The sequence below is a fragment of the Coffea arabica genome, chromosome 9c (assembly GCF_036785885.1).
Source record: "Coffea arabica cultivar ET-39 chromosome 9c, Coffea Arabica ET-39 HiFi, whole genome shotgun sequence".
Taxonomy (NCBI): Eukaryota; Viridiplantae; Streptophyta; class Magnoliopsida; order Gentianales; family Rubiaceae; genus Coffea; species Coffea arabica.
The window spans coordinates 42,779,933-42,850,517 of record NC_092326.1 but is presented as its reverse complement, the minus strand read 5'-3'; the positions used below and the strand labels follow the sequence as shown (position 1 = coordinate 42,850,517).

Here is a 70,585-nt window from a genome sequence, read left to right as displayed (position 1 = left end):
CAACTTCAAGTGAGACATCTACGCATGACAGCTCCAGATTACCAGAAGCCCAAGTTCATGTTTTGTCCAAGCTTGAAGCATCTGAAAGTGGTGTAAAAAGAGAGCACCATTCAGCCTTGTCAGCTAACCAAAAAGATTTGGACAGCCTGAATTTGAAGAAACGGCTCTGTAACCGTCATGCAGATGATTTGGTTGACAAAGGGTTTAAGGCTGGCAATTTTAATGCTCATGGAATGGTCAAGACAGTTTCAGAGGGTGTCTCTGGTAGCCAACATAAATTTGTAAAGAAATAGAAGCAGCAGAATGCATTAAGTATAAATCAATAGGTTGGGAACTGCAATATTTTTGGTTTTTTTTTTTTCTTTTTATAGGCCACTAATATAAGTGCTGCCATTGATTTATGTAAATATGGGGTAGCGATGAAATGCAGGTGCACAGGGCAAATGTTTCAGTTTAGGAGGGTAAAATCAACTGTGGTGCTGAAGTTACTAACTGCCTTTTGGCAGTGGTATTAAGCTCTTTGTCCTTTGCACTCAATTGCTTTCTGCATATAAACTGCAGTGATCATAGTCTGTAAGCTTGTACGTTGCTTTCTTCTTAGCAAGTAGCTGCCGTCTTTGACTTTATATTTCCGGGTGCATTGAATAATTCTGTTGTAATTACTGCTCCTGATACGTAGTTAGTGTGGAAAGACATCGCTGGATAGGATTGTGGCTTACCAGCTCCAATAAGCAGTCTTAACTGAAGACAGTTGTACCGGTTAGAAAAACATAATCAGGAACCAGGAGCTGAAACAAATTGTCCTTGTTCAAACGATATTCCAGCCCGCTTCAAGTACCAACTCCTCAACAGATCGTGTTTCAGCTGGGTGAAACTGCAGGGTTTCTGAAGAAAGGCTTAAAAGTATTTTCCTTTTGCAGATTTAATTTGAGACCTATATAAGATGTTGCTGAGACATATCTCAGCAGTCAATTATAACCATTCCTTGGTGATTTATTAATAACTGTACCATAAAGAATTGTAAATCAACACATAAATTACCATTGACGTCTTTTCTTTCAGTCTATTGATTGAATTCCAAATTATGTTGCTCCTCTGCTGCTAGAAAACATTCAAATTTATAGCCTAAAAAATTAATAATGTTACAAACATGAGCCAAAAGACAGCTTTTGTACATGTCTATAGCTCTAGGAAGCCAGCTCGAGTGCTGCTGCATTGTCAAAGTGGATGATACCCTAATTATAAGCAGGGAAAATAGTTATAAAGTTTGTTCTAACTTAACCGGACCCGCAAGCCCATCAGATCTAGGGAATTACCAAATCCTTCCTCTGTACAGAAGAAAAAAATCACAAATCTTTGTCATGTTAAGTCGTAGTCGTACACAATCCCTATCCCTTTAATTCCCCAGCATAGACACCCTTCCACGTCTTATTTCCTCCCCTTAACCCCCTGGGCAGTTATACTGTTGTACAGGTATGTTTTATTTTTTACGAGGGTTTGGAGTGAATATGGGAAGTGCAGAATCTTCACAATCTGGTTCTGGGGTCACAAGGGACCAGCAATGCCCTTCTTCACAAGCATATCATAAACTCTATCGACTTTCGTTGGTTCAATTTGGAATAATGAATAAGCATCAGATTTCTTGGTAATATTTCCACTGAAGATCTGTGTCGTCATGACCTCCACCATTTTCAGATACTGAGCAGGAGCCAGCCTCAATTCACCACAAAGACGTTTCTCCTGCAGCACAAATGAGATTTGACTGGTTCTGTTCGAGCACCAATAAAAGCAGAAAATAGTAAGAATATGCTATTTAACAAACCCAACCTCATGCCCCCACCTTTTTGAAGGACACAGATGACCAAAATATTTTTCCCTCAAGTCAATATCCACTATGAACGCTGGATATTTACCTTGAATAACTTCGTCAATGGCTAATCTTGAGAAGTCCATATCCAATTTTTAACAACTTGTTCAACCCCTTAATGCTTTACTAACAAAGCAAGAAGGCCACCCACCAAGGGAACAATGTCTCATAGAAAAAGGTTACTTCATGAATATACCAGATTTAGAAGGCCTCATCCTTTCTAGAAAAGGTGCAAAAGCGATTTTAGAAACAGAAACAGCAAACTTACAGATGCAGAGAGCAGTTCTGCCTCAGAAAATGATACGAAGTCCAAATTGATTGAATATGCATCAGTGGAGTCTGAAGCAACAGGGCCATTAAGAAAAGCCATACTGTTTCCTCCATCATCACAACCATTCAGTTCAGTTTCCTTCTTTCTTTTCCAGTCTAAGTATCTGTCAGCATCATTTGAAAAATGACACCCTGCAGCTTGTGCTTCCTGCATATTTTTTTTACTTCGGGTCATTATAAAGTAAAATAAGTCATTGTTTAGCCATCAACAATTATGTGTCAATTGAACTTCTTTTTATTTCTTTTTCCTTTGGTGGGTAGAGAGAGAGAGAGAGAGCAAAAGAATTTCAACACGGAGGAACACAAGTTTTTTCCTAAAAACAAGCACATTAAACACAAGATTTGTAAATATCTAGGCTTGGACATTTCTTTTTACTCTTAAGAAGAAAAGCTACGAAACAACATAAAAGATGAGAATTAAAGGCATTCAGAAAAACATGGATCAAATTTTCATGGAGCTTTGAACGTAAAAGCAAATGGACCTTAAGTTCTTGAATCCTTCTAAGAGTTCTATGTTCTGCAACAGTTGCCTTTAGTAATTCTTCATGCTCCTCTTTGGAATGAAAACGCATGAAGACATCATAACGTCTGCACAAAACCTTCTCTTCCTGAGACAGGTCCTTCTCAAATGCATCTTGATGGAGCAAGTTCCTATCTAGAATAAAATCCTTCCTACGTTTTCGCTCATCAAGCCTGCCAAGATGAACTTGACAAGTTATTCGATATGATTAAACAAACAAAAAAAGAATTAAAGCAATTTCTTGAAACATTCTCAGGGAAAAGAATGGATATAGTCAACTGTAATGATCTTCAGCAAATTACAGAAGTGCTGACCTGTGGTAAGGAGTACATTGAACATACAATATTAAAGAAATTAGTTTAAGTTTCAATGTAATTGTGACTAGTGAATGCTGTTATCACAATCAGATGGATGACTAGGAAATTTACCAATCATAAAGAAACAAAAGAAGACAATTGAATTGTATATTTATCAATTCTCTTTTCTCATCTCCAAAAACAAAGTTCAAACAATCAAAGAATCAATGACGAAATTCCTAGGAAACAGAGATAATAACGAGATACCTCTTCCAATATATATGCAGTACTCGCAACTTCAACTTACGCTCCTCCTCAGTGTCAGTTTCTTTAAATTCCATATCAGCCAGTAAATGCTCAGCATCATTATCGTATTCTGGGTCAAATTCTTGTCTTTTTGGATTATATCCACTTAGTTCCATCAGGGAAGGGACTTCATCCTTTGAACAGTTGGATCTATTGTTATCAAAACTCTTGCCTGTTAAATATACCATGAGCAATTTAAAAACTTCTTGTGTCAATAGCAAAAACCTATCCCTCTTCCAGTCTACCCATATAGGTCGTCAAGTCTTGGTTCCTTTATATAGTAGCATTCTTCCGTCTTGCCATGATATTATGGTCAATTATATTTTAACAGGGATTATAACCTTGATTAAAACCAATTGCTGCCGTTTTAATATCACACTCCAGTTGGACTTGGACAACAATTCTTCAAAAAACTATCCTTGGACAACTCTATTCCCACCCATCCCCCAAACTCTTACTTCCCTTGCATGCTCTGACTCTATAATCGTGATTAAAGTCAATCACTATCGTTCTGATTTTACACTCCAATTGGACCTCGACAACAATTCTTAAAAAGATTATCTTTGGACAACTCTATTCCCACCCATCCCCCAAACTCTTGCTTCCCTTGCAGACTCTGACTCTATTCCAAGTTTTTGAATGTCAATCAAATTGCTAGTAGCCACCCCCAAAGGAAAGACGAGAATGCTACCTTTTGGCTTCATAGAATCGTGTCGATCCCTGACCTGGACCTTGTTTGATGCCTTTTTCTTACCTGTGGTACCTGCAGCATTCATGTCGATAAAAGGGTCCCTGGAATCTCATACAAGTAGGTGAGTAAAATTTAGATGTAAATTTAACTTTTGCCCTACCTGCATTTACAGCAGAGGGCAGACGACCTGAAGGACCACTTTTATGTTGGTCTTCAATTCTAATCAAACAAAAATGCAGAGAAATTGGATTGAGAATTTTCAAAAGATAAGCGGAAGCACCAAGTCACAAAAACTACAGCAATCATACTTGACTCTTGATGGGGAAAATTGAGATTCATCCTTTGGTGTAAGTTCTCCGAGTGCAGAAAATCCTATAACAGCCAGCAGTATTGCTATTATATTAAAGAAACATGGTATAATGAATATAACAAGAACGACTTCAAGGCATTGATGGGTTATGGCAAAGGGAATTCTATCTAAACACCAATCCAGTCTCTCATGTTCCACTTTTGGCTTTTCTCATTCAAATTTAAAGAAAGTCAAAATTCAACAATTGCTTTTCTTGGCAAGCCTGTCTACAAAATAGGGATGGCTCTAAAAATTTATTTCTCTAAGTGACAGAGTCATGACCTATGATGTCAACAAAATGAGCCAACCAAATAAGCTCCACGGTTACAAGATGTGGCTTTTTAATTCTTTTATCAAGCAAAAAAAAAAAAAAAACAAATACTAATAATTAGTATTTAAAAGAATTATAAATAGTTGTTGGGGGTTTTTGTGTTTTGAGAGGGGGGGGGGTATAACCAACCTCTCTTTTCTTCATTTTTTGCCGTTGCAAGGAGTTCCTTTCTATTTTTCGCCACATGTGTCATATCCTAATGAGAGAAAACTTTCTTCAGTACCTATCGCTCAAAGAAAACTTAAAACCCAGAGATAACTTAATCATGTTTGCCATACTGGAAGAGGGAAGTATGGGGAGTTTAGATATGCATTTCTGAAATGCTCAATGCACGCTTCCTTTGTCTTTGTCCCAACATGCTCTCCAACTTCTGCCCAGTTCCACATGCCATACATTTCAATCCCCTAGTTGCCGTGAATCCCATGAAGCAAGACAGAATTATAGAGTGATGTGAGGAAAGATCAGTTTCCAATTAATTGCAAAAAGGAGAGACCAAAAGCAACAGAATTTTGCGGAAAGGGACAAGTTGAGCACTTATGGTTTCAAGATTTTAAACCACCTCTAGAAGTAACATTTCTTCATCAGCTTTCCAGTCTGGACAGATAAGTGGAAAAGAAAGAACATCCTGTTCAAGTGACAAGCTAAATAATCATTAGTAACATCATTATTACGCCACAAGTGGTCTTTTGAGAAGATAGTTCCTAAGATGTCCCTAAGTTGCTTACAGAACAGTCTAAGATGAAAACTTAACACAGCAAAACGAAATGTCTCTTGTTTTGCAGCATCAGAAGAATAAAGTAAAAGATTGTACAAGTTCAAGATTGCAGGCCAAACAGTCAAACTGTACTAACATTGCTGTTGGAGTTTTTAAGCGGCACTTGATACTGCATGGTCAATATGGTCCACTTTACATAGAATCCTGGTTAAAAATTTTCTTTCTAGTTCTCAAGCGAAAAGAAAATATTAGTCTCTCACTTCTAGGTATTGATAACATGGATGATATGCAATCCCCTTAGCATGATAAGGTATCAGAGGTAAGATTGACTATGTCACATTATATCATTAGGTCTCAAAGAAAAGTTTGTGTTGAGAAGGTACTCACCATAACCCTGTATGGATGATTGCTTTTATGGGGATACACCTCAGCACCAACTGAGAAGCACTCTATGCATAGGTCAAAATCAGAACATACAGCACATTTTATACGAGTTCTCCCCGTTATATCTTTTTTACAATAGTTACAGTGGTATAACGCTCTTTTCCCTTCAGCCGTCCCTTGACCTGGGTGACCACAAACCAGTGCCACAGGAGGAGAGGAACAAGTCACAATATAAGATGATACAAGGTAACACTTATTTAACCTTAGCACCAGTCCACTTCACTATGGTACTTGCCAAGCCTCTCTACCTAATGGTACATGTATATTTTCAGACTTTCTCATCAATCAACTCAATGACCAGACAAGACATCTTTTGGTACAATTACAAGCCAGTCAATTTTATTCACTAAGGTTGACAAGCATATGAGTAAGGTGTACAATGATAAAGAAATTCCAAAAACCATCCCAGTGTGTGCAACTGCTAATTGTCCATTTAAAGCATTTGGCTCAGCATATACAATCGATTGTATCACAGTCTAAAGAATTTCTGCAGAAACCTAAATAACTACGGAGTACCTGCATTTGCTGATTCTAAATGTTCACTGTTAGTGGCATTCTTTCTTCTCCTTGATCTGCATTTGCAAAAATGGTAAGAAAAGAAAAGTACATTTTAAAATCAAACGCTGACACATGGCAATCTCACGAAACTGCTGAAGAACAGTTCATACAATGATCATATTTAAGATACTTTCCTTAAAAACAATAACATGTACAAAACAATTACTCCATGGAAGAGAAGCAAAATGAGCAATCAATCCAAAAGACAGACGCAATGGATACATACTTTTTACACCCAAACGGATGACAGCATCAATCCAAAATCTCAGGCATAATAAAAATCCTTTCCCGTTCAGCAGTGACATTACTACTACAAAAGAAAAACGATGAAGTATGTCTTACAGCAGTCACAGGCTACTTGCTCCAGCCCATGCGCAGAAGCAATAATCAACAAACTCAAACACGAAAGAAGCATTGGGTTTTCAGATGGCTACGTAAAACCAGCCTAGATTGCTGAAAGAGTGAGCTCTAGACAGCCTCATTCAAACCTCCCAGGCATAACTAAACAAGTTAGCAAAACCAAACAATAGGCCTCATCCCAGTTGCATGAAACCAAATCATCAAGTCAATTCGATGCACAGTTAAAAGAATGCAAATTTATACCCAAATATCTGCTCATGAAAGACTGCCGTTTCACATATAAAGCAACACCAATTTTCACTTTAACCACAAAAATTTCATCTTTAACATAAACAAAACCGGTCACGGGCAGATAGTAAGCTTACCCATTACACTGGAAAATTTTCAGTTAAACATCCCCAAAAAGAAAGGAAAAAAAAAGGAAAGAAAGAAAGAAAGAACGAACGGAGTATGAAGAATTCAATCTAATGTGCTAAGCGATTAAACCTTTGACTGGGATCCTCCTCAGCTTGGAAATTTCCGCGAGACCGACCCATTATTCAATTCCTCAACTTCAGAGACTTCAACTTTACAATACAAACACCCTTTCATTCATAGAGCTAAATTCCACATGAATGAGTTATTTATAAGATAAAATAGAAATGAAATTGAGAACCCAGATGGAAAAGGCAATATCTTTTTCTTCAACTTCGAAATTTTGGAAATTTTCTTGCTAATTATGTTGCCAACAAAAGAATTTTCCGCCCTTTATTGAAAATGGTTAAATTCCCTTAATTGAGCGTTTATTGTCAACTTATATATTTTGACCGTCGCTTTATTTCTTCGACACTGGAGTTGTTTTACGTACTGTTCTTATGATCTCATTACTGTTTAGATCTTTGTATTGACAATGCAGTTTGAGAAAATCGAATAAATTGCCTTAGGAACATAATTCTACAAACTTTATTCAAGATAAAATAATAATAACAATCTTTTCCTTTTTTTCTTTTTTTCTTTTTTTTTTTGTCTTCCAAGTTCCTTTCCTTATCTTAAAAATTGAAAGTGGGAAATGGATAAGACTATATTAGATTTTAGGGATAATTGCAGAAACCTCCTCTGAGGTTTCTAACATTTGCACTGACCTCCCGTGTGGTTTGAAAAATTACACTGACCTCCCCTAAGGTTACTAATCCTTTGCAAATTCAGTACAAATGATTAAAATATTGTTTTAGGGAGTGAAATTAGAATTTTTTACCAAATTTATCCTTTGTACTACATGTCTAATGAATGACAAAATATTACAAATCAATTAATAATTAATAAACTTTAAGGAGTATAGCTTGTAGGCAAATATGCATTACTTATTTAAAGTATCGGTTCTTTATGGGTATTTTACTTTCAAACATTTAATTTAATACAAATATTTATGCTCAAATACATATTTGTATTTACTTTCAAATATTTAATTTTTGTTAAATACAAAAACTACCAATCTCTCTTCAGTAAAAATATTAATATAACACTTTTTCAATTTTAGTTACAAACATTTATGTATTTAACATAAATTAAATGATTCAGAATAAAATGCACACAAAGAGCGAATACTTTACTCGTGTAATTAATGAAAGCCATAAAAAATTAATACTTTATGGGCCATTTATTTTTTAAAAAAAATATTTAATTTATATTAAATAAATAGCTTATCGATTTCCTTTTTGCAAGAATATTACTATAACAATTTTTGAATTTTACTTACAAATATTGATATATTTATCATAAATTAAATATTTGAAAATAAAATACTCGTAAAGAACTGGTACTTTAAATGAGTAATGTGTATTTGTCCATAAATTATACTCCTTAAAATTTATTAATTGTTAATTGATTTATAGTACTTTGTCATTCATTGAATATGTAGTACAAAGGGCAAATCTGGTACAAAATTCTAATTTTACTCCCTAAAGTAATATTTTAATCGTTTGGACTAAATTTGCAAAGGATTAGTAATCTCAGGGGAGGTCAGTGTAATTTTTCAAACCACAGGGAAGATCAGTGCAAATGTCAGAAACCTCAGGGGAGGTTTCTGCAATTATCCCTAGATTTTATTTGCTCGACTCTTAACTTCACCCCTCGTTTGATCTACGCGAATCGAAAAATCGTTTCTAATTTGTTCATTTCATTCTTATATTCATATTATCTTGAAAAAACTCAAAATCTACCCTCGCGCCAATATATATTTGTAAAACTTACAAATTGGACCACAGTTTGAGACACCCTCAATATATAATCTACATTGTTATCTCATGATATATTAAATTGCATATAATCATACCATATACTACGTCATATCTAAATCCATATCGATATTATTGTCAAAGCCTCCTAGATGTTATATAGGACCGTGTTTCTTTTTTTTTTTTTCTAAGTTGTCTATTATACTTAGTGACTTTAAAAAGTTAAAACTTGAGGCATTTAATAAAGAAATGTTTATGCCATCTAATAATTGTTGGAGGTAGTTCTTAATGTCAAATTATGAAGGAAAAAAAAACAGTTCATTGGAGCTTTTTGTCTACCGGATTATCAAGAATGCTCTCATACCATCAACAAAATGCTGCTTGCCCCGAACTCGGATTGGTCAACTGCAACTGTTTGTTCAAAACTTTATGCTTCTGAGCATAAAAATGAGAAGATAAATGCATCATGCAATTTAAGTAGAGCATAAGCTCAAGACCAAAATATAGGATTCTGCAGTTACTCTAAATTAATTTGTATTATTTCTATATGAAATTGTTTTCTGAAGGTGTAAACCAATTGTCCGTATTAACTTTGTTATGATTAAAAAGATGACGCTTGAAAGAGTTGGCTATCTAACTTACAAACGGGAGAAAATGGACACGAGTATTTTAAGTCTGAAGCTTAACGAGTGTTTGGTAAATGGATTTCGACCCCAGGGACGAGTGTCATAATTTATTTCAATTTCAAATACTACTAGGTAATGACTTGCAGATTGTTAGAAATAGTAACTGTGGTTAATTAATCATGTTTGTTTATTTTGTTTTACCTAATTAATGAAATTGGTGGAATTAGTGGAGTAACTAATGGAATTAGTGGAGTAACTAGTAGAGTTAGTGGAGTTATTAAGATAGTTAGTGGAGTTAGTGGGATAGTTAGTGGAATTGGTTTGAACTTTATAAATAGAGCAATTTCATGTTATGAGTTATGTCACTTTTAAAAAAATAAATAAACTCTTATCCTTTGTTTCTCTTATTATTTTTTTCAATAATTGTAACAGTGGCATCGGAATTAGACTCGTGAGTGAAAACAAAAGTGAGTTGTAAGAATTGTGTTAGAAAATTATGATGGCCACTGACAATTTTGTGCAATCAGTAATTTCTCGTTTTGATGGTCACTATGATCATTGGAGCATGTTAATGGAGAGCATCTTGAGATCTAAGGAATATTGACAGGTTGTCGAATTTGGAGTAGCAGAGCCAACAACCGGAGTAGTATTATCAGAGATGCAGAAAATAGAGTTGGGAAGCATTGAAGTTGAAAGATCTTAAAGGCAAAAATTATCTTTTTCAAGCTATTAATCGAGCTATTTTGGAGACAATTCTTAGCAAAGATACTTTCAAATAGATTTGGGACTCCATGAAGAAGAAGTATCAAGGAAATGCGAAGGTGACGTGGGTGTAGATTCAAGTTCTTCGGACCGAATTTGAGACTTTACACATGAAATCAAGCGAATCGTTTACAAATTATTTCGCAAGAATAATGGCAATCGCTAACAAGATGATGATCTATGGAGAGAATTTGGAGGATGTCGAGAAGATATTTCGATCGATGACAGCACAATTTAATTTTGTTGTGTGCTATATTGAGGAATTGAAATATATTGATGCAATTTCGATTGATGAGTTGCAAAGCTCTTTGTTGGTTCATGAGCAAAAAGTTAACCAATAAGAGAAAGATGAGCCAGCATTGAAGACTTCAACCGAAAGTCACTCAACATGGAGAGGAGGCAGAGGTAGAGGAAACAATGATCGTGGTAACCAATAACAACAATACTAGTACCAAGAAAATCAATCTCAAGAAAGAAAAAGAGGACGGGGAGGCCATCCATCAACAATTCAAAGGCCAAAGGCAGCAAACAAGTCAAATGTTGAATGTTACAAATGTCATAGGTATGGTCATTATCAGTTCGAATGTCGAACTAATTTAAATAGACAAAATAGAGAAATGACTAATTTTACAGAAAAAAAAAAGAAGTATCTCTTTTGATGGTGTGTCACATAAGTGAAGAAACTCAATAAAACATATGGTATTTAGACACTTGTTGCAGTAATCACACGTGTGGAGATAAAAAGACATTCTCTGAATTGGACGAGTCATTCCGTAATACTACCGAGTTTGGTGATAACTTTACAATTTCGATTATGGAAAAATGAAGGGTAACTATTCAAACTAAAGGAAATTCTTCTACTCACACTATCACTGATATCCTTTTTGTTCCAGATTTAAAGACAAATTTGCTTAGCATGAGTCACTTGTTAGAAAAAGAGCACGAGATTTTTATCAAAAATGTTGTATGTCGTGTTCGAGGTGTAAAGTTGGATTTAATTGCTCAAGTTAAGATGACGGCAAATCGTATACTCCCACTCTATTTATAGAACTTGATTCATTCATGTTTCTCAATAAAATCGAAAGATGTGACATGGTTATAACAATTTTGTTATGGACACCTGAATTTTGGTGGATTAAAGGATGTGCAGTAGAAAAATATGGTGACTGGTCTATCTCAAATCACAATTCCTTCAGAAGTTTGTGAAGAGTGTGTCATTAGCAAACAACATCGGGATAGTTTTCCAAAAGAAAAATCATGGAGAACAAATGATGTATTGAAATTGGTTCATTCTAATTTATGCAGACCCATAAATCCAACATCTAATGATAAAAAAAGTTATTTTATGATAGTTATTGATGATTATAGTCGAAAAATTTAGGTTTATTTTTTGTAAAAAAAATCTGAAACATTTTCAACTTTTAAAAAATTCATGACTCTTGTCGAAAAGGAAGCAGGCAAGTCCATATAATTTTTTCACAGTGATCGTGGTGGAGAATATAACTCACAAGAATTTATAAATTTTTGTGAAGAGTATGAAATTCAAAAGCAGCTTACAACAGTCTATTCGCCACAGCAGAATGGTGTTTTAGAAATAAAGAATCGTACAATATTAAATATAGTGAGAAGCATTTTGACAAAAAATGGTGTTTCAAAAAAATTTTGGCCTGAAGTACTCAACTGGAGCATTCATATATTGAACAAAGGTCCTACACTTGCTATTAAAAATATGACGCCTGAAGAAGTATGGAGCGCACGAAATTCAACAGTGGATTATTTCAAAATTTTTAGATGCATTGCCTATACTCATATTTCAAAGCAAAAGAGTACAAAACTAGGTAACAAGGGAGAGAAAAGCATTTTTCTTGGTGTTAGTGATCAATCAAAGTCTATAAGGTTTATAATCCTATCACTAAGAAACTTGTCATGAGTCGGGATGTAATTTTGATGAGAAAATTTTTGGCCATAAAGTAGCAATGTTATTAAATAACAAATATCTGTTGATTTTGATGGTGTTAAAAAAAAATAGGCAGCAGTTGACAGAACAAAATGGTCTAAATAATATACCAAATTTCCAAACAATAGAGGAATATGAAGGACCTCAACGTATTAGAAAAAGACATGCATTGATGATTAATTATGAGGTAACTGGAATTGACCAATTTGAAGACCCACTTACATATTTTGCCCAATTTTTCAATTGTGATCCTACAATTTTTAAAAAAGCTATCTAAGATTTAAATTGACAGAAGGCAATAGATGAAGAAATTGCAGCTATTGAACGAAATAACACATGAGAGTTAACCGATCTTCCAGAAGGACAAAATTATATGAGTGTCAAGTGGGTGTTGTGACAGCCCCACCTTCCCCTAAGGCGAACCAAAGGAGTTAGCAGACTGCCTGCTCAACTCTCGTCAGGACTAACGGTTCAGTTCACATCGATCTAATACGTTCCGGAACATACTAACGCGTGTAAACAAGTCAAAATCACAAAATTAAAAAAAAATGAAAATTGGAACCGGTCATGAATAGTACCGGCCACGTCAAAATCCAGTCAAACATCACGCAAACATACACATCTTGAAATTCAACATTTACATTCCAAAATGGCATACAAAATTATCCCATAAGTTTATACATGTACGATTTGCCAAATCAAAAGAGAAAACGGACCCAAAAGTGCATTCAGGGTTTCAATCAATGAGTTATACAAAAGATATGTACATCTAACTCAATTCGGCAACCAACTATCAAATTCAGTCCAAAAGTATTTATTTTCCTGTAAGGAAAACAAAAGAAACAGAGTGAACTTACGCCCAATGGTATACTATCACATAAGCAACCAAGTCATATAGGCATAAAGCGGTCAAGGAAGAAATACAAAGATCACACATTAACAAGATGGTAAAAGGATACGGACGGCTCTTAAGAGCTCCTTTCCTCGCTCGTATGCTTGATCGGACTTCATTGACTTTCCGTCAATGTTCACAAAGTAACCAACCGTAGGCTCTATTTTACTTCCATTCCTTCCACCCAACATACCCCTACCGGGCCCGAACTCCAAACAGTAGAAATTTGGTAATACTCGAGTATACCGGAATCAAGAATCTCACTACTACAAGATTCCATATAACAGTCCCCATGGCTCGTCGACCTTCACGACCAAACCCTCGCTAGCTCGATTCAATCGACTACCAATGGGGTTGAACTTAGTAGTATCAGTAAGGGTCGTTGGATACTCGTCCAAGCAACACCCAATTCATGAATTAAATTCAGTATTTCATGTATCCTTCAATCATTACAGTGAAACAATAGACAGTCATATGAGATACCAAATGGGTGAGAGCGATTAACTACACCCTCACTTAATCAATTTCAACGGAGCAAATAAGCCTTCAAGGCATCAAGTTTACATATACCAAAGCCACATTGTAAACAACAAGTGAGTAGTACACTCACCAATCAAGCAAATGATAATTCATGCACTTCCGCCTAAGAGTGTCTTGCACCACCATCACGTCCTAACATATTCAAATAAGCACAATAAGACTCGCTTACAAGTCATAAATCAATCCCAAATACTATCAAAATAGAGCTTCATAAGAATGTATAAGCACTAGAGTAAACCAGGGAAATCCGGAAATGGAATTAAGCTCTAAACCAAAAAAATAGTTTTTGACGTTATTTTGCGATTTTGGTACCATTGGCATTACAATTATCAGATGGAGGTATAAGATACACCGTTTCGAAAATAAGAGATAGGGCTACAAAGTTACAGTAGGTCACTCAGTCCAGTTCATAGTGAAACTAGGTAAAAAATGCAAGATACTAAACCAGAACCGCAAAAATAGGTGAACAAACCGCATTCTGGTTAACAAACTATAATTCAGGCTACCTAAATCCAAATCAAGTGATTCTAAAGCCATCCGAAATCTAAGACATCAGGCTACATTTCTTCAGAAAACCTCAACAACCAAATCAGAAGTATTCCCAACCAAATTAACCAATTACAGAAGCAATTCTCAAGTTCGGGTGAAACCAGGGTAGCAGGGGAATTTCAGTATTTTCACAAGATACGCTACTCCGATTGGCCTGAAATTTTGCAGGCATCTGTAAAATATCATTCCCTACAACTTTTATATTTTAACCCAAGGCTAATTCGGCCTCTAACTGTGATGAACAGTGCCGGGCAGAATGAAGGAAATGAAACCCTAGCTTTCCAAATTTCCTTCCAAAACAGAAATTTCCTGCAATTAATTACTTTTTCCACCTTCTAACTTCCTTAAATATCATTTCCAATCATCATACATGACCACATAATAATAATCATATGAAAACAAAAAAATCACCAATAATTATCAAACTTCACCAATTCAACCAAAATCAAAGATATAATCCATAAGATTACATCCTAAACTACCACAAATCATGAATTAAATATCATTAGATGGAGGAGAGGGGTTCCTTCATTACTCACCTTAGCAACACAAGAGAGGGAGCAACTAATCACCTTAACCTTCTAAACAACTCCACTAAACACCTCACAATCACTCACTTAAGGTTTTCTATGGAACAAAAGCAAGATTAAGTGGTTGATTTGGTAGATTTGAGCAAGATTGAAACAAAAACTTGAAGAGTTTTCTTTCATTCTTTCTTGGAGAGGGCCGGCTATGAGCTTGCAAATTTGGAGTGAATTTTGGTCAATTTTTGAGTTATTTTAGTAAAAGGGTAAAAGTATGAATAGTAATCAAAAGTAACCACTAACCATATAGTGACACTTGTCACTATAATTAATGCATCTCTATCTCTTTGTTTCCTCTCATACCAATCCAAATAGCAACCTCTAATTATCTCATAACACCCGGTAATTTAAACCCAATATCCAAAACTTAACTTAGTTGGCCGAATTTTTTCGAACTTTCCGCACTAGCGGGTCCCACGTCCGGTATACGCTCTTAATTTCTCAAAACCTAACCGATACTAGAAAAATCATCTAAAAACTATATTTACTCATAAAAATTATGGAAAAAATTTTCCTAATAAAGAAAATGCAGAAAACATGCCATTAACGAGAAAAACCCTAGAAAAATGAAAAAATTACGAGTTCTCACAGGTGTACAAGACAAAATTAAAGGAGAATGGAGAAGTTGACAAGTACAAGGCACGTTTAGTAGTTAAAAGCTATAAGCAAGAGTTTGGGGTAGATTATGGAGAAATCTTTGCTCCAGTCGTAAGGCATGACACTATCAGAATAGTGATTGCATTAATACTACAATAATCATGGCATATTTTCCAGTTTGCTATGAAATCAGCATTTTTACATGATGATCTGCAGGAACAGGTATTTGTTGATCAACTTCCTGATTATGTGAACGTTAAAAGTGAACATAAGGTGTACAAACTCAAGAAAACATTTTATGGGTTAAAACAAGTCCCATAAATTTCTGCAAAATGGTGCATGCTTCCAATGATGGGCAACTTCCATGGCCCTAGAGTCAACTTTGGTTTTCCTACTTTCTTTGAAGGATTAGTGAATCTGCGTATTAACTTGAGAAAAAGGAAGAATAGGAAGATGGAAGTGATGAAAGATGTTGGCGATGTGAACAGCTCCATTAGCTTAGTAACAACAGCCATGAAAAGATTGGGAGGCGCTATTGGCGTGGCTGAACTCTTTAGTAAGATGTTAATTTGTCTACCCCCATTTATAGCTATACTTAGACACATTTTCTTTTGTTGTTAGCATCTTTTTTGTACCGCCCCTCCTTCAGGGAAGGCTGCTGTCTATATCAATAATCATAACGTCTGATACGCCAACCTTCAATGTTTTTTCCTTCTCTTGCTTATTCATCCAACTTTTCAAAGATTAATTAATTAATTATCACGTTGGCAGAATTCACAATAAAAAAGATTGATAGTTAATTGTTAGGTCTTATTGAGTATTCACATCCCAAAAGCTTGCTCAGACGTGTTCCAGTTCCAAAAGATTACTCAAGAAGTGAGGTTTTTTCCTTAGTATTTACAACCAACAACCTAGACTTTAACCCAACATTAATTGAGGACCCTGAGAGTGATCAATAAAGGGGGAAATTTTGTCTGCCTTCTCCAAAGGGAAACTAGGAAAGCAAATGGCAGGAATTAATAACACAAACACAGGCTCTGAAATTTTATGTCGTGAAGTAGTAATCGAAGCCAATGTTTTGAAAATCGGACCGGACCGGCCGGTTCGACCGGTTGAACCGCGAACCGGCCATGGCACCGGTCCGGTTCAATGACATTGTTGACTTTGCTAGAAACCCGGTCAAAGACCGGTTGAACCGTGAAAACCGCCGAACCGGATTGAACCGGCGGTTTTCCGGTTTTCAGCTTTCCTTTTTTTTTTTTTTTTAAGTTTTGCAAAATGCAACAATCAAGATTCGAACCCAAGACCTTTGTAATAAAAGACCAATGTATTAACCGTTGCACCATCACATCTTATTAGTTTTTTTTGATAACTTATTTATATAAAGCAAATACTCATATTTCTTTTTTCCATTTTTCTTACAAAATCTCATCCCCTCATGACTCTTTCTTTTTAATTTTCAACTCTCTCTCTCTCTCTCTCTCTATCATCTTTTCTTTTGTCACACCCTTTTTAATCAAACCTCTTTATTTTTAATTTATTAATGTTTTCTCCCATCTTTTAATTTTATTTTTGTCCATTAAATTGAAAAAAGTTAAAAAAGAATTTTTTTAACCCAAATTATTTAATGCCACAACCACTCACTTTTATCTTATTTTTTGTTTCTTATCAAGTTTACATTTCTATTTTCGATTTTCTTGATTTCCTTCGAACTCCAAATTTTCTTTTTTAAATTGCAATATCTAAATCTCAAAACGTAAATTAAAATTTAAATTCATAATATTTAAATTCTCAGATACATGAATTTTGTATAATTTCAAAATATTGTGATATTTTGGGGTTGGATTTAGATATAATTGAAATTGAGATGAAATTTATTTGTTTTAACTTATAATTTAAAAAATTTATTTTTAAAAATCCAAGTTATTAAAAAATAGTAAACTTTTTATCATATAAAATATTAAATTAGTCCATTACATGTCTTATTTTGTACATATATATATTTATATAAATTATTTTTTAAAAAATTCATTGAACCGAGGTTGAACCGGTCCGACCGGTTGAACCTCGACCCTTTCACTTCACCGGTTCAATTAACGGTCCGGTTTTTAAAACATTGATCGAAGCATGAGGACCTGAACTCTTCTTTTTTTTTTTTTTCTGTTTCTAGTCCTTTAAGTTTTTGGTTCATCTTGCAGCTCGTAGAGATGCTCTCAGTTGGCGCAATGTTGAGTCTTTTGTGCTCTAGTTACTCTAGTTTTCATTTGGGAAAATTATTAAAATGTTTTTTATATTTTGCTAAATAAATTTTTTCGTCTTTCACTCTTAAAAAAATAATTTTATATCTCTTACAACTTTAAATTATAAAATTCAGTTCCAACATAAATTTTTGACTACTTTTTGTTCTACATTCATCATATAACCCAAACATGATCATTTTTTGGGGCAAAAAGGTAAGATCTTATTTGTTGTTAAATAAATTAACCAATTTATAATTATTTTTGCCCTTAAAAAAGAAGGATCAGATCTAAATTATATTTATTTTTCTCCCAAAAGTGGGATCTAATCTAATTCATACATAAAAATGACTACATGTGCATCATATAGTGATTTCAAGCTAAATAATGGTCAAAATTGATAGGGATAAAATTTCGCTAACTTGAACTTGTAAGAAATATAAAATTAATATTTTAAAAATAAAGCACAAAAAATTTCATTTTGCAAAATATAATGGACGATTTAAATGGTTTTTTTATTTTAATGCATTAGTTAATTCGCATTCTAAGGCCCTATTTGGCACTTGAGTTTTTTGCCAAATTTGTTTGCTACAAGTTTTTTAAAAACTTTATTTAGTTACAGTAATCTCAAAAAATTTCTTAAAGTTTTTAAACTATACACTTCAAAATATTAAAAAATTTACACACTTTAAAAATTTTTTTAAAAACTTTTATAGTAAGTTACAGTAAAATTTTAGATAAACATCTAAAAAACTCACTTGCCAAACGGGGACTAAGTTTTGTATGGTAGGCTATCCCCTTGACTAGCTTTCTCATATATAAAATTTTGCTATTTTGGGGGAAAAAAAAAGAAACTACTAGACGGCAAATGTCTCCATGCCTAGTGGTTTGGTGGTATGGAAAAATAAATAGGGATAATTTCAGAAACCTCAAGAGAGGTTTCTAACAATTTCACTGTCCTTTTTTGACATTTTAAAATTTTTACTTACCTTTCCTATCAGTCATTTGGAGTTCAACACTTACATCACTAATGGATTAAATGACTTTATTACCCTTATAATTTAGGATAATTACAAATATATGTGAAGGAAAAAAGTTAATGTTTGCTAACTACATTAACCATAATTTGGATTGTAAAAAGTTAATTAATTTACCATCTAAAAATAGAACCAATATTAGGCTCATATTTTTAAATTTTTATATACTTGACAAATAAAAAATTCAGACATAATATAGTTGATAAATTAAAGGATTTAGACATGAGAAATAATTAAGATGTTTACAAACTAAATTAACCATGATTTGAAATGTAAAAAAGAGAATCTAATTTTGCATCTAAAAATGGATCCAATACTAGGCATCCTTTTTCCAATTTATGTACTTGATAAATAAAAGAAATCAAATATAAATAGATTTCAGTTGAATTAATTTTTCTTATAATTGTGGTGATTGCAAGAACCTTAAGGTATGGAAAAAAATTGTTTTGTTAAAATTTGAAAGTTATATTTTGTTATGAATGATGGAAATTTTTTATTGACCATTTTTGTAATGGCCCATAATAAATTAACAAGTACGATCAAATATTCAATCTTACTGGTATAATAGTTGAGGGGCACTTTTGGCATAAATAAATATTCTCACACCTGAAATTATTTTTTATTGTTGTTTTTTTTTTAATAAGGCTCAATTGTTACAAGAAAATTGGCTTTGAGGGAAGTTAGTGATATATTTAGAATCTCAGGAGAGAACAATGAAACTAACAGAAACCTCATATGAAATTATCCCAAATAAAAAATTGGTCAATTGAATAACAAAAATCATTCAATGCCGTTTGACCAAAGAAAAGGATAATGAAAATCATTGCTTCAAAAAAAAAAAGGAAAATCATGAAGGACAAGTGTGGATTAAGATAGCTAATAAAAGTTTTTATTTACTATATAGAAACGAGTAAAAGTTCTTCGTTTTTTCATTCCTTTCTCTATCATTAGATCATATTACTGTGGATTGCCTTTTGTATAAAAATTTTTATATTTTTCGTAAACACATTTTTCAATTACCTTTTTATATCACATATATTAAATCGCTATACTATAGCAATTTCAAATTCAACAAATAAGCTGAATCGCATTAGCATATTTAGATATTAAGTGATTTTTTTTTAGAGTGGATCCAAAAGATATAGAATGAATTCAACACTTCTTTTAATTTCTTTCCAAACGCTTAGGCAGTGAATGGTTCCGTTGATCGCAATAACAGGCACAGAGAGGAACGTTGTCAAGTCCCTAGCAGTTAAATATTCGAAGGAAGAAGACTCCTCCAATATTAGTAAGTCATAGAATTTTGCGAACGAGGGAGAGCGAATCATGGCTTTGTTGACTATTCTTCTAAAGATAATAATGCTAATACGTTTTTGCAAATTCAATACATTCAAAAACTAGCGTTGTTTTTTACCAAAAAAGAAAAAACTTAACTGGCGTTGTTTGAAATTGGAGATGAAAAATGGAGTCCATTATTTTGCCCAAAAAGGCGTTAACCATTGAGATTGAGGCGCATTGCCCATGCCAAAAAGGCAACCAAAGTACTTGCGGGAAATAGCAGTCTCCTCCATTCCTGGACCGACAAACTATGTAGAAAGTCTTTTTGGTCAACAAAAGATGACGCTTCTAACAGGCTAGTAAGTAGTAATTCGACTTTTTGACCAAAAAAAAAGTAGTAATCCGACTGATACTTTTCTGACGTGGATGAGTGTGACTTCATAGTAGCCTTATCCGATCGACCCAGGCTAGGTCGGTTTTGTCCACTGTTGTTGCACACGGGATCTTCAGTGTCACTTTTTCAGTGACAATTCAATGCCACTTTTATATTTATGCCAAGTATTCTGTTTATTTAATTTGTCATATGCTATTTATTTAAATTTCTTCTATCATCACGTGATAAGTAAGATTGACACTGAATTTAGCATCCACTCGCTACATTAGTTCAGTAGTGATGCGTCACTGTGCAAAAAAGAGATTTTTATTATTCGATGGTGATGCGGTATTTGGGTCTATTATTCAATGGAATACCACCTTATATTCCTTTCATTTAATATCACCTTAGTCCAAAGAAGCAACTTTGCATTTGCGTAACATTTCTGCTGTAAGAAGATGTCCAAAAACTTGAAGGATTTAAAGGGTTCTTCTTCAAAGCCATCTTCAGTACAACATGGTTCTCGACCTCATGCAGGAGTACAAAAGTAGGGGAAGGATAACGTCTCACTTTCACATCATCCTTTGCATGCATATTCCCATCTGGGCAAAATGAAGCCAATTACTTTGACATCATCTTTCATCCATCTAGTCCTTTTACTTCGCAAACTCTCCAAAACAAGATCGGCTTATCCAAAATTGTCCCCAGGACCAAAGACGTTACCCATCATCGAAAACATGTTGGTGTATTTTAATAAAATCTTAATTTTTTCCTTGACCAAACCTTTACAAGGAGTTATAATAATTTATTTGGAAATTATTTGAATTATAATTGTGGGAGTTTCATTACAAGGAGTTATAATAATTTATTTGGGAGTTATGGGAATTATAATTATGGGAGTTACAATGCATTTTGAATGGAGTTATTTTACAATTATTTGAATTAGAGTTACAAATGAATTATTTGTTTCAAATGAGGAATTAATTGAGTCTTTATAACCCATTCAAATGTGGATTAATTTTTTAGGTTACAAATTCTACCAATTGACTACAATTTAATATGGAAAAACCGTTACACATTTTCAACCCCTTTTTCTTAAGGTTTTGTAGCCTATAAATAGTGAAATTCTTTGGAGAATTTGGGACACACACTTCTTTCAACAAAAGATCATTCTAAATACTATTTTCCTCACACTCATTTCTTTCTCCCTCATTCTATTTTCTTTGGGTAAAGTAAGATATTGGGAAGCTTCTGCTTCTTTTGGTTATGCAGATTAAAGGGAAACAACAACTATAGAGTTGAGTTGTTGTATTCTGGAGGCGGCGCGCTAGACCTTTTGCATCGGTTTAAAAAATACCGTAGGGGCGCGTATCGTCTTAAAGAGAGCGTTCAACGCGCCTCAGTCCTACCGAACTTTTTAGTAGCTGTCAATTCAAGGTGGTCGGATTGAAGATCAGAAGCTGTTCATCCAATAATTTTAAGATCTAGTTCACGCATCAACCCATGTCAAAATAACCTTTGATGGTACAAATTATTTGCATTTATTAATGCAATATTGAGGTATGAGATTTTGTGAATTTCTTTGTTAAATTTTTACCAAAGAAATTACTATTACTTATATGATTAATTTGGTCTAGAACCAACAATTTTAAGACGATAAACCTCTTCACATAAGATAAGGTTATCGTTGCATGTTTTGCTTCTAAATAATCAAATCATAAAACTAACATAATCCCGACGATTAGAATCTTACATGCTGTATAACATAATCGGGGCAAACTTTAATAAACAAGATATTTCATGTGAATGGTCATAATTATAGACTGAGACTAGAAAGGATAATATCCATTGATTTTATGTGCTTTGGAATCTGGTATCAATATTGTGTATGCGCCTATAAATAATTCGCAATATATGCCCATTCTACTTGCTCCTATTAAAAAAAAAACTTTATATTCAAAGTTTTTGAACTGGTTTTGAAATTGCTAAGTAATTTTAGATGTGTCTTGTTTATCTATGCACATGAAATCTAATGATGAAGTTTTAAGAATAAGTAATTGACTAAAGAATGCAATGCATTTTATAATTGCCCAATTGCATTCAAATTTAAAAATTTATTACTTTAATGTGCACGATCTCATAGTTTTGAAGTATGCCTTAAAGACTTGTATATGAGTATTTTCTCGGTTTCAGTTTTCAATGTGATTGCAAAAAAAAAAAAATATTGTTGTACAAAAGTACAAGTCTTATGACATTATAGTTCAAACAATTGTAAACCAGTAGGCTATCAACTTGAATTCAACTGCAGTCGAGATACACTAAATACAATGCATGAATAACTTGGAGTCAAGTTCAATTTTCAAGTTTATAGACAGCCTCATTTTAAACAATGATAATCTCAAAATATATGAATGACTTTGCAACTATTTAGTTGTTGAATGTGTCTGATTTAAAAAAAAAAGGGTCAAGTTTCTTGTTGATGTTAATGTGTGATTTGTACCCAATCAGATGGCTCTTATGCTTATGTACTACTTTGAGTGTATATCATTTTGAGTACCTAGAACACTATTTCTGCACTATCTTAACATATGAACTCCATGAGTAGTCTTGAATGAATAATTGTTAGAAATAATGGGGATATGTAATTACATGATAATATTGCATTCTTCAATTGAGTGCATGACTATGACATGTTGAAGAATAGCTTGTGTAATTTGAAATACTATGTAGATAAATATCTAAATAGTATCTGCAGAATTGAATGAATCATTTGTTAATGTTTTACTACTACGTGTTTATAAAACAAAATGTCAATGTTTTCTTTATGCTAATATTCGGTACTTTATTGGTTATCAATACAAATTTCATCTTTTATTAGATTGTTTTGTGCCATATACTCCCAATGATTTTGCACAAGGTAATGTCGCCTAAAATTGTAATTGTTACCTCTGTTTTCAGTCTTAAATTAGTGAGTACTATTTATAATTCCTTCTAGTTTGTTGAAAAAGTTTAAACTTTGGAGGTTGTTAATTTCTGTGATAGTTAAAAGCTACTGAACAGTACTCTAGGCACTTGATATGGATTGGTTATGATAAATAGTAGGGGTGTTTAAATCCAATGGCTAATATAGAACGTGACTTTTAAATGCTATATGCATTTACTTTACCATCTTGGTACAGACTTTGAAATTTGAATGTGAGATTATCTTGAGAATTATATTATGAGTTTCTTATTCCTTGGTTTAAGTGTACAGATTAGTGGTGACCAATAAATGATGCGTAATGCCAAGGTTTTAAAAACACGATGGTAATAGAAGTGGTGAAAAAAATAAGGGTGATATCATTTTATTACTCAATTTATGAGTATAACTTTTGGATCTATTTTGACTCTTATTTTGAGTTGTGCAAACTAGCACTCACTAAAAAGTATGATCTAATGTGAAGGTATTCGAAATATTTGGTATTTTTTGCAAAAGCAAAATTAACCATGAAGATTTGAGAATGGCTTCTAGTGCACTACTAGATTACTGCTCATTGAGATAAAATTGAAAAATTGAATATGAGCAAATATATGCCTATATTATTTGGCAAATATAAATGGATGAGAAATTTTCTCACCAAAGATTGGTTCAATATATCTGAACCACTAAGAGAGATTATTTTAAAATAAATTCGGGGATATTATATCTTTGCTATTTTATTGTGTAAAATCTCAAGCTTGAATCAAAGATATGATACATATAATGAGGAATGGGACTTGAAGCTAAAATTTTAAGTTGGAACCATCTATGAGGATACAACTACTTAGGGATTGGAGATCCCAAGAACTAGGTCAGAGACAAACGAATCATAGAATGGTTTGGGTGAAAAGCATGCATATATTATAAAGTTGTTAAATCCCTTCCCATGGTGTAGAGCATGCTCGTGACTCTATGACGAATGAAAGGTTAAGATTTGATATAAATCTTTTAATGAGTTCTATAGCCCTTTATGGGTCGAATACCTTAGTCATAGGCCGCTTCCTATGAGAATTTGGCTAATTCTCTAAAGCACTCATGAATCTGGGATAAAGCATAAGGCTGTAATGTGCTGGCTTAAGAAGCTTGTTAATTAATATCTTGAATATCATGTGTGTGACATAATCTTACATATCTTAAAGTAGTCTTAGTTTCAAAGCTATAGTCCACTTTGACTCTAATATGGAGATTATGGAAACACTAAAGGAAGGTTTCAAGGCAATGCCACATTCATTATGCATAATGTTCTCACTTTGTCCAAATCTTTATTCTTCTCAAATTTTATTAAAATAAGTGGGGGAATGTTAGTGTATTTTAATAAAATCTTAATTTTTTCCTTGACCAAATCTTTACAAGGAGTTATAATAATTTATTTGGAAATTATTTGAATTATAATTGTGGGAGTTTCATTACAAGGAGTTATAATAATTTATTTGGGAGTTATGGGAATTATAATTGTGGGAGTTACAATGCATTTTGAATGGAGTTATTTTACAATTATTTGAATTAGAGTTACAAATGAATTATTTGTTTCAAATGAGGAATTAATTGAGTCTTTATAACCCATTCAAATGTGGATTAATTTTTTAGGTTATAAATTCTACCAATTGACTACAATTTAATATGGAAAAACCGTTACACATTTTTAACCCCTTTTTCTTAAGGTTTTGTAGCCTATAAATAGTGAAATTCTTTGGAGAATTTGGGACACACACTTCTTTCAACAAAAGATCATTCTAAATACTATTTTCCTCACACTCATTTCTTTCTCCTTCATTCTATTTTCTTTGGGCAAAGTAAGATATTGGGAAGCTTCTGCTTCTCTTGGTTGTGCAGATCAAAGGGAAGCAACAACTATAGAGTTGAGTTGTTGTATTCTGGAGGCGGCGCGCTAGACCTTCTGCATCGGTTTAAAAAATACCGTAGGGGCGCGTATCGTCTTAAAGAGAGTGTTCAACGCGCCTCAGCCCTACCGAACTTTTTAGTAGCTGTCAATTCAAGGTGGTCGGATTGAAGATCAGAAGCTGTTCATCTAATAATTTTAAGATCTAGTTCGCGCATCTAACCCATGTCAAAATAACCTTTAATGGTACAAATTATTTGCATTTATTAATGCAATATTGAGGTATGAGATTTTGTGAATTTCTTTGTTAAATTTTTACCAAAAAAATTACTATTACTTATATGATTAATTTGGTCTAGAACCAACAAAACATACACCAGTCGTCAGGTTCACAACCACATCGAGCTCTCACAGACCTAGCCAAGGAACATGGACAGGTCATGCACTTGCAGCGTGGTGAGGTATCTACAGTTGTCATCTCGAGTGCCCAAATGGCCGGAGAGGCCCTGAAAACTCACGATGTTGCTCTAGCAAACCGTCCCAGAATTCTAGCCGCACAAACCATCACCTATAATTCCCAGGACGTTTCATTCTCTCCCTACGGGGGTTACTGGAGACAAATGCGTAAAATATGTGTCCTAGAGCTCCTCAGCCCTCAAAATGTTCGAGCAACGCAGGCCATTCGGGAGGATGAGGTTTGGAAAATGATCGGCTCCATCCAGTCATCCTGATCCAGGTTACTGCCGGTTAACCTCACTGACTTGGTCTTTGCCCTCACCAATGCGGTCACTTGTAGATCGGCTTTCGGCTCCAGATGCACGTACCAAGATCAGTTGCTACAGCTCATAAATGAGATAATAGAGGTGTCCAGTGGTTTTGACATTTCTGATTTGTTCCCCTCAAAGAAATTTCTCCATATCATTAGCGGGACAGTTTTCAAGATCAAAAAGCTTCAGTCCAAGCTCGACCCCATATTTGAAAGCATAATCCAGGAGCACAAAGAGGCAGATTCAGGGGAGGTAGATCTAGTAAACACTCTATTGAAGATCAGTGCAAGAGGAGGCCTTGATTTTCCCTTAACAGCCGAATGCATCAAAGCAGTCTTTGTGGTAAAAAAAAAAAAAAAAATATATATATATATATATATATATATATATATATTAATAAACTGGCCAACTCGCTAATGCTACTATAATAATAATAATAATACTACTAGTATACATGCTACTACTACGTAATTGTTGGTCGTCCATATATATAAACAAACTACTCCATATACAATCGGTATTAGTACCGTATACTATTTGAAATCCGCAGGGTACTTTAAGCGAACGACACTTTTTATCTAGAAAAAACGTTCTGCAATTTGATAACTTGATTGCAAATTACAGGACATGTTCGCAGCAAGAACTGATACGCGGCAGCAACAGTTCTGTGGGTAATGGCAGAGCTGATAAGAAATCCTAGCGTGATGGAAAGGGCACAAGCTGAAGTAAGAAAGGTGGTAAACGGAAAGAGCATGATTTTAAGGGACTGAATTATATGAAGGCGGTGATAAAAGAAACACTGAGGCTGCACCCACCAGTGCCCTTGCTACTTCCCAGAGAATGCAGGGAGCCTGGTGAAACTGGGGGCTATGACGTATCAGTCGGAACGAGAGTCTTGATCAATGGTTGGGCGATCAACAGGGATCCTGAGTTTTGGGAGGATCCTGAAAGTTTTAAGCCGGAGAGATTTCTGGATAATGGAATCGAGTTCGTGGAGTATCTACCATTTGGAGGAGGAAGAAGGATATGCCCTGGAATTGCATTTGGGGTGGCCTGCGTGGATCTTGCTCTGGCTCAACTGGTCTCCCACTTCGACTGGAAACTCCCCGGGGGAGCAAAACCAGAATCCCTCGACATGACTCGAGGACTTCGGTATTGAAGAATAGCTTCTTGTCTTTGGTTGCTATTCCTAGTATTCCATTTGAGTAGAGGCGTAGTTAGATTTTCCGTGTGTATTTGAGGTGCAATCGCAGCAGTAATTCATCGTCTAAATAATATCTCTTATTACGGGATGGGATGGTCACGGGACTAAATAATTACTGCACCAACTTAGAATTACTCCTGTTCACTGATGTATTTGCAATGAAGACATTTTAGTCTTCCATTCTCGCTCGCTGCAATTTCATGTTTGATTGTTTTCGAATTACTGTGTTAGCATTGCTTGCAAACACACAGACACGCTCGACTTTGGAGTTTGTTTGGCTGGCTGGCTTGCCACCGTAGTCTATTTAGCAACCACACGCACCCCCACCCGTCCTAATCGAATCACTAAATTCCATTTATTGATAATGAGGCTTGTCTCTTTTGGAAATGGTTCAGTACTGCAAACAATTTTAAGGGATAGTTTCACAAACCTCCCCTAGTATTTTTCATAATATCACTTAGCATCTCTAAACTTTTAGAAATATCACTCACCTTCCCAGTTACTCAAAAGTCAAAATCAACAAGGTACCAATTGACACTTTTCCCCTTAGTTTAGGCTTATTTTGGAAATATTTTTCAAATTTTTTTTTTTAAAAAAGAAGCTTGGCATATTTGTTTCATACTTTTCAAAAAAAAAAAAAAATAAATTAGGAACCTGTATGTTTAAAAGTGCAATATCATTATTGTTTTTTTTGCGTGAATCTACCTACCATATGGTTGTTCAAACTATTCACTTTAATTGTTTCATTGTTTTTCATATTACTGGAATGAGTCTACATTTTCCATAGTAGAAACTCTGATTTTTAATTATTTTTTGTTTGCCTAAAGAAACTTTTTGTTATAATCTTGCAATTAAAGCCGCAATTTCATTCCTGAAAATTGGAAGATATTAGTGAATTGTATGACTTCACTCTTAAACTTAAACAGGACACACTTATGCTTTCCAATGCTTATTATTGTATTTCAAAATTTGCTCATCAATGTTTCAATCTTTCTTTCACTTCCAACTTCTAATGTATGTAGTTTTAATGGTATAAATAAGTGCTTCTATTGCAACATGTGCTTGATAGCTGTTACTGCTGAATTTTGTTGCATCACACTGCGCAATTTTTTTAGTACTATTAAAGCCTCTATTCATCCTAATATGAATTTTGGTAGTGAATTAGCTAGTAAAAGAGAAAAAAAGTGAAATTTCGGAATGAAAATTGTTCATTCTACTTAATTGATTTTTTTAACCTTACTTTGTCTCATAAGGACTAAAATAGGAAGCTGAGTTTTTCTAGGAGTTTAGAGGTGTTAAATGATATTGATAAAAAAAAAAAAAAAAATCTCATGGAAAGTTTCCAATATTACCCATAATTTTAAAGTATCAACAATTGATCCGCTTACCTTTTAAATGTGCTTATTTGGTGGCCATAGGCACACAAATAGAAGAAAGTTCCGATATCTTTTTTCAAAAATTATTTAGCTTGCATTACAAACCTATTTTTCGATCATTCATTCATCTTCTCAACTATTTTTATATCTCACATATATCGCACTATAAAATGAAAAAGTATTATCATAATTATTCTAAAATAATATTTTATCCAAACATGCTCTCAGCTAATATTTGGATAGCAAAATATCACAAATACAATTTTTAATTAACTTTTTATCTTTATAATCATCTTTTCATTTCCCATTTCACATGTAGTATCACGTTATAAAAAGTGTCACCAACAGTGATTACTTCAAATAATCATCTATCTAAATTACTTCATTTTTGGGATTCTTGAATTCGGTACCATACTAAGAATAATGTTTTTTTTTTTTTGGGTGAGAGGGAGGGAAAAGGGGTTGGTGTCGCTAAGTTTAAAATGCAGCCCTCAAAACCAAAAAGTAGAATTAAAAAGCAGCAGAAAAGACCAAATACGACAAATACCTACCACCATGAATTATGTAAGGAGGGTAGCAGGAGCGCATGCCCGCTGAAAATTTGAATTTCATACAGACAGACAGCGCCAAAGCGGCAAAGCCTCGGCCGTCGCCAACCCATCCCCCGTTCCCATCTCAGAAAAGGCAGGAAAGAAAGAAGAGAAGGATCCTTTCCTCGGAAAACCAAAAAAAAAACAGATTCCATTCAAAAACATTACACACACTCGGTCACTCACTCCACACACACACACACACAGACAATCAAACCCCCAACAATGGGTTCATTGAAGCAGCAGCCATCCTCCCGCTACAACACTCCCTCCTCTTCCTTCCTTTCCTCCTCCTCCAGCCCCAGATCCTCCGCTAAATCCGACCCCTCTTCCTCCACTGACACCCTGTTCCTCGCTAGTAAGCATACTCCACCTTCCTCCTCACGGGCCCTCGTCAAGACCAAGAATGCCCGCGCCACCCACCACCACCACCACAACTTCACCTCTATGGTCAAGAAATTTATGGAAACAAAATCCTCCCACTCTTCTTCTTCCTCCAGAAAATTATCCCGCAAGGCTTCTGCTACCAACGAACCTCTCAAGCTGACAATTGCTGCGGAATTCCTAGCTGAGGATCTCAAAAAAAACCCCGCATCCGCCAAAAAGGCAACCCCTCTCTCTGCTCTCCAGAACAAGTTGTTCAAAGGGGGGAAGAGGAATAACGAGGAGAGCAAGATCTTGAACGAGAGGAAGGCCTTGACTGAGGTCAAAGGGAATACCAGAACTCTTGCCATGGTTTTGAGGAGTGAAAGGGAGCTCTTGAGTTTGAACAAAGACCAGGAAAATCAGATTTCTGAGCTTAAGCTCATGCTCGAGGACAAAAACAGAGAGGTATAACGGCAATCATTAATCTCTCTCTCCCTCTCTCTCTCTCTCTCTCTCTCAACTAGTACTAACTCCTTCGGATGATTTTCTATGTCTAGAGTCTGTGCACACAGTGGGAATTTTTGAATTAAAAAAATGTGATCTTTGCGGCAAATGGCTGAACTTTAGTTTGGTAAAGTTCTTAATACTGTTGGGTTGTGGTTAAATGCTACTCTGTTATGTGTTTCAGAACGAATGCCAGCCTTGTATGCTGTATCGTGAGTTTCACATGAAGTGGGAAACTTTTAGTAGTAGTATCAAGGAGTTTTGTCATCACTGCAAATTCTGAAGGTTCGGATAAACAAATGGGATTAAGATATGGGCTCTCCTGAAAAGTTAGAAATTGTCATTCATGAAATGATTATTGGATAAGTCAATCATAAAAGTAAAGACTTTCTACAGTTATTTTCATCAAACTGTTGGTACTTTATACCAAAAATTCGATCTTGCCTTTCTGAATTGACTATTGTAGATTAATACAGTTCTAGATTGGGACCCGACAACCACAGGCTATTCTTTTGTATTGATTTTGTTTCATATTGGGTGGTGGTGGTGGGGTGTTTAAACATTTTCAAGCTTTATTTCTTGACAGCTGAGTTCAAAATTGAGGATTTACGGGTGACCCATATCTGGGCATTTGTTACTAATGGCTAATTTTATAGGTTGAAAAGCTGAAGGATTTGTGCTTGAAGCAAAGGGAAGAGATAAAGTCCCTGAAAAGTGCGATTCTGTTTCCAGATGTGATGAACTCACAACTGCAGGAGCTCCTGGCTAAACAAGGTTCAGAACTAAAGGAGGCGAAACAACTTATCCCTGGTTTGCAGAGGCAGGTCACCTCTCTTACAGGGCAATTACAATGCCTTGCTGAGGGTCTCGCAGAGGTAAGACTCATATTCTTGTATGATTCAGGTTAGGCTGATGCTGCAGTATTGCTAATTTTACACAGCAATGTTTATGTGCCACGCGCAAAATGTAGAAAATAAGTGGGAAGAATTGTAATCTTATGAAAAGGAAAAGGTGCTTTGCTTTGGGATGAAAGTTCATATTACCAATATGGGAGGAAACTTTACAACTGTGCTTGTCTAAATGGAAAGAATTGCTTTGGGAAGCAACCTAAACTGCATATGTCCGGTAATCTAAGATTTACGACTATATGGTAGTTAATGATTATAAGTAACTAAATGACCTATCCAGATAAAGCCAACCCATATATTCAGTATGTTTCAGGATTTACTTTAGTTCTCATCCTTATGGGTGGTCCTTGCTAGTGTTATATTCTGGGTTTTGAGTGCTGCACTTGGCTTTATGAGTGTTAATTTAACACTCACTTGGTGATATGCACAGGTCAAGGCAGACAAGTGCTCAGTGAGGGGCTGCTTTGATAATCATAGCTCTCCAAGGACTCCAACATATGAGCATGAAGAGGCAACTAATTCCCTGGTTAGAACATCATTCCAAACAGATATATATATACACACATACATACATACATATATGAAACCAAGATTGATGATTGTGTTGACCAATTATCAGTTAACCAGTATACTTGTGCATCATCATTTGAGTGATCTATAAAATCTGATGGTAGTTCATTGCATGTTAATTTGTCTTGAGAGAGTTTAAAGTAATTCTATCTTGAGTCATGAAAGCAGAATATCTTGCACTATATGGTAAAGAGGATGTAGGGGGGATGTATATCACACTCTGAGCGCTGATGGTAGTAACATGCAACACTGTATCATTACATTCATTTTTCTTTCTTTTTATTCAACTGTACTACTGAAGTAGTTATGCCATCAATCTGCAATATGATCAGAAGTTCATTGCATTCATTTTTCCTTCTGTTTATTCAACTGTACTGCTGAAGTAGTTTTGCTATCTATCTCCAATATGATCGAGAGTTCAGCTTGTTCAACTTTGTAAAGGATTGTTCACACTTCAAATTCAGGATGTCTATTTTGAGTTATCTTTAACTTCTACCTATTCATGAAGCAGTTACTTTATATATTCTGCAATATGATCAGGAGTTCAGTTCTGGTGATCATACAGCACCCGGCAGTCCAGATGACATGTTTCTCAAAGATCTGAATCCCTGCCTAACTCCCTACTACAAAACAAAGTCCATGGTAAGTACATTAGCAGATATTAAAATCTTCTGGCACTTGTTGTATCTGGTATTAGCACATATATCCCTTCGGAGTGAGTAAAACATGTTATACTATCTGAACAAATAAGTATACTTTCTACAGGAGTTTGAGAAGCTTGACTTCCCAGATGATGAAGGTTTGTTTAGAAAGAATTTGAAAATTGGCCATGAGTTTGGCTTCAATTCTTGCACACAAAAATTATCAAAGAGTTCAGACTGTTGCCAATGTTCAAAGACATCAAGCACTTCTGTCCCTGCAGCACGTAGATCTGATGAAAGCAAGCGTAACTGTGGCAAGCAGATGCATCATAAACTTTTCTGAAGCATGAAAGATTCTGCTCATCTTAGACACCACCATCATCCTTCCGATGCTGCCAATGAGTTCTATCTTGTCAGAGTTCAGATTCTTGCCTTAAAGACAGGAAGCAGTTCGCTTCATGCACATGGGAACTGATGAAAGGAAGTGCAACCATGGGAAATGGATGCATCATACACTTTTTGAAGCATGAATAATACTTCACCATTTTACATTTTATCATTGTCCTTCCAGCAATGCCAATGTGTTGTTTATCTTTATGTTCTTAGATGTGCTGGCACTAGTTTATCCTATTTGAGTAACAGATTTATTTCTTCAAACTTATAAAGTCAAATATGCTCATAAATTCTAAAATTGCAAGCTTGCTTTATGTCTGCAAACAAAAAGTGACCTATATTACCAAAAATTTTCGTAATCTGAAGGTACTTTACTTAGTAGGTATCTGAACCTTCAACTACACCCCCTCCCGCACCCCAACAATAAAAAAAAGAAAATAAAGTTCAAGTATGATGTTACCTCGACGGTACTAAAGATAGAAATGAGCTCATCATCAGCTTAAAATGTGGGTTCTGGGAACAGTAATGATTTTGATATCATTCCTGCAGCTGGAAGCTCACTTGGCAAATTTTCTCTTAAAAATGTTTGTGTTGACCCTCCGTTTCACGGATATGCATCTCGAATTCCAGTTTAAGTTATGGATGATTGGTGGAGGACATGAATTTAGAAGAAAGACATCATAGGCAAGTTTTAGGTTGAGGTTGTGATTGCTTGCTTTTTCCCGTTTTGTCATTAGTCATGGAAATTCTGTCCTAAGTTGGAATTAAAGAATATAATTAACTGAAAGCAAGAATAATTACTTCCCAGGTGATTTAGAATGGCCAAAAGAGATCCTCAAGCCAAGGTGCAAGTGAAGATCTATGATCTTAGAAGGAACAACCAAAAAATAATTGTACTACAAATCGCCACCTTTTATTTGAATTTGGACGTAATTAGTTCTTTAGTTTTCAACAATTTGCATTCTTTTCATTTGGTACATATTGACATGAGCTATAGGCAGCAGTTCTTGATAAATCGTCTTTAGTTCCTCAAGGTGCTTCACCTTTAAGCGCCATCCTGACAACCTGAAAAATAACTGCCAAGAAAAAGAAAATGTTTAAACAAAATAACTGCTGGACAGAATGCATATCAGACTAGAAAAAGCAAACACAACTGCAGAAAACTCATTAGCTTTTCAATTTGGGAAGTGTTGGCAGAAAGTTTTAGATTAGAACTAGCAAAATGCCAAAAAACTGCGGCAAAAATAAAGCGAGATCTGAATCTTCAGTATCTCCTAAGTAACTACTGAAGCAGCCACTATCAAAACAAAGACATGACACTTGACAGGAGAGACACTGGAGTTGAGAGGAAAAGGACTAACAAGTTCATGCGAAGTCAGGAGCCAGATCCACAGTGGCAAAAGAAAAAGAGAAGCAACTCACGTTAAGAGCAGCATAAGTAAGTTGCAAATTAAGTTGAGATTAATCAACATAGAATATCGTCCAACAACCCCTTCACCCACCCCAATAACCACAAGAAAGCAATTGATTAGAATGAAAACTTAGGCAAGCGCATGTCATGACATCTTCATTCGTAAAAGAGAAGTATATTAAGGATAACGCCAATGATCAGCAAAAACCCAATCAAGGATATTGCCTTGCCATGTTTTTTCCAGCATGCTAGATTCAATGCCAAGAAACTTTTTAGGTATTATATCCGGCTCCCTGTTAATTGGCTTTTAAATTCCAATAAACTGTATGACATGTGGTATATTTTTCAGCATGCTAGTTGTGATGGATTAGGAATGGTAATATTAAGTATTAAACGACTCTAAGAGCATGTAACTATCAGACCATACCACACATCAAAATGTAGCATTATTGCTGCATAGGCCGACAAGCATCAATTTAAGGGGAAATATGCGTAGATATACACATGTCAAAAGGATCACTACGCTACATAGTAAACAAGCCGAAGACGAGGGAAGTCAATTACATGATCCAACGACCAAAACAGCAAAGAGCAAGAGGACAATGTGTGCAGGTTCAAATGCTTTCTTGCTGGAAAAAGTGAGTCCTCTACGGGTTATGTTCTTCTCAAACTTTGCGATCTTCCGCTCAGACAGGCGTTTGGATGTTGTCTGCAAGAAATCCATCGAACCGTTATTTTTTGGCATGTTTACGAGCAAAACAATTCAAGCCAGGCCCTTTTAGCCCATTTTCTCACTTGCATGCATTGATGGCCAATGGAACTAATAGACAAAATCCCAGTCAACGAGCGGTGAGCCTGGTTAATGATCTAATTAATGTTCACTGATTCTATATCTTCACCTTCCTGATAAACCAAAACACGAACAAATATAATGTTGAGGAAAAAAAAAGCGAGAAATCCAGATGAGGAATATAATTATTGGAGGCTGGTGAGACCGCAACTAATGTTTTGAAAAAAAAAATGATAGGCTAAACGCCCTGGATTCTGGGGAAGCCATCCCCAGAGAGAGCTGTATCTATGTGCGTAAAACCTCATTTGCTTAAGTCGCCTACTAAAGGAAAGATGGTACTCATTGAAGAAGAAAAAAAAAGATTTGGGGAAAAGGATCGTGCTCAGCCAATTGATAAAATGAAAAAGTTTAACGAGGGTGGCTGGCTAATGATTCATGAAAAATGGTTGCCTGCATGATATGCAATTAAAAAGAAAAAGTTATGCACCAAAAAACAAATTGGAGAACATAGGGACAAAGTTGATACATGTATAGACAGGGACAAGGGGAGAAGCGTTACCATGTTGTGGGGTTTTGAAGCTGCTTCTGCTACTGCTCTAGTGGTTGACGGTGCAGGAGGAGGAGGAGGAGGAAGTAACGTATGTCTTCTTGTTGGGATTTGGATAATGAGGCAGGCAGACAAGACAAGAAGGGAAACGAAACGAAAAGGTTGAATCACAAAGAAATCCCGATAAAGTTTGATGTATTTCGCAGTTTACCATCTAACATTTTATTTTTTTCACTTTTTCCCCCCCATCAGTCTACATCAACAAATGGACCTTTAAACATTATAGTTGAAGAAAATACCCCTATTTTAATCATTAAAATTTCTGATAAAAATGGCCCTCTTAATGTTGTATGAAGAGACAACCCCAAAAGTTCTCTAGTACGTTTTGAGCATTATCACATCAAGCAAATTTCTCCCCTTCATACGCAACATTTGCAGCTAAAATAGAAAAAAAAAAGTTCTAAGTTTCTTCAAATTCGTTTCCTGACTGTTCCTTTAGATGTTGTTTACTACACCATGTGAAAGAACCAATTCAAAAAACCTACGAACGTGGCAAAATAACATTCTTCAGAAGATTTTGTACATCAAAAAATTTCGAAAGGAGATTTATTAGATATCCAAATTATAAGGTTTAATTTTTACAATAGATTAATTATAGTTTTACACTTTTTAGAAAAATAATTTGAAATGCGAAAATCCTTTTATCTGGAATCGTCATGCATGGGATTATTTCATGGATAAACCCAAAACTTTGTGATAAAGGAAGAAAAATATGTACTATATTTGACCTGACCCTATGGGTATTTATGTCTATCCATAATTTTTTTAGGGATACCATTGTCTTTTTGATATCAACAATTAGTACCATTATTAAATGTTTGTTCTGACCACAAGTCAAGGGGATAAAGTGAAAAGATAAAACTTTAGTGGATAAACCGTAAAACATACCAAACCTTGAGGGGACTTCTTGTAATTAACCCGAAACGAAACGGAAAGAAACAGCCGTGAAACCCCTACTCCCCCTTTGGCCCTTTTTTTTTTTTGGGACAGTTTTGTATTCTAAGTTGTTGTTCAAGAATGAGTGTGTGTGTGTGTGTACACTGTACATACGCATATCCTTCTAGGTAATGACGCACAAATTAAGGTAAGACTGCCCCACACTAGCACTTGCCATATATTGAACCCCGACCCCACTAAGTATTCCAGTTTCTATGCTAACATATGCTAAGACTCCTAAGCTTGACGTTTTAGGTCAACCTATTTTTCTTCCACAGACCCCGCCCCCACCCCACAAAAAACTCATGAAAAAAAAAAAAGAGAAAAAAGGCGTTTCTTACAATTGAGTATGAATACTATTTACAATTCAGTTATAAACTTAATTTGACAAAGAAACTATGCAGGAGTAGTGAAGATTCAAATGCTTTGCTGATTCTGCTTTTCCAATGTACTTGTTAAACTTTGCCTAATCTATTGCTGTTATGGAAGAATTAAGGAATCTGTAATTCTGTTTGACTACAAACAAACAGACAAAGTAAGGCTAGCCAGTATACAATTTGCTTAATACGACAGAAAAACCTTTCAAGTCCTCCGTAAAACTCACACAAGGATCAGTGTGATAGTACACCTGTATGTAAAGCTGTCAATTTTTCATATACATATATATATATATATATATATATATATATATATATATATATATGGATTAATTTTTTCTACACTGACAGTGTACACATTATCAACGTTGGATGAATGATAATTATACAAAATTTAAATTTGAAATTCAATTTTTGCACGCATGTCATGAATCAAACGGTGATAATGTATACACTGTCAATGTATATAAGATTTACTATATATAAATTTGGCCAAACTACACAAACACGTAAATGACCTTCAAATCTTTAGATAATTAATTGAAAAACGGCTTTTCTTGTTCTATTGGTTGCATAGAAGTGCCACTATCGGATGGCTTTGAATTTGACACTTGAGATTAGAAAATTTGTCGTGCATTGTTCAAGCTACTGGCATAACAAATTGACTTCACTTGATCGCTAGTTTGTGCTCTATAGTTTGAGAGGGCAATATCAGAAACCTCTTCTTCTGAGATTTCTCTTAATATTTACTTCTGAGATTTTAAAAATATTATTTACCGTCCTTAATTTTGCTATTTATATGACAAAATCTTGAAAAAACTCTAAACTACATTTTTGCTCTTTTAAATGCTACAACCACATCACAAAAGCTATAGCTTCTAAAAATATAAGTTAAAAATGGTACTTATAAAGAAGTGCATTAACACCAGTTCGGCTTTACGCGATCAAAACCAATTCTTTATGGATCCTACTTTTATCCAACCTCTTCTCAATGGTTTGTTGGGGACACGTGGAGGTCAACTTACTATGCATAAATAGTTGAATAGGCCATATTTTCGTCTTTCGATGCTCTCACTTTGGCTCGAGAAAGAAGTTTGATCTATTTTGCCGAGAAGGTCTACGGTTCGAGTCCGTATAGCCCTATAATTTAATTGTGATAAAAAATGAAAGAGTTCTAGCTGTCAGATACAGATACACATTCTGCGTTCAGGATGACCACCATACAGTAGGTTATGGAGATGATCATAAATGTAAAAGATCGAAAGTAACCTTGCCAACGAATGGCCCTTTGAAAATCTTGCATGAATTGCTCCTACCAATGCTGCTGGGCCTTTTTATAGTTTGCCACTCGGTTTGGGTTTCACGTCCCGGGGCAAATACCATTTGGAACCCGCAGGAAAGACAGCGTCCTACGACCCGATGGTTCGACGGGGTTGGACATCACAATACGCAGTAATTTACATTGAACGAACGAAAGCGATTTCATATCCGTTCTCAATCAAGAGCTCGCTCGACCGCTGGTCCAGACGTCAAACTGGGTACCCGTATTGACGTTTGGTTGTTGAGGGCATTCAGGCCATTAACTCGAGCATACATGAATTGTAGAGGATAATTTTTTTTTTTTTTTGAAAAAAAAAAAAGAAAGAAAGAAAGTAACTCTGTTTCCCATTTCCACTGTATTAAGCTAATTGAAAATGCAATTCCGGTGAAAAGCCGATCAACACGTGGCACCAGTAAAATATTAAGAAGAAAAAGCCGATCAACCAGGTTGTATTGATTGAATAATACATATACTTTTCAATTGTAAAAACAACAATGTACAAGTTATGTACATGTATGAACTAAGACTGCATCAAATGATCCGTTCTTCCTACCAAAATTGGCCTCAAAAATGTGGTCTGGCGACCGAGAGGAGACGAACATCAACGAAAAAACAGCAATACAAAGAAACTACAAAATGTGCCTGAAGAGTAGTAGTTCACCAGCATTGTAGTTCTGAATGATCATCAGACAATCGTCGCATCTGTTGGCTGAGGCAGGCACAATGCAGCTTACCAGTTCTGCAACTGAGAAGTTATGCTTTTCACTATAGGATGGTACTCTGTGTGCATGTGTTTCTTTGCTTTCTCTGAACCAGGTTCATCAAGCCATTCAGCATATAATCCTTTGATGATCGGATTTTCAAGAGGATCAGCCTCAGTAACCTCACAAAGAAACAATTGTCAGTTCCTTGAACCCTCAAAGAACAAGAGGAACAAAAAGCATAAAAATTTCCATTTTCTATCCACGGCTGCACGTAATACTCAACATGCTAATACAACATACCTTCTGCATTAATAATGTATAAAGTATTGCATAAGTAACAGTTTAACAAGGTAGATGGCCAACATAAATAGGGAAATGAGGGAGCTCTCTGCAAACCACAGGCAGGTAGAAGACAGAGAAGACACAGAGGAATAATACATATGACGCTACAAGCAGGGAAGGTCCATTAATAAGCCGTGTAGAAAGTTGAATTCATTTTTTGTTCTCATCCACCAAGCTCAAGCAGAGAGCACACGGTTCTCTAAGCATCCTATGGAGATAAATTTCTTTCTCTTGATTGTTATATGGGGAATGGACTTCCAAGACAAAACAGAATTGAAGAGAGACAAAAATCAGTGCGCGTAAAGTCTGAAGCCCAGACTCACATTTTCCATGTACTTCAATTCCAATGACTGGATCAAATCCTTTGCAGATTCACCAGCCTTTGGTTTGATTTGACCTCCACCATTTAAGCATCCTGTTAGTAGCAAAGACACAATATGAGACAAGTGCTTTAATATGCTATAGGGCATATCAATTAACATGCCTGCAAACAGGCAGCTTAAGAACACATCCACCTGAGGGACAAGCCATGATCTCCAAAAACTGATATTCACATTTTCCAGCTTTGATTTTCCTAACAACATTTTGCAGGTTACGGAAACCGTAACAGAGAGCAAACTTCAAGACAGTCTCTCCATCTACCTGCATTTACATGAGCAATGATTACAACTTAATGTAGACCATGTTTTGGAACTTGCAAAGCAATATAATCTCCAGATGAGTAATCATAATTAGTAACTTATTGATAGTATAAACTACAATTTGAAGCAGACATCATGCAATTCAATGCCAACTACGTCCAAGGCCAACCAAAACCAGCTACATGAATATGCGTAATCATGGAAGAACTTCTAAGTATCTAGACACAATTGGGTACTAACTCAACAAGAGATGCGGTTCACAAGAAATGTTCATCTATCTAAAGAGGTGTCGATCAATTAGCTCCTGATAGGATAGTGAGACTCCAGATGCCTATGCAAGTGCTACAAGTCTACTAGATATTAAAATATCAGAAAGGACGCAGTCTTCCTATTTCTTGGTGAGAGCAAACATGATAAAAAAGGAAGGACGTACTTCAAGTGTCACTTCCTTGAAGTCAGAATTCCTTATAGTCTTGAAGTTGAGAGGACCAACAATTTCCTTGCCAAAAAGAGTTTTAGCAGCGTAACGAAATATTATCTCTGCATATCCTCCAGAGCTTCCATGGACGCCATAAAGGTGGCCGCCTTCAGCAGCATTCGCTAATCTGTAGGAACAAAAAGCTAGTATTGTTAATGACTGCTCTTGCAGAGCAAAACAACTCGATAACAGTGACAAGTGTTCTTACAATTTGTCCAAAGGAGACTCTTCTAAGCTTGCAAAATCAACTGACCTCGACTGCAAAAGTCAACACATAAATCATGTGAATGAATTATGACACTTGCACAACCACCTGCTTTCCAGGAGGAGAAAAAAGCTACAAAACCACAAACACATGACGATATGTTTTTGAAGAAGTGACGGAGCATGGACAAAGTGGGAAAGGGAAGACAGAACCATTGTTCCAAATAACAAACAATGCCACCAACAACAGGGTTAAATTCTATCCTTTTTTTTCTTTTTAATTCTATCTTGGAAAGGTATATTTTCCCTTGGCGCACCTAGCCCACTTTACCACTGGGAAAAAATTTAAATTACCTTTACCAGATCTAACAACTCTCCCGTTGTCAACACTGAATCTACCTCTGTGATCTTTTCACCTTGTGCTTCAACTTGAAACACAAAGTCATCTCTAACAGCCTCGAGTTTCTTGTCATAACATGGCATCACTGTTACATGGTATATATCCTCCGGCCTGTCATGAATAAATCAATGTCAACAGTGAAATTTAATATACATAACGAACCATTCGGATATAATCTCTGTCCATCCAATATCTAATCATCATGTCACTCCACACAGATCAACCAAATCAGTCAATGTTGTACATATTCCGCAACCAGCACAGCAGTTAAAAAATATGTAACTAAACCATCAAAACACCATTATGTTAGGACCTCTAAATGTGCAGTTTAACCTGGGAAGGAAGTGATGGCACCATATAAATCTGAAGTTGTCTTAGAGGATCACAATCAGAAGCTTCATAGCAACACTTAAATGACTATTCCACTGTTCCACATTTCAAGTGCAAACGGGGTAATTATTCGAAATAAGAGATGGATGCATAAAGTAGCTTGCATATCGTATATAATCTTATCCCCATATCTGGAAGTTGTCTTAAAAAGAGTTCAACCCTAAACTTCATGGCAATGGTCAAGTAACAAGCCAAGTTGTGAGTACAAAAGGGGTCAAGTAATTAAGACAAATAATGGCCAGATTTTTCAGTATGCATATAGTATATTACCTTATGCATAGCATCTGACAGATATGGTTCTTAATAATAGCTCCAATGGTTTGTTGAGGGCTCTTGACTGATGAAATATATGGCAAAATATATGATCCAAGAGTTTTTTCAGCATAGCATATCCAACCTGCACTTAAAGAATGAACAATCATAATCATATAACAGACACATAAAGACTCGAGCAGGCACTTAAAAATGAGAAAAATACAACAAAAGAAAGAGAAAGCAAAGAGACAAAGCAGTAGCTCCCCCAAAATCTGTTCACATTTTGATGCTCAGTAGAACTATAGATATCTAGGTGTCTATGCTAATAACAGGAATAAAAGTCAATAAGAAGTAGGGTGTTAGGCATAATGGCTGCTATTACGATGTTAGGGTGTTGGGGCTTTGCATCTTCACATACCAAAATGGCTGCTATTATTGATGAGTTGAGATTAATAGGATCTACTTGGCGAGGAGTTCCTAAAACCAAGACCAACTCGAACTTGCTGCTAGAGCGGGGCATTACTTTTAACTGTTTCAATTGTACTTGATAATTCCTTTGTAAATACTACAATCAGTATAGGAAACTAGTTTGATATTGCATGATGTACAGGTATCAGCTACTACTTTGTAAAATCTTTACAGTTCTGATGAATAAAATTGTTTTCATTTCCCCAAAAAAAAGAGAAAAAAAAAAAAAGGACGATGTCAGGTATAGGTATACCTGGACAGGCAGAAGAAATCATGGGAAGGGCCAATTTGGATTTCTCATCAGTAGTCAAATGACATTGTCTATATCTAGTTATGAATTCATAACAAGATTCAATAAGCGTTAAGTCCCGGCTGCAGCTGGTATCAAAAACAGCCTTCACTCCCAATGTTTTAAATAATGTTGTCAGCTTTTTGAAAACCTGTATTGAAACACAAGGACTGTCACAGGCATTTAGAGCCATTACAAGAATATAACGCAAAGTTGAAAACCTCATTTAGTTTGCTATTCAAGACAATACCTATGAAAATAAGCCTACCTGAAGTGGAGAAAGGCCAAAATGAACAGCAAGAGAGGCTCTAGACTGGGGAGACACAGAGACAATGACAGCCTTTCCTTTATTGATACTAGAAAGAAACTCATCTAAGCTCTGCTTCTCAAGCATCACAGTCTCAGCTGAGGTTATGCACCCACTGCAAAATCAACATGCGCACAATGAGTTCCTGACAACCTTTTTTTTTTTTAGCTTTCGTATAAGAATCATGATAACTGTCAAACCTGGAGAGCAAGAGAGTGATAAGTATCTCATGTTATGAACCTGATAGTTAGAGATTTACCAACCAAGAAAACAGAATTGGCAGGGGAGGTAAAAGGCAAAACTTCAGTATTGTTGTCAGTCCAAAATATGGATCTATACATGTTCGAGTCACCACAATTCTGTTGAAACTTATTAATTGTCTACACTAACATGTCAAATGTTCATCTCAACAACTAGAAAAAGTGATAAACAGACATTCTGCATGCACAATGAGGACCTAAAACCTACACCATTATTATCCTTAAATTGGCATTTATTATCATGCCATTGTTACCATACACATTCAGCAATGTGAAGACTATGTGTAATGCTGGCAATGTAAGGCACTAATCCCAGATTCGACATACAAGAAAAGAATACGGATGCGTCTCTCTTGCTATAGGTATATGGAAATTTCAAAATGAAGTTCAAAGGATGAAAGGGGAGAAAATTGACGAAGGTGGAGAAAGAATAATACCTGCAAGCTAGACAGTCCTTGAGGGAAATTTTTACGGGTTCAGTTTCCACTGGCTTGACAGCTTTCCCAAGTGTCGCAGGGTTCTGCCCAAGTAGCAATAACGAGAATTACTCTCACAAGAATGAAACTTTAAGAATAAAGCAAAGCTAAGGTCATATCCCGATTACAGAATCACGTAAGAGAAAAACGTCTCTATTCTTTTAATAGCAATCTCAAAAACCTAGCAAAATTAAATTAGGTAATAGTACTCCCAGGTAGAAAACAAGGAAAAGGCTGCTCCTTTATAATTCCTACACCAAAAACCCAATATAACTCCGATACCAAACACCCACAACTTGTTTAAAATAACCATACCAATGAACCAGCAAATGTTTTCGTCGGGCGAGAATTTTCTCAAAAAGAAGAAACATATTCGAAATTAACTAAGATAGCTGGGAAAATATGAAGACTTTAACAGTTCGACAAACATAGGAGCTGAAATTAAAATGTGTAAGTAAGCCCTAATGCATAATTATCCAGAACTCAGCAAGACAATTCCACTAGAAAAAAGGTTTAGCCAAAAAAAAAAAAAAAGTAATTCACCTCAGCATAAAATTTATCGAGCCTGGAAGAGGAAGTAGGAGGAGTATTGGGATTAGGATTGGAATTAGCCTTTAGAGAAACAACGCAGCCCTGAGATGGCGCGATATAATCATTCAAGTCGCCTATCCGCAGCGTCGCCGAGAACTTCTCCGACGACATTTTTTCCTTTCTTTGAAAGAAAATTCTTCGTTTTGTTTTGTTTTGGCTTTTTTTCTTTATATATATTTATTTATTAGTAGTAGAATTCAATTACGACTTGTTATAGCCTATAGGGGGGAGAGAGAGAGAGGGATTGTTTGAGGCCGGGATGCTTGTCAACGGATGGGGGTTCAGACCAGACCCGACCGAACCCGCTCAATATTTTCGACAATTTCGTTTACCCAGACCCGTGTTTGAATAGGTAATTGCTTTGATAATATATTTGAATATTTAATATTTGTTTGCGCCTTAATTTGTAGACCTCAGAACAATTATCTAAAGTAATTTGTGATTTTTAATCGAGATTGTGGTGTGTAATTAATGTTTGTTTAGAAAGATATTTTCCTCATTTTTTTTGCCTAATCTTTCTGCTGGGTATATTCGACCCATATACGGATCCGATCGGAGGATATAATTATGGATTTGTGAGAATTTTACGGAGGATATAATTGATTTCATGGTAGGGCACCAAACACTCTCTTAACCAGGACTCAGTATTCTATGCAAATCTGGAATGGCACACTACTTGACAATGCATTACACACTGGCTGACCTTGGGAAAAAATGCTTTGCCTTTTGCCTCGGACAACACCAACATCCTCTACTTTCCTAAGATCACACTCTCAAATTGTCGTAAAACACTGCTTCCCTGCCCAATGGAATGGGCAAGAAATTCCACTTTCTTGATCAAAATACAGATCTCTTGTTTACTGTTCTATATATATAGAATGGCAAAATGTTACACTAGAAATGCATTGCAGAGAGGTCGCGGATCAAGGCCGCAGGTATCACAATCTTCTTGCAAAGCAACGAATGTTTGGCTAACAACAACTAGATTTAAAAAAAAAAAAAAAATCAGTTAAAAGTCTGAAAGTTCAGTAAAAGCCAATTTTATATCACCAGTTGCAACACCCATATACCTCAAAGGAGCGTCTGGACTCGAACAAATTTAAGCCTAGCATGCTGATTGTATGAATAGAACAGTGAATTTCGTTTTAGTGCAAGAAGCAGCAGTGACAGAACATAGAAGATCAAGAATTCCCACAAAAAGCAGGTGTTTGTTTTTATTTTACAGGAAGAAAGAAAGTCCACCAGGTTACACATATATGATGCTCAAAAGGGTCACAGTGAAGATCCAGCAGGATCATGTACCATGAGCTGATGACATAATTCAGCCCAGTCTGTCTACCATCTTGAACTGTTCTTTCCCTTGTTCTCTCCGTACAAACGGAAGAGACTAAAAGCTGAGATGCCAGATATAACCACCATACTAAGACTAACCATCAGTGCACTGGCTATCCCCTCCCCTACTTGGTTGCAGTACTTCCCGTACATATTACATATCTTCATCCATTGTAACTCAGTCTGCCCCAGCTTGGCAAACACAGCAGATTGTGCTGCCGCCGCCACCGCCGCCAGACTCAGGTAAGCCATCAGCTGCACAAATGAGCCCATGATACGATTGGTTACAAGACCGCGAAATCAAGTGCATCAAAGAAGCAAAAATTGTTCCAGACTAGTCTGCATCTTTCATGATGCATATTAACGTGATTTCAGTCATTCCTTTCATTTTTTATTTGAAAAGGTGAACCATTCACGGTGGTTCTGTTGAGAAGTCAATGTACTTGATGTTGTAGGTCCGTCTTTATCATTTGAATTAATAGGAACTGTGCTCTGCTTTTTCCTTGTCGCAGAATGTGTTTTAAGGACCTTGTTGATCAGATTTCTCTTTACTAGTACAGCTTTTGGTGGAAAAGAGTTCTGTAATGAGTTATGAACTATGAAACTTTACACCTCTACATCTCCTATCCGAATGGACTTTAAATTCACTGCAAACAGCATTTACTATAGGCCAGCCTGATTTCTGAAAGGCTACAAGAAGTCCTGAGCTGTGAAGAGCCATTAATAATTTCGATAGATGTCTTCATCTAAGAGTCTCCACCTGTGCAAGGTAGGTACCAGGCAACATCTTTGGTGAACCCCAACTCTCTCTTTTTATTTGTATGTAATCCAAAGGACTTAAAAAGGGTCCACGATGAGTTATGATGGACGCAGTGTTTGGTGGTGATAATGCTAATGCTGCGGAATCTAGCTTTAATGAGCCAAAACAACTACTTTGTGTAACTCCTTGACAAAGTCTGCCCACTTTAAAACCAGTCAAGACCATAATGGATGATAGAAAACCAGTGAAAATCAATATGCTTAGTTCACTATGGTGTCAAATTGAAACATGAATAATTTCCAGGTGCGTATACAGCACCATTTTTACTCCGGGTGCGCTTAATAAAACTGAAATATGAAAATTGAAATCTAGGTCCAATATATTAAGTTACTGAATTGTTGACTTTTAAATCTTGACATTTGAACAGATTTTGGATTAAGTGATGAGTGACTCATTTTTTATGGAATAAATTAAATTTAGTGCCTTGCGACGTTCTGTGTTTTGCTTATCAATAATCAAACGTGTCTGAATATGTTAAAATATGAATACATTAAATGCTAAATTGGATTATGAAACGAGGCGGTAGGAAGGAAGAGGTCCCGTTATTATGGGCTAATAGTAGTGTTGGGGAATTTTGAGAGCTTCAGGTTTCTGAAAAAATAGTTCTTACAATTAGGAGTTAGCAATGATGATTAATGGGCGAGGAAGTATGTGCAAGCATGAATGACAAATGAAAGCCCTTGCTACATAAACAAAACCGAAGAAGGAAATCGGAAAACTACATACTTGATCTCCAGAGAAAATAGCCCAAGCCAAGGGCTTGTTGAAGAGCACATTGCCCCTGATCATACTTGTAATACACCTTAGAACTTGGACAAATGAGTAGGCAGCAGCAATCCCAGTGGTTATTACCAGAAAGCTGCCACAGCAAAGGCAAACTCAACTCTTTTGCAGAAACAAAGCCAGAAATACTACTACTTACTATTCAAGGTGTAGTTCAGATATACTCTAATAAAAGGGAAGGCAATCTTACACAAGAGCTTTCATCTCCGTGAACTTAGCTTCCTTCTTGATGGTGAATATTTCTTTGACTTGAGTGTCAGTCCCAATTAGAACAGCAGCAAGAACAGCCAGGCCACAAATTAAACACCTCAAAACCAATTCAGCAATCCTCACCCTCCTATCAACCACCTTCAAATTGCTCCCATGGTAAACAGGAACATTCCCAGGACTCACTCCTACACCCAAGTAACTCATTGTGCAAATTTCTAATTACACCAACCAGGACAAGCAGAGAAGCCTATCACGGACTGGTGAGCTGGTAGTTCCCCCAAAGAATAGAAAGACACGGACTCCGCTCACGTCCTATCCCACCACTTAAATAGAAGCAAGGAAGCATCAAGAATGCGTAACAAGGCTAGGATTTGCCATGTGTAAAAATGATCAAAAGGGCTAGTCTAAGTCCTCGGTCTTCACCTCAAACGCACAGGATGCATTAAATTGAAGCCAAGTTAGCATTGACTGTGAGGCAGTTCTGACATCTGGGACAGCATTTAAGGAAGGGGTGGGAAAAAATAAAGCTCAAGATTTTGGATTACTTTTTTGTTTTCTGGGAAGGGGCAGTGGTTTTTTGGTCCCAAGGAAGAGAGATAAGGGTGAGGGAGAGGCGTGTGTTTAATGGCCTGATCGCAGGAAGGTGTGGGTGGAATTAATGGTGACCCATGACTTGATGCGCACTGTACAAAGGGACATGAAATAGTATCAAATTATTCATCTTACCATTATGAATCATCATCCGGTGCAAATCACAAATCTAAAATTATGTGTTAAAAGGGGCTTAAAAAGGTTAAGAGTTGTCGAAGTTGCTTTTCAAGGTGGTGGGCCTTTGATGGCCGGTTCTGCAATCTATATTTTCCCGTGTTGATGCTTCCTTGATCAAAGAAAATCAATAAAGCCAAAGTGCGCTTGTCCATTCACTACAAGTGTATCATGACTAGGTTGATTAAACATTCCACTGTAATTAATTATGACGCTCATAGAAAGTGAACAAACTGGATTTACTGCTATCACCATATAAGCTACTTGGGTACAACCCAACTACCTTGTTGCACTTGCATTTGCAGCATTTCACTGCACCCACCAACTCCGTACTAGTTGTTTTTTTTTTTTTTTTTTTCAAGTAACGATAGGTCTGTTTGGATCCGTTGTTTTTTGGGCTATTTTTGAAAAACAGTTTTTCACATTCCAAATGCTACAGTAAATGTGTATTTCCAAAACAACTCCAAAAACACCATATCCAAACATTATATCAAAAACAACTACATATGTATATTTCAATTATGTATATTATATATATTATATTAATATAAATTGAAATATACAAATTGAAAATTATATATATTATATATTATATAAATATTTGTATACATTAATATTATACATAATATTGTATATTATACATAATATAATATAATATACATAATATGTAATATTGTATACATAAATGTGTAAATATTTATACATAATATATTATGCACATTATTTTATAATATATACATTATTAATGTATAATATTATTATGTGCATTATTGTGTATAATAATGTATAATAATCTTATGTATAATATATAATATACATAATATGTAATAATGTAATAATGTATATTATGTATATTATATTATATATATACAATATTATGTATATTATACAAATTGAAAATTATATATTATATATTTATATATTATATATTATATAAATATTTATATAATGAAATATACAATAAATATTATATTATATTATGTATATTATATTATATATATACAATATTATGTATATTATACAAATTGAAAATTATATATTATATATTTATATATTATATATTATATAAATATTTATATAATGAAATATACAATAAATATTACAAATTGAAATATTATATAAACACCATATTTATAATAATATAATATTTATAATTAATATTAATGTATATTATATATTAAATATTTATTTATTTATTTATACATATTATAAATATTTTATTTTATTTGAAAAATATTTTCATATATTTATAATATATTTATATGAATATTATATATTATATAAATTATATATAATATAATATATATTATACATTTATACATAATTTATATATTAATGTATATTTATAATATACATTTATATTATGTATTATATATAATATAATACATTTATACATTTATATTAATATACATAATATTAATTTTACATTTATACATAATATTAATACATTTGTACATTTATATTAATTATATTGATACATTTATACATAATAGTAATATATATTAATAAAATTATAATTTATACATTTACAATAATATACACTTATACATTTATAAATATATTTATATTATGTATTATATATAATATAATACATTTATATAAATACATAAATATATTTATTTATAAATGTATTATATATAATATAATACATTTATATAAATACATAAATATATTTATTTATAAATGTATTATTAATGCATAAATGTATATTTATATAAAAATATAAAATTTATAATTTATAATTTATACATTTATATAATATTAATTTATAATTTATACATTTACAATAATATACACTTATACATTTATAAATATATTTATATTATGTATTATATATAATATAATACATTTATATAATTTTATATAAATACATAAATATATTTATTTATAAATGTATTATAAATGCATAAATGTATGTTTATATAAAAATTATAAATTATAATTCATACATTTATACATTTATATAATATTCATTTATACTTTATACATTTATAATAATATACACTCATACATTTATAAATATATTTAAATTATGTATTATATATAATATAATACATTTATAATACATTTATATAAATATATTTATTTATAAATATTTATAAATGTATTATAAATGCATAAATGTATATAAAAACAAAAATATAAAAATTATAAATTATAAAAATACCCAAAAATATGTTTTAAAAATATCTCTAAAAATAATCCAAAAACATTTACAGAAAAATTTTTCATATAGTTTTTGAAAAACAACCCTAAAAACAACTAATCCGAGCGGACTTGTATTTCAAAAACGAAATGCTACAGTGCTGTTTTTGAAAAACAACCCCAAAAACAGTTAGCCGATAATATTTATATAACATATTTTACCCTAACGTCCATTAACAGCTATGGCCGGAGGCTCCAAATTGTCCAACTCCAACCAAAGAAGAAAGGGAAGGCAAAAAAAAAAAAAATTAGCACATTTTTTATCATTGTTTGCTTGCTGAAATTTCATTAAAAAAAAAAAAAAGTAGAGTGGGATCAACATTTATTCCATTTTAGTAATTCTTTATTACCGCATAAAATTAATAAAATTTTGACTTAAAAATAGGATAGGCTTGTTTGCAGCATCACGTAGTATTTGGGGCTCATTCCCAGTAAATAGAAGAAATTGGAATGCGCGTCGAATTGATTGATGATGGTGATACGAAAATTGGTCTCGCATTTCAATTCCAATAGTTTGGGGATAGACAGGAATGGATGAAGCAAGTTTGATGGGGATATGTCACATTGAGAGTTACTACTCTACAGGGATTGTGGCACGTGAATATTATTATATGATAAGCATTAGCCATGAGTATTATTGCTGTCATCTCTCCATTCCTCCTCCTTATCTCATCTTTGTAAATTGTACCAGTCCTCCTCCTCCACTGACTAGTGACTCCTCCTTGATCTTGATCGTCTGCTTCCATCCCTACGATCATGAGATAGGGCTAACAGCCCGGGTCAGGTGGTCCTGGCCACTACTTATTAGTAGCATGGATAGTTACAGGCAACAGCTCACGACTTGACCACCTTCAAATTCAATGCCTAGATTTTTGACTTTGTAGTCTGTGTCATTCGTATTTGGACATCACATTAACTTCAGAAAACGCAAATTGCCAATTTCTCCCTCCCGGGCAAGCCAACTGTCTAATACTAGTATTACCGGGACATGGGATAAGTATTGGATTAATCTTTCCTATTACACTGACAGTATATATATCGTTATTATATACTGTTAGCGTTGGATGAATGACAACTATGTAAAAATTTAAGTTTTGCACGTATATCATGAATCCAACGATGGTGATAATGTATATATTATCAGTGTATATAATATTTACTCGTAGGTATTTGTCACTTTTATAGACATGGCTAATCCTGCAGCTCGTCAACCAGGTACGTCTTTTGGGTCAATCTCAGCCCATGTGTTTTGGACTAAAATGCAGGCTGACATGATGCTGTTGACACACGGGAGCCACCTGGAGTGGAGGCCCAAATTAGTCCGTATGAATGGAACTCAGCGTTTGAAGAACAGCTGCGGCCCAAAATAAATACACTTATGATGAATCTTACATTAGGATCACAACATTCAAATGACAAAGGAGCTGCAAGAGTGGAAATGGAAAAGGGTGGGTTGTAAACATGCACATCCAGGTCTTACTTTGGACATGTTTACATTCATTCAAACTCTCTCCTTAACTCATATATGATAAAAAGACCTGACTGATCTCCCAGATGAATAATGTCTTCAGCAATTCTGTTCAGGGAAGCGTCTCAAACTTGCACGAACCGTGGCCTGCCGATGTAAAATGGCCAACAGGAATCTCAGGTTGATTGAATAAATCTGAGTAACAGATTAAAGACTAGAACGCTACAGTTTATGAATACACTTTTTTTCATAATGTGGCTATTCTGCTTTGATCCAATCCCACCGCCTTTCTTATCTTTACTTTTTTTTTTTTTTTTTTTTTTACATCTTGGTTTAGCACGTAAAGGAGGTACGCGTTTTTTGGCCAGGGAAGTGAACGAAAATGAGTTTAAAAGAACCTGGATCTGTATGAGAAATGACGGAAAATAAAAGAACTTAAAAAGCAAGTAATCTGATATGGGGTTGGTTATACACTAACTACTCTGTATCAGTGTGTAGTATGTGAAGACGCATTGATGATTGAGCAGCTAGCTTAATTAGCTGTGGGAAAAGAGAAAAAAAAAAAAGACTTAAGATCTGCTGGTTCTTCAACTTCAAGCCACCATCACTGATTCACTAATCCGCCAACCACACAATTAGGACCACAGACTCGAGGACTTCAAGATACTTTTTTTTTTGTCTAGTAATTTTCTTGGATTGAAGATGCTTATGTTAACGAGGCTTTGTCTGAACTCTGGATACAGAGTTGAGTTAACGTAGCCGTAAAAGAAATCTCAGATTGTGCTCCAAACATCAGACGGTGATACAATGCCGAGTAAAAGCAGGCTTACTTGGATTAAGGGCAGTTAAAACTGCAGCACCAAGGAAGTAACAACTGGCTCCTTTGTGTTTCATGTTCTGATAGTAGCTGTTGAATGCGTAGGAAGCATGGTCCCTGACGGTATTGGGAAGGAAGCAGGGTCTGTTTGGCTGTAGGCTGTCGCAGTTTGCTCCGTTGTGACAAGCCCATTCCATGGCCTTCTGCAACTCTTCATCCGGATATTGCTCGTCCGACATGCACCAGTCCTCTCTCTGTCCATCTACCCATCAAACTCCAATCCATCCAATGAGGACCACATATTTAAACAAATAGCTAATTAATTAAAAACAAAATGGATCTAACAATATCAGAAAGGGTGGGACGAGTTCATTCTTCTGCCTTGATTTACTTAAATCAGAAAGCTGTCTAGTCACTACATTTTAATGCAATGTTGGATTCCTCGAGGAGAATATGTAAATGTATGCATACGCGGCTTTCTAAAACCCACGCGAGTGATACACTATTATTTACCTGATTTTTGCAGCAGGACTGATGACAAGAAGATGATGGCAAGAAGGATCTTCATCAACAAGGGCGATGAGAATTTGTGCTTGAATAAGTTGTAGCTACAACAGCCTTTGCTTTTTTTGCACTTTGCTACTAGCTAGTACGTGTATGATGATATGAACAATTAATGTTGTGGATGAATGAGTTTTGGCTTTATACAAAGTTGATTAGCACATACCACATACAATTTTTGAGTACGAATACATAAATTATAGATATGTTACTACTACATGTGCCAACGTACATATTCATTCCCTTTTTCTCCTTGTCCGCAACTATCGAATTTCCATAACAAGCTTTCTTATTACCTTGTAGTATGTGTTATTTACAAGTTTCCGCTTTAGAGCTGAAGAGAAAACCCCCTTAATTCTTTCTTATTACCTTGTAATCATAATATATAATGCCTGAGTAATGACAGATGGTGTAAATTCTTTCTGTCATCTTTTAAACTTTCAATTTTATCCTTATAAAAATTAATTTTTACCTTAATCACATTTTGTCAATATAACCACTCATAATCATGCTAAATATTGTAACTACCAAATTACTACTATAAGCATATAAACCAAAGTTCTTTCATGAAAATTGTATACAAATTTTTTGTATGTAACAAATAAAATTGATTCATTTTAATTATTTCCTAATTGGACACACATTGGGTCTGTGTGTGTGTGTGTGTATGCGTGCGCGTGTTTTGTGTATATGGGTGTGTATGTTTGTGCGGACGTGAAAGATTAAGGAGGCCATTTGGGAAATCATCGCGGATTATTCAAAGAATAGAAAGTTTATGAGATCACAGATCTCATCTCAGTGACTTAGACCAGATTCTATGGTTAATACGAGCAAATTATGGTTAAAGTAAAACAGGTATACCTACAATATTGCTAGTTTCTCAAGAAAGGGGGGGAAAAAGGTTTTAGAAAATCAATCCTCCTCCAATTTTGATAATCGACATATGATAGGACAACAAAACATGTTGATGGTTTATGTCGGTCAACATAAATTAACATTACCGGAAAGAAAAGGGAAAAAAAAAAAACTAATTAAAGAAGAATTGAAAGAATCAATCTTTTTCACTGACGAAGCAAACTAAAGTAGTGAAAGAAGAAAATTCCCTCGGCTTTCCCGTTTTAGTTTATTTTTCTATCATACTGCTTCATTTCCTACTTAATGTGTGTCTTACATGAAAAGAAACTACTACTATTATCATGGGACCATCAGCTTTCCATGCATTCACGGGGGAAAAAAAGGCTGAGGAATTATTCCCCCCACCCAAAAAAAAAAAAAAAAAAAAAGGATGCATGCGAAGCTGGCTATGCGTCCCTTCACAACGTAACGGGCCTGAGGTTGATTCGCGATTGGCTCAAGTACATTGTAGTAGTATATAAAAAAATGGTTGGTTGGTTGGGCCAGACGACTAGAAAAACCTAAATTTGATTTTTTTTTTGGATGACTTTTTTAATGAATGAATTTTGACCAGATTGCTTAATGTTTCTGATTGTCAAAGTAAATAAACATCACACTACTGCCTTTTTGACACCTAAAATTCAATTATCCACTTACCCTTCTATATGTTGATCCATCAAGGTGCTCCTATTTTCCTTCATCGAAAGAAAAAAAAAACCCTGCGAAATACATAAGGAAAACAACGAAACAATTAATCACATCTTCGAAATTAAGAAACAAAGATGATTATGTCAGAGCGGATAAGAAGATGATCATGGCAAATAGGATCTTCATAATCAAAGGACGACGGGAGTTTTTGTACTCAGTCTAGACATCTTTTATGTATGTGCAAAAAAAAAAAAAATCCAGTCTGAGTAGCAGTCGGTATTATTGGTTATTTTTGTCTTCTAATTTTATGTTAGAACCCTCAAGCGTTGAACTGGAACATTTGTATGTCTTGTACACTCAAGAGGACTGCAGACAGATCGATGGTAACATGCTAAGGTTTGAGGGTCATGTACAACTGAGGGAATGAAACAAGAAAGTAGTTGATACTTCACAGCAAAATTCTTGAAAGAGTTTCGATTACTGTGACTGTGTTAAAACTAATTCGATCAACTCTTTCCTCAATTCTAATCCTTGAAAGAGTGCTTCCAGAATCTCAAACATGTCGAGTTTCTGGGAAGAATTAGTCCTTGTCTTGATCGAACAAATCAGGGGAGTTACTCAAACTTGCACGAATCGTGGCCTGCAGATGAGAGGTCATACATCAGTCAGACATTAATCAACAGTAACAAAAGGAAGTTAGGAAAATGGTTCTTGTGCTCTCCGAATAAAATAGAAAACAGGACAATGTGTTGTCACCGAAAAGAAAAAAAAAAACCCAAAAAAATTCACGGCTAAATGAGGTTTCATATGCAACTTTACTTGCTTGGATCAAGCCCTTTTAGAATTGCGGCGGCATTGAAGTAACAAGTTCCTCCAAGGAGTTTCATCCTCTGATGGTAGCTGTTGAATGCACAGGAGGCATGGTCCTTCACCGTATTTGGAAGGTAGCAACATCCCCCTGGTTCTATCTCGCTGCAGTCTGCACCATTCCTTCCTGCAGGCCCAATCCGTGGCCGCCTCCAACACCTCATCAGGAAACTGCTCGTCAGCTCTGCACCAATGCTTCTCCTCATCCTGTCCATCTGAAAACATTCATGTCCCAGCGAAACAAAGTTCCATATCAGACACATCAAACATTATACTGTCACGGGATCAAGCCACGAACGCAGATTGTAGAATGCAGGGATGGTCTACTGTATTAAAGCTAAATTTTCCCAGAAAAAAAAAAAAAGAAAAACTTAAATTACCCAATTTTGTCTGGGAGAACAAGAAGATGATTATGGCAAATAGGGTCTTCATAAAAAAGGACAACGAGAGTTTGTAGTTGAATATGTTGCACGGGCTTGTGCTTCAGTTGGAAGTAGACTTTTTTTTATTTAACTTAGTATTGATTGTAGATGCTAGTGGTAAGGGAATTCTTAGCTTTATAGAAAATTGGATTAAAAAACCCACGTGCATGCAGGTTTGGAATCCTGGATGTACGGTTGGAGGTTGGAACAAGCCTTTTTGCAAATGGGGGAAGTAGATGATTGAGATATCCTGTACTTGGCTCTGTTGAAGTATCCGTTTATAGCACAAGGCTCAAAGTTTTCAGCACAAACAAGCGTTACAGCCCCTTTTCGTGGAACCCCCCCTGATCAGAGGGTAGGTGCCAACGAGCGAGAGATGCAAAGATTATCCTTGTCATATATGCACATTAGCGTAACATAAGCATTAGAAGCAAATAATTTCTCAAATAGCAGCAATTTTGGAAACCAGTCATCCACCCACTTTTCTCTATATAATTTTCCTTTTCGAGGCGACAATAAAAGCATAATGGTCATTCGCGTAAATGGAAAACAATAGAAATGGTAAATGTTATCAGAGCAAGAAGCGTTACAACTCATGAAGCAAATTTACAGCAGTAAGGGGCACATCCATCTTCTCAGCTTTCTAGTTTCTCCTCCTAGTATATACTATTCTACCTTACCGAATCATTTATCATTTCCCCAAATCTATTCCCTACGCGGATTGTAACTGTATATCAGGGCTTCCCATACATTGATCTAAGACTGGAGAATATATTTCAAACGGTGGTTGTGGAAAAATAGGTGTCAGACCACCTGAAAACATCCCTGCGAGTGAGAGGAATAGCCAAGGAATGCTACTGGGAAGATGCCCAAAGGGCGGTCAATTGGGTTCAGGTTGGTCACTTGGGTTGCGGACGCTGTTGACCAAGAATTTGAAGATCAAACATGTATTACTTGCAGTTCAGTAAACATGTGGACTTAGCCACCATTCACAGCACCATTGCTTGAATCTTCTACATCCAAGATAAAGGCTGGCACATAACACGGGCAAATCCAAGAAATGATGCACACAATGCCATCCGTACTACTACTATAAAGTTAATATACATTTACAACAACTCTTGGTGCATCCTTTTGTTCTCTCCAGGCAACTAACAAAAAGAAACAAACTCGTTGAGACCCTGGAATAATGCACAAAGGCCACAAAATGTATCAAGAGTTAAAACATTGAACATTCTAGTACTACACGAATAAATTATGGAATTTCACATGTTCTTGAGCAGGTCTTGTATTTTGGAATACATCCCAGAACTGCTTTGTGATGCCCTTGAGCTCTCTTGAAGCTTAATCTTCTCGAACAGAAACTGCTTCTCTGCTTCAGCTTCATTCAATCGTTGTTTAAGATACCTGCTAGCATAATCCTCTTCTGACTTCTCAGTCTTGGCTAGTGCAATCCTTTGTAACCGCTCTGCTTCCCTTCTGGCTTCATTTGCCTTGAGCTCAAACATATCAGCCTCAGCCTGTTTAAGCCGCACGATGCTTTCAAGCTCATCGATTTGTTGCTTTTTCCTTTGCCTCTCCATCTGCAGTGCTGCTACTTCCCTTGTTTTGTCCTTGAGCTCCTGATCACAGGCGTCAACAGCTAACCGAGCTTTCTTAACCATCCTCATCTTTTCCTCCGCAACCATTTCCATTTTTCTGATTGCCTCCTGCACCACATCAGCAATCTTATTGAATGCCTCCTGCGGAGCTATAAGGCGACCACCTTCTTCACTTTCTTGGCCCTTTGCAAGGTCTCCCTCAAGCTCTGTGAAAGTAATAGAGAACTAGAAAAGTGAGAAGAAGAAAGGAAACGAATTCCTTGTGCTTTTGAGAACATCAGCTATGACGATGATAATGATGAGAAAGCAAAAGAACATGGAAAGGTAAATGTTCTGTATCAAGTTGCAACAATTTCTTACCGATCTCTAACTTTAGCTTCAAAGGCAAAAATATCAAATACATGGGGCTGGTTACAAGTTACAACAATCGTGTTCAATAACGTTCCAGGGAATTTTTGTGTGTTCAAACAGTTCAAAGTTAGACAATTGCTGTAGTGCACTAAAAGCAATTAACAGTAAATGCAATCCAAAACAATTCCAACAACTGAATGTGGGATTAGATATTAGTTAAACCATGTCAAGAGTGTCTGCACACAGACCTATAAATAAACAAAATCATTATGTTCACAGACTTGAAGCAAACCCAACTTATGCAAATTAGGATAATTAGAATAACTACCATCTTTTCACACCAATTTTAAGACCAAGTTAATATAAAAATCCACCAGAAGTGAAAATCAATTATAATAGATTTTTCCTGTTAAAATAAGAGCCATAAATGGGTTAAACAAGTGAGGCAATCTACACAATCAGTGTTCGAAACATCATGAAAGGACACAAGATTGAAATGAGCGTAGCAAAATCTTTTAACTCCAAATTCTTTTCCTAGTCAAATTATTTTCACCTTCTGGATCTCAGGTTTATCTAATCTCTATTCATTTTAACTCCAATCATGGGTTGGGAACCAATAATGCATGAGCCATGTGTTGAACAATCTTATGCAAAAGTTCTTACCTTGAAAGAACATCAGGATTGCTTTGCAAGCCATAGGTTCTGCCACCCCTGAGCTCAGTTTTTCAATGAGTTCCTCACACTTCCACAACAATTTTCGGCCCCTGTTATCCTCACTACCGCGAAATATTCTCCGCACAAAGTCAAGCTCCCTTAACAAAGCATCCCTTTCCCAGCTTGGTGCACAATGCTGGAACACGTCTTTAACCCACCCTAACAATTCAGATGTCCTACTGCAAGCTCGGCAGCGGAAAAGCATCTCTGCTGAGCTTGCACCATTTTTTACACTAGGGCCCATACCTATCTGTCCATTGCGAATAGCACAATCTGTATGAGTCCAATGAGAGCACAGGTCACAGCCAATCCATCGACAAGTGTTCACCTCAAAGTCAAACTTGTTGCATATCACACACATGCAGAGGTTGCAGAACCCATTTCTTTTGGAGCACAGCTCGCATGTACAGTCCTCTGCAGGAAGAGCATTTCCACATGCTATATTTCGGCACCTCTTATACAAGAAAATGTCAATAAGAGAAGCCTGAGACAAACTGACACTTGGATGGAGAAATGCCTGAATTCCAGTCTTGATAGCAACTAAGATTTCTAACTGGATTCTATGTGCCACAATCAGTGTTTTATCAGTCAAATCACCTCTACTCTGAACCAGCTTCTGAAGAAACAGAAATTCCTCTCTTTGCTGAGAACCACCTAGCCCTTCAAGAAGTACACGAAGCTCGTTCTTGAATTTTTCAAGAAACTCATCCGGAAGATGTTGCATCCTCTCTGCTATTACATCCACTCTTTCTCTGGCCAAATCACGAAGAGTCATGGTTTCGGAACTTGAGATATGTCGAACAACAGAATGTTCAGCAAAGCCATTCTCCCTTTCCTTATCCTTGTCCACTTTTTTCCCCATCAAAGCATCAGCAGTTGGCCACGTTTCTCGTGAACTAGCACTTTCTGATGGGGACTCACGAATTTGATCAGAATTTGATCCCCTCTCCTGAAAATTAGGAGATCCACAAGCATCTGGTGATACAAGTGATAAGGAAGTCTGAAGTCCACCTGACCTTGGCTGTTGACGAGGAGGCAGCATTCTCGGTGAGGGTTGGTGATTGAAGTGAGATCCCGAAGATGTCCCCATATATGAGTGCCCTAACAAATCTGAAAATGGTAAGCAACTGTTACTCTATATCTCTCCGCCAATTACAATGATATATTTGCTCTATTTTTTTTGAAAAAAACCAACAGCACAATCTATGCTTGCAAAACAGAAGGAAATCTTTTAACTATAGCAACCTTTTAGGAGCATTGTATGTATGCATTAAAAAACCACAGGCACAGATATACTTCCTTTCACTAGCAAAGATTAGCAGTTTCGTTTGAGTAAGCAATAAACAGTCTCTAACGTGTGAAGCTAGAAAATCATTAGATCATTTACCAAAAAGTGACGATCCATCAAATCTAATCTCAAAGTTATTCATTGAAGCACATTCGTAAACAAATAGAAGGAAAAAGTAAACAACTAATAAACAAATCAGCAATTTTTAAGTGAACTTAAGAATTTTAATTCTAGCAGTCAAACCACGATATTTTGCTTCTCACCGTCCCCATTGCGCCGGACACTTCTTCCTTTCCACCACTCCCCTTCCAATGAAATGAACCCACCAAAAAAAACAAAAAAAAAGGCACAGAGACAAAACACATAAATACATGCTTTCAGTTTGCAAAGATTAGCAGTGTCTTTTTATTAGTCTAAACCCAATATTCCAATCAAACCTTTTACCTCCAAAAGATAACATTCATTAAAAAGAAAAGAAAAGAAAACCAGACATTTAGATTTTCAGAAACATATGTCTACTCAACCAAGCAAACGAAGCAACAGGAAAAACAAATTAGGCAGCCGTTGCTGCGGATAAACTTCAGAATTCAAAGTCCAGCACCTAAAACCCAAACCAGCAGTTAATCTACTTGTATTTTAATTAAGCATTTTTTAGGACTAGTGCTAAAATCAAGCAATCAACCACCCAAAGTCAATGAACACCAGATCGAGCAAAATACACCCACCCAGAAGCTCAAAAAACTCAGACATCAATGAATTACCCAGAAATTCCTATCAATTACATAAAAAAAAAATAAGATCTGGGATTAATGAAATGGGGGCGAGGTTACTGACCAGAAAATCCTGGATCAATCGCAAATGACCAGAAAAAGGCTATCTTTTGTAGTTTTTCATAAACCCACGAAGGGAATTACGGAATTGAATCAAAATTTCCCCTTTCTTCAGACAACAAGTACGAACCCTAACCATAAATTGCTGGCCGACGGAGAGAGAGCTGAGTTGAAACTTGAAAGTCTGCGGGGTGCTTGTAACCTACTGCGCTCCCGTCGAAGTGCCAATGTGAAATGTGGGAATAGAAGGGGAAGACTTAGACCGGACGAGTAGGTTGACGGTCTTCCTTCGTGACTTGTTGAACGGCTTGGGTGCCACATCCCCCAACGTCTCCTTTTTCTTTTTTCTACGGAAAAATTTTTAACGTTTATGATAAGTATATTTCTCAATTAATTTAATATCTCACATATATCAAATTATTATAATACATTCCTCTATAAAAACTTTGAAAACTTGTAGCAATTCAAACAAGACCTTTATTTTCCTGCCTCGTTGACTTGAGTTTGGAGTAGTCGAACTCCTGAAATTTGAAAATATTTATTTACTGGACATATGATGCGAGTCTAATAGCACTTGTAATTCATAAGTATGTTTCAAGGCATATTATTGAGTTTTTCAACTTCACACACATATGCATGTGCCTAAATTTAAATTGGTCCGGTTAACGAAACAACTCAAATTCAATTAACATGAGGTCGAGCTCAAGTTTTGATCATATGAGTTCAAAAATAGCTTTGTCAGCCTTATAAAATCATTTGATTTTGTTTAGAATTCCACCACGGGAACAAAGGATAACATTTTATGTACAAAGTATACAAGTATTGCAAGTGTAATTTATCTATTTAGCTGCACATATATGTTTAGAAAATATTTCTTTTTCTTTTCTCAAGCAGAAACCAACTGATTGAAGGGCTATATTAGTCCTTCAAAGGAGATAAACAAATCAAAAACTAAAACTTGAGGGGCTCCCATGTAACTTTAACATACCATAGGTGCTTCAGGAGCTAAAAGCTTTAAAAGGAAAGTAGAAGTTGTGGAATCCCCCAGACAATCTGAAAATTACAAAGCACCCTGGACTATAGGCCGTTGTTTCGTTGATATTATTGGTTTCATGTTAATGCCCATAATTACATTATATACACGAATAATATAAATTTTTTTAAAAAAAAAGGAAAAACAATTTTATACAATATGGATTGGCTCGATGTCAACCAAAAAGCCCATAAAATTGTGGGTCGACCTAAAGCTCTGAATTGTTGAGCCTTGACATCTCCAGTTTGGGCCCAGGTAATCAGTTTGTTTCCGCTGCGTACGGGTATGAGAAAACTGTGCCCAATGAATTAGTAACCGCTAAGTGAAGATGAAGCCATGGTCAGCAAGGATTGTTGAATGTGTTCGTGGATTCGAAGATTTTACTGTACTTATCTCAAACTAAGCTTCAAAATCTTCGGCCTTATTTGGATTGTTATTTTTTTTAAAAAAAATTTTTAAACATTTTTCATGAATATTTTTTCTACGCTCCTTTTAATTATCCTTTTATTTTTCATGCATATCGCATTTTTAAAAAAGTGTTACAATAATTTCTTCCTAACAACTTTTCAATAATTGCAATCCAAACGGACTATTGTGAATTCTTGAGATTGCCATTGTCGTCCTTCTCCTTTGGATTGTAGTAGGAGTTATATATTTTCTTGTCAAGTAAATATTTTCTTCCATGTAAATGTTCTAGATAATCTTATAAGCACTAGCTAAACTATTGCTAACGCTTCTTCTTAAGACGCATTCAGACGAATTTGATGCTCTAAGTAAAATTATTAACCAAATTACATGCAAGTATATTGCTTTTAAAAGCAACGTGCGAATTGGATTGCTGAACAGTCAACACGCACGAAGAATTTCTAAGTTGAAGCAAAGACCCCCCCTTGTGTAGGACTTCAACTTTGTGGGACAAAGGATTGTCTAAGTTGCACGTTAGGGATGATTCGCAGCTTTTGGTTCAATTCTGTTTTCCTTGGCAGGTTCTTCATGGCCCCTCTGTTATGTTTTGCAGAAAATTCATCATCTTTTGCAAAGTCTTCCGGCTACCATTCGAATTGTTTGTCGTGAGTTTAATTCAGCAGCCGACTCTTATTGCTTCTCTTTCGCTTCAAGGATTTCATGTCTTCTCCGGAGATGCTGCCTCAAACTGAATCTATAGAAGCAGCAGCAGAGTCAGGATCTTTGTTCAGGGTGCAATAATATTAATTTAGATTTAACATGTTGGTTTATAGATTTCTAGAACAACTAAATATGTGCATGTTATAGTAAACCAAGGCTTTAGTTTGAGATTTATTAATTTTCAGGACATCCAATAATATAAAATCATGCATAAGACTATAAAATGTATATTCTAATTAGCATATATAGTAGGTAAATAATTTGTACACAATTAAGGGGAGGGTTCTTAAGGTTTTTTCCATTGTCAAGTTCAGGATGCGAATCCTTTGTAGGATGGGAAGAGTACAAGGAGAGATGGAAATGTTAAAAAAAATAAAATAAAAATAATTTGTACACAATTGAATTGTCAAATGAATGTTTAGTTGTCTTGTAATTCACATAAAAAGGACATGTAAGAAAAGTGAAATACTAAATAAATAACATTTGCTTATAGAATAAGGTAAAATAGTATCGTGTAATATATTTTAGTTCAAGATTCACCATTGTGGAAATGGTGAGGACAATTGCAAAAATTTTTTAACACTTTTGGAGGGCAAGGGTGGATTTAAAGAGAATACAATCAAAATTCAGGAGGGTAAAAGTAAATTAATATTAAAATTTCTAAAAATTAATATCAGCACATAAACTTTTGCCTTTAAAATTTACGTGTAGAGTTGTTAGATTTTGGTGTTATGTTTATGTTAATTACTAGTTTCAGAATTCTACTTGATCATACTTAGAAAATCGCAAAAATTTATGTTGTTTCATTTACATTATTCATCATCACTATGTTCCAACCAATTCTCTGCAAATTTGGTTGCTTTCTTATATCTCGAATTAAGTTCCCAGCTAATATTCCTAACTCCCTATTGCTCTCCACTTGTCACTTTTTGACTCTTCTTTCCCAGATGCACAGAAAGAATTGCACCGGTGAATCTGCAACTTTAATCACCATGTATCAAGCTTTTGGCTAAGCAGCTGCAGTTGTATGCAAGTGCTAAATTTACCGTACGTGTTGTCAGTAGGTCATGTATATATTGACAAGCCATGCATCCTCTGAAATAGAACGTACATGTAACATTTACATAATAAAATTTCTAATAATTTTTGTGTTTCTTTGCTAAATCTCATCATCACAGCTAACAAGCGCGAAATACAAGCTGCAGACTCAAGAATAAAGGGAAAAAATGGGCTGGTTCTAAGGTTTGCTGTAGTTTAGCAGCTTTTTCAGAAGACATATCACTAAGGCTATGTGTTTTAATCTTAACAAAATGGGAGCTCAATGCCAATGTGAGAGTGTTATTCAACTTTTATTTGATAGTAATTTGGCATTTGTACCATGTAAGATAAAATGAGCACCAATGCATGAAAATCTGGAACATCAAGAAGATTATACCAGTAGGATATGTAAAACTGCTAGCAGGGTTAAATTGTAGTGCAGAGTACGGTGTAAAGCAACTTTCTTTTGTTTGTTTCCGATCTAAAACCCTTACGAATGACTCCAATTTCGACCTTTAGTTTTTCTTTGTTGGGTTATAATTAAACTACAAATATGTACGGCACTGTTGCCGCCCTCGGCATCTCTGATATCTATGGATATTTTTCTTGATTAGATCCAAAGTTATTCGTATCAATAACAATGAGTCTTACAACTTACAAGACTCTCTCCAGAATATTGGATGAATCCATAAAGAAGGCGATGCATGGAAAACCTTAGAAGGTCTCTTATCGTGTATACACACACATTATTCCTTTTGTTTTTCTTGTAGACCTTGTGTGGACAAAATTTATGCCAACGGTTTTGCTTGTAACAACATTTAACACTTCCAAGATCGTAGCATTAAGAAAATCTGGAAAAACATACGTGTATTTGATATATTGTTTTAGAGATGAAGAGAAGTATCAACATCAGAACTCATATCATCAAATTTATTCATGATGGTCGAAGTATTTCCTGTAGTACTTGTGCCACATGGCCATGACCTGGTATGATCTTGTGGGACACTTTGGTCCAATCCCGCAACATTGGCAGGGTTCATTTGTGAGTCTGGCCAGAGGGAAAGAGCCGGTTGGAAAGACTGTCTCTGATGAAAGAACATCTCCGAGTTATGAAACGGGCCGGAGGATGGCTGATATTGCATGGTGGAAGGAGAAGAAGAAGAAGTATGATGTCCGCGGGTCTCCGACAACAATCTTAAAAGCTCTCTCTCCTGCCTCATCTCCCTTGTTCTCTGCAACTGTTTAAACCTTTCTTGCAACAGTGCAATGGAAGAGTGATGAAGGGCTGCTTGATCACTTTTTGTAGCCATTTTGGTGGATTGGGGAGGAGAGTTGAAAGTACTATAGGGTTGATCCAAGGAGCTTATAATTGTTGCATGGGGTGATCAGGTTCCAGGACAGGAGTGTATATATATACATATATAAATATACAGAGAGAGAGAGAAAGAGGGGGGAGGGGGGGAGAGCACGTGCCTGGTTATAGGTTAATATAGTCTTTTCCTAAGTACTAGCTATATATATATACATATAATTTTGACCAATACTGAGGGTCTCTAAATATTAAAAAGGGATAAGTTACAAATTGGGGGAGAGGAGCATCGGCCACTATGCAACAAAGTCCAAGAGGAAAATGGCTGGGAGTCCAATCCACGGAGTACTTTTCTTGAGGGTAAAATTGAGAGGAGAGAGGACGAAGTGGAGCTAAAGAAGAAAAGGGTGGGAGGAAAGTTACAAAAAGAACTGGAAAACTAGCGCATGGAAGGGAGTGGTTGGAGGAATAACAGGTTGGGTGATGCACTGTCAGATTGTGCGCCAATGCCCTCTCATTAGCTTTGGAGAAGATGGCGCCTCTTTTGGTGGGCTTCGCCAATATTCGGCTACGTACCATTCAACTTTTTCTTTTCATTTTAAAATCTTTGCCTCCATCTCTCTCTCTTTTAGACTTTTTAGTTGTTGCAGCCTTGGAATGTTGCATTTGGATGAAAGATGAGAGGACGAGATGAGGACAAGCATTAGAAGTGGGAATAATCTTAGGAGCTCATGATTCTTTGATTGAACCTAAATTAATTTGTACGGTAATGCAACACTTTGATGATACGTCTATTGAATACATAACAAAATGCTACCAGACATTCCGAATTGTTTGTTCCTTTTTCTTTGGGTTGACACTCATACACGGCACGTAGACACGCGCCCTCCCCAAATCACAAAAAACCGTCTCCCTGTTCATGTTTTTGTCTGGGAGCCATTGGATGGGGATGGCATGCAGAGATGAAAGCTGCATTTGCCATCCTTGATGATAGGATTCCTTCCTTGCAGAAAAAATCGCCCTCCCAACCTAACCCTACTTGAATACATGCTTACCTAGACTCTAATTTTTAGTACGTAACTCATACTTAGCAACCCTTTTACAGTGATGCAGATGTGTGATAATGAGTTTACCTGCAATTTTCGTTTGAAAATCCGACATGTCCATTCATGTAATGTAATAGATACAAACCAGAAAATAGCTAAAAGCTAGAAAGTGAGCTACCATGTAATAGATACAAACCAGAAAATAACTAAAAACTAGAAAGCGAGCTAAATCTTATATGCATGTGTCACAAGAAATCCTCCATCAAAGGAGAGCCAACCGTAGGAATTTGAGTATATCTTACCCTACAAAGAAAGAAACAAGTTTAAGTCTCTCTCTCTCTCTCTTTTAAGTTTGGGTTACACTTTTAAGCGATGATATAACATCCCAGCAGTGTCAAAATCGCTAAGAATTTTCTTCAGAATGTCGTACATTGAAGCGCGCAAGGATTGAGGGGAAATCTAATCTAATGGGGTTTCGCGAAGACAAGGCGTGCGTTTTGACATTTGTTGGCAGTATACATCCGTCTTCATTAGGTTTGGACAATTGTTTTTCTGGGGATGTGTTTTGGTTGGGGGGGGGGGGGGGGGGGGGCTGCCCAAATGCTAATTATCTGTATAAAATTATGAACCTAAATGCAAGTATATGTATGTGTTTATGCGTTTGTGTTGCAGCAAATCCCGCCATTCTATGGTTGAGTTTTAGGAACATGCATGACGATCATATGTTTCTGGAGGCATCCACCTTAATGTGTAGCACTACTCATTTGTCAAATCTGAAATTGTTTGATCAAAAAGTCAGATTTGATGGACTAGCTGGCTAGCATGTAATGAATTGTAATATACTCAAATCAAACCATTTCCATCACTTTAATTTCACAAATTCATACCCCCCCCCTCCTCCCCAAACCCTCCTCATACATATCTATTATCAAAGCCAAAACTGAAATACTAGCTAGTACTATTTTGGCTTGCCCTAATTTGGAAATAGGACCAGTCTTCAAAATCTTCTGGAATTATTTGATTTAAAAGCATATGCAACACAATTAGTTTATGGACTACTACTTTACCTTTGAGCAAATGAGGGGCCAACGTTGAAGAGTTTCCTTTGATTTTTTTTTTTTCTCGATTAAAATGCGACAAATACATGCAACAACAACTCCGCTGCCACTAGCTATTGGCTACTTAGGAATATCTTCGCAGATTGCACCCTCTTCCATATATATTAGTGCTTTGCCACTTTTTTTTTTCTTTTTCTTTTACACAATTCGACCAATTTGCCAGAGTACCAGAAGAAAGAACCACTAAAACCTTCCTTTTCAAATTAAAGCAAATTTCGTTGGCTTCGTTGACTGGTGCCTTGGTGGCACAAGGGTAGATTAGGTTTTCATAAACATATTTTGCAAACAAAAAAAAAATAGAAAAGAAAAGAAAGGTTTCTTAAACATGGATTTAACTCCTTAAATTACAGAACCAACATTTAATTAAATACCTGCCTCGTCAGTGGCTCATTTGTTTGCCACTAATGTTTGGTAACCTGGGTGATAGCTCTTGACCTTTCCTAAAACGTAAAATAGGCGTGGGATTTTATTCTCTGCTGCACTCGTAATCTTAGCTAGTGTGTAAAGCCGCAAAAAAATTATTTTGGAGAATCTGATGTCCAAGAACGGAGAGTTACTCATGCATGCAGGATTACATATGTAAATGCTATCCTGAATTGGAATTCTAAATACAGTAAACGGGAGAAATTTATCAAAATACACATGCACGTCAAATTACCTTGTTTTATGGTAATTATCATTTTCTTGAAAAAAAAAATACTACTTCACAAATTGATGATGTAGGTTAATATCCTCGTATATATCTTTTAAGACATAAGCAAAGGCATCTAGACCTACCATTTAGCTTATATATCTATAGATTGGCATTTTGTTCCCAGTATTTGAATCTCGACGCTGTTGTAATTGATGAAAGCAAAGGAGCTGCTTTAGAGAAATGCTCTCCATGCTCTATGATAAAAAATTCTGCATACTTGCCAAAACTTCGTTAGTTGTGAAGCCTAAAGGCATGCATGTCGTCCTGAGAAAACGTATATTCTGATTTGTTTGCTCTGAACTGAGTTTGATATTAATTTGCAGTAGATCCTAATTGTCATATTGTTTTCTAGGTAATTGACTCTTATTAGTTATTAGTAACCTTCTTTGTTGTCTAAGTCCCGCATTAAACTAAAATTCTCAAAAACTTATTATCCCTTTCTGCTCTTTTAACTTGTGGCATAGATTCAAAAGACTTCCAAGCAGATAGTGGAATATTGTAACTTTGATTGACTGGTTAAAAAAGTAAAGAAGGATATATGGTAGTCCTCCTCCTCCTCCCCCTCAATTCTATTAGTAAGTAATAATTCTTTATCTCTCTCTCTCTCTCTTTCAGGACCATTTTTTGTGTCCTTTTCTACTTGTCTGAACTGAACCAACCAATACACCAGGAGGATGAGGCTTGGGAGTACAAAACAAGCAAGCGACCATTACAATTAAAGCACGATAAAAACATGCATCAAAGGATAAGGGTAAAAAATGGGACTAACCCCATTGCAGACTGATGAGTTGATGTTTTACAGTGTCATGTTATGAAGGCCCAAACGAATGAAACATGTATCCTATCCTCTGATGTTTGAGAATATGATGAAATGCAGGCCGCACTAAAAAATGTAGCCTCTGCAGAAGCAATAGTGTGGTTACAGATTTGCACTGTTTAAGACCTGAGGCTGCATAAATTTTTTGGGACAAGGGACTACAGCAGGGATCATGGACGGGCCACAGTATATGAGTAGCAAATTGTGGAAATTTTGAAATCTGTGACTAAAACAGGGATCACAAGGACCTTTGTGTTTAACATCTAGCTAGATTATTGCAAGTACAATGGCTTCGAGAGTTTTCAACAGAGACTCTTGATGTATCGGCTTTTCACTCTAAAGATGATAACTAGCTTGAGCAGAACCTAAATCTTTGTTGATTGGAGTTCGAGGAAATTTATAGATGAAGACCGAATTCTCGTCGATTCCACTTCTTTTTTCTTTTCTTCTTCTTCTTCATCTTCTTCTTTTTCTTTTTTTAATCTTTGAGAGGGAGCAGAGAGGGCCAAGTCTAATGACATACTTGGTGGTGATTGGAGACGGAAACAAGAATGGCCCAAATTCAATTCTCTGCTACTGAATTTGAAATGAAAGCCCAAAAGAGCCCAAGCTGCAAAAAGAAAATCGGAATCCATCTTTTTGAAGATACCTAGATTATCATCATCCTCTCTAGGAAGTTCCAAAAATCAAGAAATCAAAAATCTTTGCCTCTAAAGAGAATTATTATCATTTCAGCTATCCACCTCCCTACGACCATCTTTTTGATATTTTTTGCAGTTTGTGTAGCCTCTACTCTCTAGTTCTTTCAACGGCCGAAGCAGTTTCAGTTTCATTCGAGAAAAGCATGCTGCAACTTGATGTTTCTTGCTATTTTAAGGGCCAAAAAAAAAAATTCTTTAACTTGTCCCGAGTTAAGTCTTTACCCAAGTTTTCTGAAGTACAAAGCTATGCAAGTCAGAGATGGATTGCTGTGGTACTCGGAATTGTCCGGTAGTTATTGTCAAATTTCAATTGTAAGAAAATTTTGAAAGGGATAGAAAAAATTACAGTCTCAAAGAATTTGTTCAATATAATCTTAATGTTATTAGGGCATAAATGAAAGTCTGGAACAATTTTTCAAGAAGATAATGCCGAACAATAGGCAACAAAAAAAAAAAGATTACTTTTAAACTACAACGAGACGACGTTGAATCTTAGATGAATAGATTATTATGATGAAAACTAAAATGAGAAACAAATAAATCATCCAACCAACCCTCCCTCAAATAAACCTTGGACTTGATTAATGCTAAAAAAATCCAAAGGAAAAATTTTTAATGTAAAGAAGTTTAAATATTCTTGTAAGGTGGTGGGGACTTTCATGTCACCTCACTTTAGTCTAAGTTGAAACTTGAAAGGCATTTTTTATTGCATCTGTCTAAATTTACAACTACTTTGTGAAGGGGTTAATGGACGGCATATTAATTTTCTCGCAAACTGTTGAAGGTACTCAAAAGAACTTAAAATCTAAATCGCCAAGTCACTTTCCCAAATAAATTATAACGTTATTGACCTAAACAATAATATTCCATTTGTGAATTTTATACCTTTCTATGTTACGTGTAATTGATGATAATTTGTAGCATAAATTAAGCACAAGTCTTCATGGCGCGCCTTGCCTGCTTATAGGGTCAAGAAAGTTGTAAACGTAAGCTGACATAGGCAGAGGAGGTAGCAGCACTGACCCCGAGTTACGTCATGGCATTTCTGAATGAGATGCACCACGACCCACCTTCTCTTCCTCTTCTTAGTGTTGTCTACATTGAATTTTACCAGTGTAGGTACAATTTCGTGCGGTTAAACATTGGATTAATCCACTATATGTTAAATTTCAACATATATATTATGAGTAAATCTTATATACATTGACAGTGCATACACTATTATTGTTGGATCCATGACACATGTGCAAAAATTGAATTTCATAGTTGTCATTCATTCAACACTGACAGT

At 35.4% G+C, this 70,585-nt stretch overlaps 6 protein-coding genes, 2 long non-coding RNA genes and 2 pseudogenes across 20 annotated transcripts in view; 3 read left to right on the top strand and 7 right to left on the bottom strand.

Moving 5' to 3' along the window:
- The window catches only part of LOC113708894 (uncharacterized), an 8,450-nt gene extending 7,856 nt beyond the window's left edge, over positions 1–594 (top strand). For all 3 annotated transcript variants that reach the window (XM_027231588.2, XM_027231589.2, XM_072064226.1), the window contains one exon: positions 1–594. This exon is cut by the window's left edge and continues 147 nt beyond it. In XM_027231588.2, coding sequence (XP_027087389.2) covers positions 1–293 — 293 coding nt within the window. In that variant the 3' untranslated portion in view covers positions 294–594.
- Positions 595–1,099: 505 nt separating this feature from the next.
- LOC113708895 (transcriptional adapter ADA2b) lies at positions 1,100–7,755 on the bottom strand. 4 transcript variants are annotated; one of them, XM_027231591.2, is made up of 13 exons: positions 7,254–7,755; positions 6,366–6,421; positions 5,793–5,971; positions 5,250–5,315; positions 4,969–5,094; positions 4,820–4,886; positions 4,319–4,382; positions 4,171–4,229; positions 4,011–4,082; positions 3,281–3,491; positions 2,680–2,890; positions 2,136–2,345; positions 1,100–1,740 (listed from the first exon to the last, which is right to left on the bottom strand). In XM_027231591.2, exons 1-13 carry the CDS (start codon positions 7,301–7,303, stop codon positions 1,546–1,548), a joined length of 1,566 nt encoding a protein of 521 aa, XP_027087392.2. In that variant the 5' UTR covers positions 7,304–7,755; the 3' UTR covers positions 1,100–1,545. The 4 variants fall into 4 exon arrangements, with proteins under 4 accessions (XP_027087392.2, XP_027087393.2, XP_071920328.1 ...); XM_027231592.2 differs by lacking the exon at positions 5,793–5,971 and adding an exon at positions 6,634–6,717 and having other exon boundaries at positions 7,254–7,753; XM_072064227.1 differs by lacking the exon at positions 5,793–5,971 and having other exon boundaries at positions 7,213–7,753.
- Positions 7,756–25,711: 17,956 nt separating this feature from the next.
- Positions 25,712–27,197, top strand: LOC113708998 (premnaspirodiene oxygenase-like; annotated as a pseudogene).
- A 2,043-nt stretch (positions 27,198–29,240) lies between these two features.
- Positions 29,241–32,880, top strand: LOC113707945 (uncharacterized). 4 transcript variants are annotated; one of them, XR_011820906.1, is made up of 6 exons: positions 29,241–30,039; positions 30,735–30,953; positions 31,417–31,512; positions 32,068–32,198; positions 32,322–32,355; positions 32,479–32,880. XR_011820906.1 is itself a non-coding variant. In XM_072064340.1 (6 exons), exons 1-6 carry the CDS (start codon positions 29,434–29,436, stop codon positions 32,538–32,540), a joined length of 1,119 nt encoding a protein of 372 aa, XP_071920441.1. In that variant the 5' UTR covers positions 29,241–29,433; the 3' UTR covers positions 32,541–32,880. The 4 variants fall into 4 exon arrangements, 3 of the variants coding, with proteins under 3 accessions (XP_071920441.1, XP_027086155.1, XP_071920442.1); XM_072064340.1 differs by having other exon boundaries at positions 32,097–32,198; XM_027230354.2 differs by having other exon boundaries at positions 32,097–32,198; positions 32,322–32,880.
- Positions 32,881–33,481: 601 nt separating this feature from the next.
- Positions 33,482–35,441, bottom strand: LOC113707990 (uncharacterized). The gene is made up of 3 exons (XR_003452387.2): positions 35,351–35,441; positions 34,566–34,710; positions 33,482–33,666 (listed from the first exon to the last, which is right to left on the bottom strand). It is a non-coding gene; the product is annotated as an uncharacterized lncRNA (long non-coding RNA).
- A 3,103-nt stretch (positions 35,442–38,544) lies between these two features.
- Positions 38,545–44,027, bottom strand: LOC113708638 (protein NAR1). Of its 4 annotated transcripts, none has more exons than XM_027231175.2 (11): positions 43,790–44,027; positions 43,208–43,290; positions 42,472–42,625; positions 42,168–42,354; positions 41,462–41,588; positions 40,756–40,912; positions 40,406–40,455; positions 40,153–40,324; positions 39,594–39,720; positions 39,402–39,493; positions 38,545–38,915 (listed from the first exon to the last, which is right to left on the bottom strand). In XM_027231175.2, exons 1-11 carry the CDS (start codon positions 43,946–43,948, stop codon positions 38,763–38,765), a joined length of 1,461 nt encoding a protein of 486 aa, XP_027086976.1. In that variant the 5' UTR covers positions 43,949–44,027; the 3' UTR covers positions 38,545–38,762. The 4 variants fall into 4 exon arrangements, with proteins under 4 accessions (XP_027086976.1, XP_027086977.1, XP_027086978.1 ...); XM_027231176.2 differs by having other exon boundaries at positions 40,762–40,912; XM_027231177.2 differs by lacking the exon at positions 43,790–44,027 and having other exon boundaries at positions 42,168–42,373; positions 43,208–43,293.
- A 974-nt stretch (positions 44,028–45,001) lies between these two features.
- LOC113708893 (CASP-like protein 2B1) lies at positions 45,002–47,396 on the bottom strand. Its single transcript, XM_027231587.2, has 3 exons — positions 46,963–47,396; positions 46,716–46,848; positions 45,002–45,424 (listed from the first exon to the last, which is right to left on the bottom strand). The coding sequence occupies exons 1-3, from the start codon at positions 47,184–47,186 to the stop codon at positions 45,173–45,175; spliced, it is 609 nt and encodes a 202-aa protein (XP_027087388.1). The 5' UTR covers positions 47,187–47,396; the 3' UTR covers positions 45,002–45,172.
- A 3,664-nt stretch (positions 47,397–51,060) lies between these two features.
- Positions 51,061–52,989, bottom strand: LOC113708099 (uncharacterized). Its single transcript, XR_011821146.1, has 3 exons — positions 52,751–52,989; positions 52,251–52,499; positions 51,061–51,567 (listed from the first exon to the last, which is right to left on the bottom strand). It is a non-coding gene; the product is annotated as an uncharacterized lncRNA (long non-coding RNA).
- Positions 52,990–54,958: 1,969 nt separating this feature from the next.
- On the bottom strand, positions 54,959–55,432 carry LOC113708999 (PLASMODESMATA CALLOSE-BINDING PROTEIN 4-like; annotated as a pseudogene).
- Positions 55,433–56,681: 1,249 nt separating this feature from the next.
- Positions 56,682–60,742, bottom strand: LOC113708516 (OBERON-like protein). 2 transcript variants are annotated; one of them, XM_027230980.2, is made up of 3 exons: positions 60,418–60,742; positions 58,245–59,396; positions 56,682–57,436 (listed from the first exon to the last, which is right to left on the bottom strand). In XM_027230980.2, exons 2-3 carry the CDS (start codon positions 59,383–59,385, stop codon positions 56,895–56,897), a joined length of 1,683 nt encoding a protein of 560 aa, XP_027086781.1. In that variant the 5' UTR covers positions 59,386–59,396; positions 60,418–60,742; the 3' UTR covers positions 56,682–56,894. The 2 variants fall into 2 exon arrangements, with proteins under 2 accessions (XP_027086781.1, XP_027086780.1); XM_027230979.2 differs by having other exon boundaries at positions 58,245–59,405; positions 60,418–60,741.
- Between the last annotated feature and the right edge of the window lie 9,843 nt (positions 60,743–70,585).

Bases quoted from the DNA above. Each gene is read 5' to 3' on its own strand.
- LOC113708895 (XM_027231591.2), bottom strand. From the start codon at position 7,303: ATGGGTCGGTCTCGCGGAAATTTCCAAGCTGAGGAGGATCCCAGTCAA. The intron at 4,083-4,170 runs GTAGGGCAAAAG...TGAATGCTGCAG, and splicing joins GCCCTCTGCTGTAAATGCAG to GTACCACAGGTAAGAAAAAG. The intron at 2,891-3,280 runs GTATCTCGTTAT...TCATCTTGGCAG, and splicing joins CTGCATATATATTGGAAGAG to GCTTGATGAGCGAAAACGTA.
- LOC113707945 (XM_027230354.2), top strand. From the start codon at position 29,434: ATGGGTTCATTGAAGCAGCAGCCATCCTCCCGCTACAACACTCCCTCC. The intron at 30,040-30,734 runs GTATAACGGCAA...CTAATTTTATAG, and splicing joins TCGAGGACAAAAACAGAGAG to GTTGAAAAGCTGAAGGATTT. The intron at 31,513-32,096 runs GTTAGAACATCA...CAATATGATCAG, and splicing joins AAGAGGCAACTAATTCCCTG to GAGTTCAGTTCTGGTGATCA.
- LOC113708638 (XM_027231175.2), bottom strand. From the start codon at position 43,948: ATGTCGTCGGAGAAGTTCTCGGCGACGCTGCGGATAGGCGACTTGAAT. The intron at 43,291-43,789 runs GTGAATTACTTT...CTACTTGGGCAG, and splicing joins TCGATAAATTTTATGCTGAG to AACCCTGCGACACTTGGGAA. The intron at 39,494-39,593 runs GTGGATGTGTTC...TGCTACTAACAG, and splicing joins GATCATGGCTTGTCCCTCAG to GATGCTTAAATGGTGGAGGT.
- LOC113708893 (XM_027231587.2), bottom strand. From the start codon at position 47,186: ATGAGTTACTTGGGTGTAGGAGTGAGTCCTGGGAATGTTCCTGTTTAC. The intron at 46,849-46,962 runs GTAAGATTGCCT...TTGCTGTGGCAG, and splicing joins ACGGAGATGAAAGCTCTTGT to CTTTCTGGTAATAACCACTG. The intron at 45,425-46,715 runs GTATGTAGTTTT...TCATTTGTGCAG, and splicing joins CTATTTTCTCTGGAGATCAA to CTGATGGCTTACCTGAGTCT.
- LOC113708516 (XM_027230980.2), bottom strand. From the start codon at position 59,385: ATGGGGACATCTTCGGGATCTCACTTCAATCACCAACCCTCACCGAGA. The intron at 57,437-58,244 runs GTAAGAACTTTT...TTACTTTCACAG, and splicing joins AATCCTGATGTTCTTTCAAG to AGCTTGAGGGAGACCTTGCA.